This window comes from Pseudophryne corroboree, unplaced genomic scaffold (genome assembly GCF_028390025.1).
Source record: "Pseudophryne corroboree isolate aPseCor3 unplaced genomic scaffold, aPseCor3.hap2 scaffold_714, whole genome shotgun sequence".
Lineage (NCBI taxonomy): Eukaryota > Metazoa > Chordata > Amphibia > Anura > Myobatrachidae > Pseudophryne > Pseudophryne corroboree.
Window position 1 is genome coordinate 221,084 of NW_026970297.1, and position 72,089 is coordinate 293,172.

General features: G+C 37.2%; 4 non-coding genes across 4 annotated transcripts; 2 read left to right on the forward strand and 2 right to left on the reverse strand.

Moving 5' to 3' along the window:
• Window positions 1-20,748: 20,748 nt before the first annotated feature.
• TRNAN-AUU (transfer RNA asparagine (anticodon AUU)) lies at window positions 20,749-20,822 on the reverse strand. The gene has a single exon. It is a non-coding gene; the product is annotated as a tRNA-Asn (tRNA).
• A 1,094-nt stretch (window positions 20,823-21,916) lies between these two features.
• TRNAN-AUU (transfer RNA asparagine (anticodon AUU)) lies at window positions 21,917-21,990 on the reverse strand. Its single transcript has one exon. It is a non-coding gene; the product is annotated as a tRNA-Asn (tRNA).
• A 17,490-nt stretch (window positions 21,991-39,480) lies between these two features.
• Window positions 39,481-39,554, forward strand: TRNAN-AUU (transfer RNA asparagine (anticodon AUU)). Its single transcript has one exon. It is a non-coding gene; the product is annotated as a tRNA-Asn (tRNA).
• A 1,094-nt stretch (window positions 39,555-40,648) lies between these two features.
• TRNAN-AUU (transfer RNA asparagine (anticodon AUU)) lies at window positions 40,649-40,722 on the forward strand. The gene has a single exon. It is a non-coding gene; the product is annotated as a tRNA-Asn (tRNA).
• The last annotated feature ends 31,367 nt before the right edge of the window (window positions 40,723-72,089 follow it).

A 72,089-nucleotide genomic window follows, 5' to 3' on the forward strand; every position in this document is an offset into this window, starting at 1 on the left:
TGGTGATCTTTAAGTAGACAAGTCAAAATTTCAAACCCCCTGTTATGGTGTAGGGTACCTGGCCTTCTCTGATGTAATCAGAGTTAGATTTGATTCAGTGATTTTATAAAAACAGCTAGGAAGCACAATTTAGCAGTGGGTTGCAGAGAAAAAAAATATGCTGGCAGAAAAATCCAATTGAGTGATTAAACAGCTCTTTATTTTCTGGCTTTATTTTTATGCTAACAAATTTGTTCTCTGAAAAGTGTCCACAAAGCCAAGTCTCTGATTAACACCTTTGTAAGGATGGTTTTTCACCTATTACTAAATTAAACTTGCTTCATTGGAAAGGCAGCAAGATGCATCCTCATTTCAATGTCTACTGAAATAATACAGGTTGACACCAGGAAACATTAACGCCACTGCATCCTTGCTGCTTTCTCATGTGGAAGTCTGTTTAATGTGAAAACAAGGTGATATCTAATTAGCACACAGGTAAGGAATTAAGAAAATCTTTATTTAAGGGTGAAGATGTTTCTCACAAAATCGTTGCCCCAATGCATCATTGAAATTCAAGCTGGAAAGATGATTTTAATATATCACTTGTACATTTTGTATTGCTCTTCTGGTGACAATGTAGTTTGTTTTTGTCAATTACCATTTTAATAATAGGGTAAAGAAAATTAAGTGGATTTTTGAAAGAAAACAATACTGTCAATATACTATTAAAACAAATTAAAATGGTAAAAGTTATTGTACTTTAAGTAAAAATAAAAGAGCCAAAATATCAATCCCAGTTTTGGATTACTTTAATTAACAAACAAAAAAATGCATATAGCAGAGGATAGTTTCAATCTGCCTACCTCTGGGTTATGGGCCCAGCATGCTTCCATTGCTGTACTCTGCTGCACATATAAGTGCAAGAGATCCTGAAGCACTCACTCATCATTGGAAAGTACCAATGTGTTTCTTCGTTGGTTGATAGAAGAAACATCTTACAAAAACTCTCCAGATTATTGACTTTTTTAAGTTTTTCTAGGAAACGTTTTAGATGAATGCTTATTAGTATTTGTCAGTATGTACTTTTGGAAAGTGTCTCTGTGGCGCAATCAGTTAGTGTGTACGGCTATTAACCAAAAGGTTGGTGGTTCAATCCCACCCAGGGACGTAATTGACCTTGTATTCAGATTTTGGTGATCTTTAAGTAGACAAGTCAAATTTCATACCCCTGTTATGGTGTAGGGTACCTGGCCTTCTCTGATGTAATCAGAGTTAGATTTGATTCAGTGATTTTATAAAAACAGCTAGGAAGCACAATTTAGCAGTGGGTTGCAGAGAAAAAGAAATATGCTGGCAAAAAAATCAAATTGCGTGATTAAACAGCTCTTCATTTTCTGGCTTTATTTTTATGCTAACAAATTTGTTCTCTGAAAAGTGTCCACAAAGCCAAGTCTCTGATTAACACCTTTGTAGGGATGGTTTTTCACCTATTACTAAATTAAACTTGCTTCATTGGAAAGGCAGCAAGATGCATCCTCATTTCAATGTCTACTGAAATAATACAGGTTGACACCAGGAAACATTAACGCCACTGCATCCTTGCTGCTTTCTCATGTGGAAGTCTGTTTAATGTGAAAACAAGGTGATATCTAATTAGCACACAGGTAAGGAATTAAGAAAATCTTTATTTAAGGGTGAAGATGTTTCTCACAAAATCGTTGCCCCAATGCATCATTGAAATTCAAGCTGGAAATATGATTTTAATATATCACTTGTACATTTTGTATTGCTCTTCTGGTGACAATGTAGTTTGTTTTTGTCAATTACCATTTTAATAATAGGGTAAAGAAAATTAAGTGGATTTTTGAAAGAAAACAATACTGTCAATATACTATTAAAACAAATTAAAATGGTAAAAGTTATTGTACTTTAAGTAAAAATAAAAGAGCCAAAATATCAATCCCAGTTTTGGATTACTTTAATTAACAAACAAAAAAATGCATATAGCAGAGGATAGTTTCAATCTGCCTACCTCTGGGTTATGGGCCCAGCATGCTTCCATTGCTGTACTCTGCTGCACATATAAGTGCAAGAGATCCTGAAGCACTCACTCATCATGGGAAAGTACCAATGTGTTTCTTCGTTGGTTGATAGAAGAAACATCTTACAAAAACTCTCTAGATTATTGACTTTTTTAAGTTTTTCTAGGAAACGTTTTAGATGAATGCTTATTAGCATTTGTCAGTATGTACTTTCAGAAAGTGTCTCTGTGGCGCAATCAGTTAGTATGTATGGCTACTAACCAAAAGGTTGGTGGTTCAATCCCACCCAGAGACCTAATTGACCTTGTTATCAGATTTTGGTGATCTTTAAGTAGACAAGTCAAAATTTCAAACCCCCTGTTATGGTGTAGGGTACCTGGCCTTCTCTGATGTAATCAGAGTTAGATTTGATTCAGTGATTTTATAAAAACAGCTAGGAAGCACAATTTAGCAGTGGGTTGCAGAGAAAAGAAATATGCTGGCAGAAAAATCCAATTGAGTGATTAAACAGCTCTTTATTTTCTGGCTTTATTTTTATGCTAACAAATTTGTTCTCTGAAAAGTGTCCACAAAGCCAAGTCTCTGATTAACACCTTTGTAAGGATGGTTTTTCACCTATTACTAAATTAAACTTGCTTCATTGGAAAGGCAGCAAGATGCATCCTCATTTCAATGTCTACTGAAATAATACAGGTTGACACCAGGAAACATTAACGCCACTGCATCCTTGCTGCTTTCTCATGTGGAAGTCTGTTTAATGTGAAAACAAGGTGATATCTAATTAGCACACAGGTAAGGAATTAAGAAAATCTTTATTTAAGGGTGAAGATGTTTCTCACAAAATCGTTGCCCCAATGCATCATTGAAATTCAAGCTGGAAAGATGATTTTAATATATCACTTGTACATTTTGTATTGCTCTTCTGGTGACAATGTAGTTTGTTTTTGTCAATTACCATTTTAATAATAGGGTAAAGAAAATTAAGTGGATTTTTGAAAGAAAACAATACTGTCAATATACTATTAAAACAAATTAAAATGGTAAAAGTTATTGTACTTTAAGTAAAAATAAAAGAGCCAAAATATCAATCCCAGTTTTGGATTACTTTAATTAACAAACAAAAAAATGCATATAGCAGAGGATAGTTTCAATCTGCCTACCTCTGGGTTATGGGCCCAGCATGCTTCCATTGCTGTACTCTGCTGCACATATAAGTGCAAGAGATCCTGAAGCACTCACTCATCATTGGAAAGTACCAATGTGTTTCTTCGTTGGTTGATAGAAGAAACATCTTACAAAAACTCTCCAGATTATTGACTTTTTTAAGTTTTTCTAGGAAACGTTTTAGATGAATGCTTATTAGTATTTGTCAGTATGTACTTTTGGAAAGTGTCTCTGTGGCGCAATCAGTTAGTGTGTACGGCTATTAACCAAAAGGTTGGTGGTTCAATCCCACCCAGGGACGTAATTGACCTTGTATTCAGATTTTGGTGATCTTTAAGTAGACAAGTCAAATTTCATACCCCCTGTTATGGTGTAGGGTACCTGGCCTTCTCTGATGTAATCAGAGTTAGATTTGATTCAGTGATTTTATAAAAACAGCTAGGAAGCACAATTTAGCAGTGGGTTGCAGAGAAAAAGAAATATGCTGGCAAAAAAATCAAATTGCGTGATTAAACAGCTCTTCATTTTCTGGCTTTATTTTTATGCTAACAAATTTGTTCTCTGAAAAGTGTCCACAAAGCCAAGTCTCTGATTAACACCTTTGTAGGGATGGTTTTTCACCTATTACTAAATTAAACTTGCTTCATTGGAAAGGCAGCAAGATGCATCCTCATTTCAATGTCTACTGAAATAATACAGGTTGACACCAGGAAACATTAACGCCACTGCATCCTTGCTGCTTTCTCATGTGGAAGTCTGTTTAATGTGAAAACAAGGTGATATCTAATTAGCACACAGGTAAGGAATTAAGAAAATCTTTATTTAAGGGTGAAGATGTTTCTCACAAAATCGTTGCCCCAATGCATCATTGAAATTCAAGCTGGAAATATGATTTTAATATATCACTTGTACATTTTGTATTGCTCTTCTGGTGACAATGTAGTTTGTTTTTGTCAATTACCATTTTAATAATAGGGTAAAGAAAATTAAGTGGATTTTTGAAAGAAAACAATACTGTCAATATACTATTAAAACAAATTAAAATGGTAAAAGTTATTGTACTTTAAGTAAAAATAAAAGAGCCAAAATATCAATCCCAGTTTTGGATTACTTTAATTAACAAACAAAAAAATGCATATAGCAGAGGATAGTTTCAATCTGCCTACCTCTGGGTTATGGGCCCAGCATGCTTCCATTGCTGTACTCTGCTGCACATATAAGTGCAAGAGATCCTGAAGCACTCACTCATCATGGGAAAGTACCAATGTGTTTCTTCGTTGGTTGATAGAAGAAACATCTTACAAAAACTCTCCAGATTATTGACTTTTTTAAGTTTTTCTAGGAAACGTTTTAGATGAATGCTTATTAGCATTTGTCAGTATGTGCTTTTGGAAAGTGTCTCTGTGGCGCAATCAGTTAGTGTGTACGGCTATTAACCAAAAGGTTGGTGGTTCAATCCCACCCAGGGACGTAATTGACCTTGTATTCAGATTTTGGTGATCTTTAAGTAGACAAGTCAAATTTCATACCCCCTGTTATGGTGTAGGGTACCTGGCCTTCTCTGATGTAATCAGAGTTAGATTTGATTCAGTGATTTTATAAAAACAGCTAGGAAGCACAATTTAGCAGTGGGTTGCAGAGAAAAAGAAATATGCTGGCAAAAAAATCAAATTGCGTGATTAAACAGCTCTTCATTTTCTGGCTTTATTTTTATGCTAACAAATTTGTTCTCTGAAAAGTGTCCACAAAGCCAAGTCTCTGATTAACACCTTTGTAGGGATGGTTTTTCACCTATTACTAAAGTAAACTTGCTTCATTGGAAAGGCAGCAAGATGCATCCTCATTTCAATGTCTACTGAAATAATACAGGTTGACACCAGGAAACATTAACGCCACTGCATCCTTGCTGCTTTCTCATGTGGAAGTCTGTTTAATGTGAAAACAAGGTGATATCTAATTAGCACACAGGTAAGGAATTACGAAAATCTTTATTTAAGGGTGAAGATGTTTCTCACAAAATTGTTGCCCCAATGCATCATTGAAATTCAAGCTGGAAAGATGATTTTAATATATCACTTGTACATTTTGTATTGCTCTTCTGGTGACAATGTAGTTTGTTTTTGTCAATTACCATTTTAATAATAGGGTAAAGAAAATGAAGTGGATTTTTGAAAGAAAACAATACTGTCAATATACTATTAAAACAAATTAAAATGGTAAAAGTTATTGTACTTTAAGTAAAAATAAAAGAGCCAAAATATCAATCCCAGTTTTGGATTACTTTAATTAACAAACAAAAAAATGCATATAGCAGAGGATAGTTTCAATCTGCCTACCTCTGGGTTATGGGCCCAGCATGCTTCCATTGCTGTACTCTGCTGCACATATAAGTGCAAGAGATCCTGAAGCACTCACTCATCATGGGAAAGTACCAATGTGTTTCTTCGTTGGTTGATAGAAGAAACATCTTACAAAAACTCTCCAGATTATTGACTTTTTTAAGTTTTTCTAGGAAACGTTTTAGATGAATGCTTATTAGTATTTGTCAGTATGTACTTTTGGAAAGTGTCTCTGTGGCGCAATCAGTTAGTGTGTACGGCTATTAACCAAAAGGTTGGTGGTTCAATCCCACCCAGGGACGTAATTGACCTTGTATTCAGATTTTGGTGATCTTTAAGTAGACAAGTCAAATTTCATACCCCCTGTTATGGTGTAGGGTACCTGGCCTTCTCTGATGTAATCAGAGTTAGATTTGATTCAGTGATTTTATAAAAACAGCTAGGAAGCACAATTTAGCAGTGGGTTGCAGAGAAAAAGAAATATGCTGGCAAAAAAATCAAATTGCGTGATTAAACAGCTCTTCATTTTCTGGCTTTATTTTTATGCTAACAAATTTGTTCTCTGAAAAGTGTCCACAAAGCCAAGTCTCTGATTAACACCTTTGTAGGGATGGTTTTTCACCTATTACTAAATTAAACTTGCTTCATTGGAAAGGCAGCAAGATGCATCCTCATTTCAATGTCTACTGAAATAATACAGGTTGACACCAGGAAACATTAACGCCACTGCATCCTTGCTGCTTTCTCATGTGGAAGTCTGTTTAATGTGAAAACAAGGTGATATCTAATTAGCACACAGGTAAGGAATTAAGAAAATCTTTATTTAAGGGTGAAGATGTTTCTCACAAAATCGTTGCCCCAATGCATCATTGAAATTCAAGCTGGAAATATGATTTTAATATATCACTTGTACATTTTGTATTGCTCTTCTGGTGACAATGTAGTTTGTTTTTGTCAATTACCATTTTAATAATAGGGTAAAGAAAATTAAGTGGATTTTTGAAAGAAAACAATACTGTCAATATACTATTAAAACAAATTAAAATGGTAAAAGTTATTGTACTTTAAGTAAAAATAAAAGAGCCAAAATATCAATCCCAGTTTTGGATTACTTTAATTAACAAACAAAAAAATGCATATAGCAGAGGATAGTTTCAATCTGCCTACCTCTGGGTTATGGGCCCAGCATGCTTCCATTGCTGTACTCTGCTGCACATATAAGTGCAAGAGATCCTGAAGCACTCACTCATCATGGGAAAGTACCAATGTGTTTCTTCGTTGGTTGATAGAAGAAACATCTTACAAAAACTCTCCAGATTATTGACTTTTTTAAGTTTTTCTAGGAAACGTTTTAGATGAATGCTTATTAGCATTTGTCAGTATGTGCTTTTGGAAAGTGTCTCTGTGGCGCAATCAGTTAGTGTGTACGGCTATTAACCAAAAGGTTGGTGGTTCAATCCCACCCAGGGACGTAATTGACCTTGTATTCAGATTTTGGTGATCTTTAAGTAGACAAGTCAAATTTCATACCCCCTGTTATGGTGTAGGGTACCTGGCCTTCTCTGATGTAATCAGAGTTAGATTTGATTCAGTGATTTTATAAAAACAGCTAGGAAGCACAATTTAGCAGTGGGTTGCAGAGAAAAAGAAATATGCTGGCAAAAAAATCAAATTGCGTGATTAAACAGCTCTTCATTTTCTGGCTTTATTTTTATGCTAACAAATTTGTTCTCTGAAAAGTGTCCACAAAGCCAAGTCTCTGATTAACACCTTTGTAGGGATGGTTTTTCACCTATTACTAAAGTAAACTTGCTTCATTGGAAAGGCAGCAAGATGCATCCTCATTTCAATGTCTACTGAAATAATACAGGTTGACACCAGGAAACATTAACGCCACTGCATCCTTGCTGCTTTCTCATGTGGAAGTCTGTTTAATGTGAAAACAAGGTGATATCTAATTAGCACACAGGTAAGGAATTACGAAAATCTTTATTTAAGGGTGAAGATGTTTCTCACAAAATTGTTGCCCCAATGCATCATTGAAATTCAAGCTGGAAAGATGATTTTAATATATCACTTGTACATTTTGTATTGCTCTTCTGGTGACAATGTAGTTTGTTTTTGTCAATTACCATTTTAATAATAGGGTAAAGAAAATGAAGTGGATTTTTGAAAGAAAACAATACTGTCAATATACTATTCAAACAAATTAAAATGGTAAAAGTTATTGTACTTTAAGTAAAAATAAAAGAGACAAAATATCAATCCCAGTTTTGGATTACTTTAATTAACAAAAAAAAATGCATATAGCAGAGGATAGTTTCAATCTGCCTACCTCTGGGTTATGGGCCCAGCATGCTTCCATTGCAGTGCTCTGCTGCACATGTAAGTGCAAGAGATCCTGAAGCACTCACTCATCATGGGAATGTACCAATGTGTTTCTTCGTTGGTTGATGGAAGAAACATCTTACAAAAACTCTCCAGATTATTGACTTTTTTAAGTTTTTCTAGGAAACGTTTTAGATGAATGCTTATTAGCATTTGTCAGTATGTACTTTTGCAAAGTGTCTCTGTGGCGCAATCAGTTAGTATGTACGGCTATTAACCAAAAGGTTGGTGGTTCAATCCCACCCAGGGACGTAATTGACCTTGTTATCAGATTTTGGTGATCTTTAAGTAGACAAGTCAAAATTTCAAACCCCCTGTTATGGTGTAGGGTACCTGGCCTTCTCTGATGTAATCAGAGTTAGATTTGATTCAGTGATTTTATAAAAACAGCTAGGAAGCACAATTTAGCAGTGGGTTGCAGAGAAAAAAAATATGCTGGCAGAAAAATCCAATTGAGTGATTAAACAGCTCTTCATTTTCTGGCTTTATTTTTATGCTAACAAATTTGTTCTCTGAAAAGTGTCCACAAAGCCAAGTCTCTGATTAACACCTTTTTAAGGATGGTTTTTCACCTATTACTAAATTGCACCTCAATTATTTTCTTTACCCTATTATTAAAATGGTAATTGACAAAAACAAACTACATTGTCACCAGAAGAGCAATACAAAATGTACAAGTGATATATTAAAATCATATTTCCAGCTTGAATTTCAATGATGCATTGGGGCAACGATTTTGTGAGAAACATCTTCACCCTTAAATAAAGATTTTCTTAATTCCTTACCTGTGTGCTAATTAGATATCACCTTGTTTTCACATTAAACAGACTTCCACATGAGAAAGCAGCAAGGATGCAGTGGCATTAATGTTTCCTGGTGTCAACTTGCATTATTTCAGTAGACATTGAAATGAGGATGCATCTTGCTGCCTTTCCAATGAAGCAAGTTTAATTTAGTAATAGGTGAAAAACCATCCCTACAAAGGTGTTAATCAGAGACTTGGCTTTGTGGACACTTTTCAGAGAACAAATTTGTTAGCATAAAAATAAAGCCAGAAATGAAGAGCTGTTTAATCACTCAATTGGATTTTTAGAGCTACGCATTGGAAAATTCAGGGCTATACCGTGTAGATGAAGCACTAACAGGAGGTTTTAAAATTTTCATTCTAGTGTCCTTCGTTTGGGAGAAAAATGCAAAGGTACAAGACAGCTTTTCCTTGCCAATATCTCTCTTTTGCAAAGAGCTACGCATTGGAAAATTCAGGGCTATACCGTGTAGATGAAGAACTAACAGGAGGCTTTAAAATTTTCATTCTAGTGTCCTTCGTTTGGGAGAAAAATGCAAAGGTACAAGACAGCTTTTCCTTGCCAATATCTCTCTTTTGCAAAGAGCTACGCATTGGAAAATTCAGGTCTATGTCGTGTAGATGATGGCCTAACAGGTGGCTTTAAAATTTTCTTTCTAGTGTCCTTCGTTTGGGAGAAAAATGCAAAGGTACAAGACAGCTTTTCCTTGCCAATATCTCTCTTTTGCAAAGAGCTACGCATTGGAACATTCAGGGCTATGTCGTGTAGATGATGGCCTAACAGGAGGCTTTAAAATTTTCTTTCTAGTGACCTTCGTTTGGGAGAAAAATGCAAAGGTACAAGACAGCTTTTCCTTGCCAATATCTCTCTTTTGCAAAGAGCTGCGCATTGGAAAATTCAGGACTATGTCGTGTAGATGATGACCTAACAGGATGCTTTAAAATTTTCTTTCTAGTGTCCTTCGTTTGGGAGAAAAATGCAAAGGTACAAGACAGCTTTTCCTTGCCAATATCTCTCTTTTGCAAAGAGCTGCGCATTGGAAAATTCAGGGCTATGTCGTGTAGATGATGGCCTAACAGGAGGCTTTACAATTTTCTTTCTAGTGTCTTTCGTTTGGGAGAAAAATGCAAAGGTACAAGACAGTTTTTCCTTGCCAATATCTCTCTTTTGCAAAGAGCTACACATTGGAAAATTAAGGGCTATGTCGTGTAGATGATGGCCTAACAGGAGGCTTTAAAATTATCTTTCTAGTGTCCTTCGTTTGGAAGAAAAATGCAAAGGTACAAGACAGCTTTTCCTTGCCAATATCTCTCTTTTGCAAAGAGCTACGCATTGGAAAATTCAGGGCTATGTCGTGTAGATGATGGCCTAACAGGAGGCTTTAAAATTATCTTTCTAGTGTCCTTCGTTTGGAAGAAAAATGCAAAGGTACAAGACAGCTTTTCCTTGCCAATATCTCTCTTTTGCAAAGAGCTACGCTTTGGAAAATTCAGGGCTATGTCGTGTAGATGATGGCCTAACAGGAGGCTTTAAAATTTTCTTTTTAGTGACCTTCGTTTGGGAGAAACATGCAAAGGTACAAGACAGCTTTTCCTTGCCAATATCTCTCTTTTGCAAAGAGCTGCGCATTGGAAAATTCAGGGCTATGTCGTGTAGATGATGGCCTAACAGGAGGCTTTAAAATTTTCTTTCTAGTGTCCTTAGTTTGGGAGAAAAATGCAAAGGTACAAGACAGCTTTTCCTTGCCAGTATCTCTCTTTTGCAAAGAGCTGCGCATTGGAAAATTCAGGGCTATGTCGTGTAGATGATGGCCTAACAGGAGGCTTTAAAATTATCTTTCTAGTGTCCTTCGTTTGGGAGAAAAATGCAAAGGTACAAGACAGCTTTTCCTTGCCAATATCTCTCTTTTGCAAAGAGCTACGCATTGGAAAATTCAGGGCTATGTCGTGTAGATGATGGCCTAACAGGAGGCTTTAAAATTTTCTTTCTAGTGTCCTTCGTTTGGGAGAAAAATGCAAAGGTACAAGACAGCTTTTCCTTGCCAATATCTCTCTTTTGCAAAGAGCTGCGCATTGGAAAATTCAGGGCTATGTCGTGTAGATGATGGCCTAACAGGAGGCTTTAAAATTTTCTTTCTAGTGACCTTCGTTTGGGAGAAAAATGCAAAGGTACAATACAGCTTTTCCTTGCCAATATCTCTCTTTTTTGCAAAGAGCTGCGCATTGGAAAATTCAGGACTATGTCGTGTAGATGATGGCCTAACAGGAGGCTTTAAAATTTTCTTTCTAGTGTCCTTCGTTTGGGAGAAAAATGCAAAGGTACAAGACAGCTTTTCCTTGCCAATATCTCTCTTTTGCAAAGAGCTGCGCATTGGAAAATTCAGGACTATGTCGTGTAGATGATGGCCTAACAGGAGGCTCTAAAATTTTCTTTCTAGTGTCCTTCGTTTGGGAGAAAAATGCAAAGGTACAAGACAGCTTTTCCTTGCCAATATCTCTCTTTTGCAAAGAGCTACGCATTGGAAAATTCAGCTAGCTGTTTTTATAAAATCACTGAATCAAATCTAACTCTGATTACATCAGAGAAGGCCAGGTACCCTACACCATAACAGGGGGTTTGAAATTTTGACTTGTCTACTTAAAGATCACCAAAATCTGATAACAAGGTCAATTAGGTCCCTGGGTGGGATTGAACCACCAACCTTTTGGTTAATAGCCGCACATACTAACTGATTGCGCCACAGAGACACTTTGCAAAAGTCCATACTGACAAAGGCTAATAAGCATTCATCTAAAACGTTTCCTAGAAAAACTTTAAAAAGTCAATAATCTGGAGAGTTTTTGTAAGATGTTTCTTCCATCAACCAACGAAGAAACACATTGGTACTTTCCCATGATGAGTGAGTGCTTCAGGATCTCTTGAACTTACATGTGCAGCAGAGTACTGCAATGGAAGCATGCTGGGCCCATAACCCAGAGGTAGGCAGATTGAAACTATCCTCTGCTATATGCATTTTTTTTTGTTAATTAAAGTAATCCAAAACTGGGATTGATATTTTGGCTCTTTTATTTTTACTTAAAGTACAATAACTTTTACCATTTTAATTTGTTTTAATAGTATATTGACAGTATTGTTTTCTTTCAAAAATCCACTTCATTTTCTTTACCCTATTATTAAAATGGTAATTGACAAAAACAAACTACATTGTCACCAGAAGAGCAATACAAAATGTACAAGTGATATATTAAAATCATCTTTCCAGCTTGAATTTCAATGATGCATTGGGTCAACAATTTTGTGAGAAACATCTTCACCCTTAAATAAAGATTTTCTTAATTCCTTACCTGTGTGCTAATTAGATATCACCTTGTTTTCACATTAAACAGACTTCCACATGAGAAAGCAGCAAGGATGCAGTGGCGTTAATGTTTCCTGGTGTCAACCTGTATTATTTCAGTAGACATTGAAATGAGGATACATCTTGCTGCCTTTCCAATGAAGCAAGTTTAATTTAGTAATAGGTGAAAAACCATCCCTACAAAGGTGTTAATCAGAGACTTGGCTTTGTGGACACTTTTCAGAGAACAAATTTGTTAGCATAAAAATAAAGCCAGAAAATGAAGAGCTGTTTAATCACGCAATTTGATTTTTTTGCCAGCATATTTCTTTTTCTCTGCAACCCACTGCTAAATTGTGCTTCCTAGATGTTTTTATAAAATCACTGAATCAAATCTAACTCTGATTACATCAGAGAAGGCCAGGTACCCTACACCATAACAGGGGGTATGAAATTTGACTTGTCTACTTAAAGATCACCAAAATCTGATAACAAGGTCAATTACGTCCCTGGGTGGGATTGAACCACCAACCTTTTGGTTAATAGCCGTACACACTAACTGATTGCGCCACAGAGACACTTTGCAAAACTACATACTGACAAATGCTAATAAGCATTCATCTAAAACGTTTCCTAGAAAAACTTTAAAAAGTCAATAATCTGGAGAGTTTTTGTAAGATGTTTCTTCTATCAACCAACGAAGAAACACATTGGTACTTTCCCATGATGAGTGAGTGCTTCAGGATCTCTTGCACTTACATGTGCAGCAGAGTACAGCAATGGAAGCATGCTGGGCCCATAACCCAGAGGTAGGCAGATTGAAACTATCCTCTGCTATATGCATTTTTTTGTTTGTTAATTAAAGTAATCCAAAACTGGGATTGATATTTTGGCTCTTTTATTTTTACTTAAAGTACAATAACTTTTACCATTTTAATTTGTTTTAATAGTATATTGACAGTATTGTTTTCTTTCAAAAATCCACTTAATTTTCTTTACCCTATTATTAAAATGGTAATTGACAAAAACAAACTACATTGTCACCAGAAGAGCAATACAAAATGTACAAGTGATATATTAAAATCATCTTTCCAGCTTGAATTTCAATGATGCATTGGGGCAACGATTTTGTGAGAAACATCTTCACCCTTAAATAAAGATTTTCTTAATTCCTTACCTGTGTGCTAATTAGATATCACCTTGTTTTCACATTAAACAGACTTCCACATGAGAAAGCAGCAAGGATGCAGTGGCGCTAATGTTACCTGGTGTCAACCTGTATTATTTCAGTAGACATTGAAATGAGGATGCATCTTGCTGCCTTTCCAATGAAGCAAGTTTAATTTAGTAATAGGTGAAAAACCATCCTTACAAAGGTGTTAATCAGAGACTTGGCTTTGTGGACACTTTTCAGAGAACAAATTTGTTAGCATAAAGATAAAGCCAGAAAATAAAGAGCTGTTTAATCACTCAATTGGATTTTTCTGCCAGCATATTTTTTTTCTCTGCAACCCACTGCTAAATTGTGCTTCCTAGCTGTTTTTATAAAATCACTGAATCAAATCTAACTCTGATTACATCAGAGAAGGCCAGGTACCCTACACCATAACAGGGGGTTTGAAATTTTGACTTGTCTACTTAAAGATCACCAAAATCTGATAACAAGGTCAATTAGGTCCCTGGGTGGGATTGAACCACCAACCTTTTGGTTAATAGCCGTACACACTAACTGATTGCGCCACAGAGACACTTTGCAAAAAGTCCATACTGACAAAGGCTAATAAGCATTCATCTAAAACGTTTCCTAGAAAAACTTTAAAAAGTCAATAATCTGGAGAGTTTTTGTAAGATGTTTCTTCCATCAACCAACGAAGAAACACATTGGTACTTTCCCATGATGAGTGAGTGCTTCAGGATCTCTTGAACTTACATGTGCAGCAGAGTACTGCAATGGAAGCATGCTGGGCTCATAACCGAGAGGTAGGCAGATTGAAACTATCCTCTGCTATATGCATTTTTTTTTTGTTAATTAAAGTAATCCAAAACTGGGATTGATATTTTGTCTCTTTTATTTTTACTTAAAGTACAATAACTTTTACCATTTTAATTTGTTTTAATAGTATATTGACAGTATTGTTTTCTTTCAAAAATCCACTTCATTTTCTTTACCCTATTATTAAAATGGTAATTGACAAAAACAAACTACATTGTCACCAGAAGAGCAATACAAAATGTACAAGTGATATATTAAAATCATCTTTCCAGCTTGAATTTCAATGTTGCATTGGGTCAACAATTTTGTGAGAAACATCTTCACCCTTAAATAAAGATTTTCTTAATTCCTTACCTGTGTGCTAATTAGATATCACCTTGTTTTCACATTAAACAGACTTCCACATGAGAAAGCAGCAAGGATGCAGTGGCGTTAATGTTTCCTGGTGTCAACCTGTATTATTTCAGTAGACATTGAAATGAGGATACATCTTGCTGCCTTTCCAATGAAGCAAGTTTAATTTAGTAATAGGTGAAAAACCATCCCTACAAAGGTGTTAATCAGAGACTTGGCTTTGTGGACACTTTTCAGAGAACAAATTTGTTAGCATAAAAATAAAGCCAGAAAATGAAGAGCTGTTTAATCACGCAATTTGATTTTTTTGCCAGCATATTTCTTTTTCTCTGCAACCCACTGCTAAATTGTGCTTCCTAGATGTTTTTATAAAATCACTGAATCAAATCTAACTCTGATTACATCAGAGAAGGCCAGGTACCCTACACCATAACAGGGGGTATGAAATTTGACTTGTCTACTTAAAGATCACCAAAATCTGATAACAAGGTCAATTACGTCCCTGGGTGGGATTGAACCACCAACCTTTTGGTTAATAGCCGTACATACTAACTGATTGCGCCACAGAGACACTTTGCAAAAGTACATACTGACAAATGCTAATAAGCATTCATCTAAAACGTTTCCTAGAAAAACTTAAAAAAGTCAATAATCTGGAGAGTTTTTGTAAGATGTTTCTTCCATCAACCAACGAAGAAACACATTGGTACTTTCCCATGATGAGTGAGTGCTTCAGGATCTCTTGCACTTACATGTGCAGCAGAGTACAGCAATGGAAGCATGCTGGGCCCATAACCCAGAGGTAGGCAGGTTGAAACTATCCTCTGCTATATGCATTTTTTTGTTTGTTAATTAAAGTAATCCAAAACTGGGATTGATATTTTGGCTCTTTTATTTTTACTTAAAGTACAATAACTTTTACCATTTTAATTTGTTTTAATAGTATATTGACAGTATTGTTTTCTTTCAAAAATCCACTTAATTTTCTTTACCCTATTATTAAAATGGTAATTGACAAAAACAAACTACATTGTCACCAGAAGAGCAATACAAAATGTACAAGTGATATATTAAAATCATATTTCCAGCTTGAATTTCAATGATGCATTGTGGCAACGATTTTGTGAGAAACATCTTCACCCTTAAATAAAGATTTTCTTAATTCCTTACCTGTGTGCTAATTAGATATCACCTTGTTTTCATATAAAACAGACTTCCACATGAGAAAGCAGCAAGGATGCAGTTTCGTTAATGTTTCCTGGTGTCAACTTGTATTATTTTAGTAGACATTGAAATGAGGATGCATCTTGCTGCCTTTCCAATGAAGCAAGTTTAATTTAGTAATAGGTGAAAAACCATCCTTACAAAGGTGTTAATCAGAGACTTGGCTTTGTGGACACTTTTCAGAGAACAAATTTGTTAGCATAAAAATAAAGCCAGAAAATGAAGAGCTGTTTAATCACTCAATTGGATTTTTCTGCCAGCATATTTTTTTTCTCTGCAACCCACTGCTAAATTGTGCTTCCTAGCTGTTTTTATAAAATCACTGAATCAAATCTAACTCTGATTACATCAGAGAAGGCCAGGTACCCTACACCATAACAGGGGGTTTGAAATTTTGACTTGTCTACTTAAAGATCACCAAAATCTGATAACAAGGTCAATTAGGTCCCTGGATGGGATTGAACCACCAACCTTATGGTTAATAGCCGTACATACTAACTGATTGCGCCACAGAGACACTTTGCGAAAGTCCATACTGACAAAGGCTAATAAGCATTCATCTAAAACGTTTCCTAGAAAAACTTTAAAAAGTCAATAATCTGGAGAGTTTTTGTAAGATGTTTCTTCCATCAACCAACGAAGAAACACATTGGTACTTTCCCATGATGAGTGAGTGCTTCAGGATCTCTTGAACTTACATGTGCAGCAGAGTACTGCAATGGAAGCATGCTGGGCCCATAACCCAGAGGTAGGCAGATTGAAACTATCCTCTGCTATATGCATTTTTTTTTTGTTAATTAAAGTAATCCAAAACTGGGATTGATATTTTGTCTCTTTTATTTTTACTTAAAGTACAATAACTTTTACCATTTTAATTTGTTTTAATAGTATATTGACAGTATTGTTTTCTTTCAAAAATCCACTTAATTTTCTTTACCCTATTATTAAAATGGTAATTGACAAAAACAAACTACATTGTCACCAGAAGAGCAATACAAAATGTACAAGTGATATATTAAAATCATATTTCCAGCTTGAATTTCAATGATGCATTGTGGCAACGATTTTGTGAGAAACATCTTCACCCTTAAATAAAGATTTTCTTAATTCCTTACCTGTGTGCTAATTAGATATCACCTTGTTTTCATATAAAACAGACTTCCACATGAGAAAGCAGCAAGGATGCAGTTTCGTTAATGTTTCCTGGTGTCAACTTGTATTATTTTAGTAGACATTGAAATGAGGATGCATCTTGCTGCCTTTCCAATGAAGCAAGTTTAATTTAGTAATAGGTGAAAAACCATCCTTACAAAGGTGTTAATCAGAGACTTGGCTTTGTGGACACTTTTCAGAGAACAAATTTGTTAGCATAAAAATAAAGCCAGAAAATGAAGAGCTGTTTAATCACTCAATTGGATTTTTCTGCCAGCATATTTTTTTTCTCTGCAACCCACTGCTAAATTGTGCTTCCTAGCTGTTTTTATAAAATCACTGAATCAAATCTAACTCTGATTACATCAGAGAAGGCCAGGTACCCTACACCATAACAGGGGGTTTGAAATTTTGACTTGTCTACTTAAAGATCACCAAAATCTGATAACAAGGTCAATTAGGTCCCTGGATGGGATTGAACCACCAACCTTATGGTTAATAGCCGTACATACTAACTGATTGCGCCACAGAGACACTTTGCGAAAGTCCATACTGACAAAGGCTAATAAGCATTCATCTAAAACGTTTCCTAGAAAAACTTTAAAAAGTCAATAATCTGGAGAGTTTTTGTAAGATGTTTCTTCCATCAACCAACGAAGAAACACATTGGTACTTTCCCATGATGAGTGAGTGCTTCAGGATCTCTTGAACTTACATGTGCAGCAGAGTACTGCAATGGAAGCATGCTGGGCCCATAACCCAGAGGTAGGCAGATTGAAACTATCCTCTGCTATATGCATTTTTTTTTTGTTAATTAAAGTAATCCAAAACTGGGATTGATATTTTGTCTCTTTTATTTTTACTTAAAGTACAATAACTTTTACCATTTTAATTTGTTTTAATAGTATATTGACAGTATTGTTTTCTTTCAAAAATCCACTTCATTTTCTTTACCCTATTATTAAAATGGTAATTGACAAAAACAAACTACATTGTCACCAGAAGAGCAATACAAAATGTACAAGTGATATATTAAAATCATCTTTCCAGCTTGAATTTCAACGATGCATTGGGTCAACAATTTTGTGAGAAACATCTTCACCCTTAAATAAAGATTTTCTTAATTCCTTACCTGTGTGCTAATTAGATATCACCTTGTTTTCACATTAAACAGACTTCCACATGAGAAAGCAGCAAGGATGCAGTGGCGTTAATGTTTCCTGGTGTCAACCTGTATTATTTCAGTAGACATTGAAATGAGGATACATCTTGCTGCCTTTCCAATGAAGCAAGTTTAATTTAGTAATAGGTGAAAAACCATCCCTACAAAGGTGTTAATCAGAGACTTGGCTTTGTGGACACTTTTCAGAGAACAAATTTGTTAGCATAAAAATAAAGCCAGAAAATGAAGAGCTGTTTAATCACGCAATTTGATTTTTTTGCCAGCATATTTCTTTTTCTCTGCAACCCACTGCTAAATTGTGCTTCCTAGATGTTTTTATAAAATCACTGAATCAAATCTAACTCTGATTACATCAGAGAAGGCCAGGTACCCTACACCATAACAGGGGGTATGAAATTTGACTTGTCTACTTAAAGATCACCAAAATCTGATAACAAGGTCAATTACGTCCCTGGGTGGGATTGAACCACCAACCTTTTGGTTAATAGCCGTACACACTAACTGATTGCGCCACAGAGACACTTTGCAAAACTACATACTGACAAATGCTAATAAGCATTCATCTAAAACGTTTCCTAGAAAAACTTTAAAAAGTCAATAATCTGGAGAGTTTTTGTAAGATGTTTCTTCTATCAACCAACGAAGAAACACATTGGTACTTTCCCATGATGAGTGAGTGCTTCAGGATCTCTTGCACTTACATGTGCAGCAGAGTACAGCAATGGAAGCATGCTGGGCCCATTACCCAGAGGTAGGCAGATTGAAACTATCCTCTGCTATATGCATTTTTTTGTTTGTTAATTAAAGTAATCCAAAACTGGGATTGATATTTTGGCTCTTTTATTTTTACTTAAAGTACAATAACTTTTACCATTTTAATTTGTTTTAATAGTATATTGACAGTATTGTTTTCTTTCAAAAATCCACTTAATTTTCTTTACCCTATTATTAAAATGGTAATTGACAAAAACAAACTACATTGTCACCAGAAGAGCAATACAAAATGTACAAGTGATATATTAAAATCATCTTTCCAGCTTGAATTTCAATGATGCATTGGGGCAACGATTTTGTGAGAAACATCTTCACCCTTAAATAAAGATTTTCTTAATTCCTTACCTGTGTGCTAATTAGATATCACCTTGTTTTCACATTAAACAGACTTCCACATGAGAAAGCAGCAAGGATGCAGTGGCGTTAATGTTTCCTGGTGTCAACCTGTATTATTTCAGTAGACATTGAAATGAGGATGCATCTTGCTGCCTTTCCAATGAAGCAAGTTTAATTTAGTAATAGGTGAAAAACCATCCTTACAAAGGTGTTAATCAGAGACTTGGCTTTGTGGACACTTTTCAGAGAACAAATTTGTTAGCATAAAAATAAAGCCAGAAAATAAAGAGCTGTTTAATCACTCAATTGGATTTTTCTGCCAGCATATTTTTTTTCTCTGCAACCCACTGCTAAATTGTGCTTCCTAGCTGTTTTTATAAAATCACTGAATCAAATCTAACTCTGATTACATCAGAGAAGGCCAGGTACCCTACACCATAACAGGGGGTTTGAAATTTTGACTTGTCTACTTAAAGATCACCAAAATCTGATAACAAGGTCAATTAGGTCCCTGGGTGGGATTGAACCACCAACCTTTTGGTTAATAGCCGTACACACTAACTGATTGCGCCACAGAGACACTTTGCAAAAAGTCCATACTGACAAAGGCTAATAAGCATTCATCTAAAACGTTTCCTAGAAAAACTTTAAAAAGTCAATAATCTGGAGAGTTTTTGTAAGATGTTTCTTCCATCAACCAACGAAGAAACACATTGGTACTTTCCCATGATGAGTGAGTGCTTCAGGATCTCTTGAACTTACATGTGCAGCAGAGTACTGCAATGGAAGCATGCTGGGCTCATAACCGAGAGGTAGGCAGATTGAAACTATCCTCTGCTATATGCATTTTTTTTTTGTTAATTAAAGTAATCCAAAACTGGGATTGATATTTTGTCTCTTTTATTTTTACTTAAAGTACAATAACTTTTACCATTTTAATTTGTTTTAATAGTATATTGACAGTATTGTTTTCTTTCAAAAATCCACTTCATTTTCTTTACCCTATTATTAAAATGGTAATTGACAAAAACAAACTACATTGTCACCAGAAGAGCAATACAAAATGTACAAGTGATATATTAAAATCATCTTTCCAGCTTGAATTTCAATGTTGCATTGGGTCAACATTTTTGTGAGAAACATCTTCACCCTTAAATAAAGATTTTCTTAATTCCTTACCTGTGTGCTAATTAGATATCACCTTGTTTTCACATTAAACAGACTTCCACATGAGAAAGCAGCAAGGATGCAGTGGCGTTAATGTTTCCTGGTGTCAACTTGTATTATTTCAGTAGACATTGAAATGAGGATGCATCTTGCTGCCTTTCCAATGAAGCAAGTTTAATTTAGTAATAGGTGAAAAACCATCCTTACAAAGGTGTTAATCAGAGACTTGGCTTTGTGGACACTTTTCAGAGAACAAATTTGTTAGCATAAAAATAAAGCCAGAAAATGAAGAGCTGTTTAATCACTCGATTGGATTTTTCTGCCAGCATATTTTTTTTCTCTGCAACCCACTGCTAAATTGTGCTTCCTAGCTGTTTTTTATAAAATCACTGAATCAAATCTAACTCTGATTACATCAGAGAAGGCCATGTACCCTACACCATAAGAGGAGGTTTGAAATTTTGACTTGTCTCCTTAAATATCACCAAAATCTGATCACAAGGTTAATTACGTCCCTGGGTGGGATTGAACCACCAACATTTTGGTTAATAGCCAAACACACTAACCGATTGCGCCACAGAGACACTTTGCAAAAGTCCATACTGACAAAGGCTAATAAGCATTCATCTAAAACGTTTCCTAGAAAAACTTTAAAAAGTCAATAATCTGGAGAGTTTTTGTAAGATGTTTCTTCCATCAACCAACGAAGAAACACATTGGTACTTTCCCATGATGAGTGAGTGCTTCAGGATCTCTTGCACTTACATGTGCAGCAGAGTACTGCAATGGAAGCATGCTGGGCCCATAACCCAGAGGTAGGCAGATTGAAACTATCCTCTGCTATATGCATTTTTTTTGTTAATTAAAGTAATCCAAAACTGGGATTGATATTTTGTCTCTTTTATTTTTACTTAAAGTACAATAACTTTTACCATTTTAATTTGTTTTAATAGTATATTGACAGTATTGTTTTCTTTCAAAAATCCACTTCATTTTCTTTACCCTATTATTAAAATGGTAATTGACAAAAACAAACTACATTGTCACCAGAAGAGCAATACAAAATGTACAAGTGATATATTAAAATCATCTTTCCAGCTTGAATTTCAATGTTGCATTGGGTCAACATTTTTGTGAGAAACATCTTCACCCTTAAATAAAGATTTTCTTAATTCCTTACCTGTGTGCTAATTAGATATCACCTTGTTTTCACATTAAACAGACTTCCACATGAGAAAGCAGCAAGGATGCAGTGGCGTTAATGTTTCCTGGTGTCAACTTGTATTATTTCAGTAGACATTGAAATGAGGATGCATCTTGCTGCCTTTCCAATGAAGCAAGTTTAATTTAGTAATAGGTGAAAAACCATCCTTACAAAGGTGTTAATCAGAGACTTGGCTTTGTGGACACTTTTCAGAGAACAAATTTGTTAGCATAAAAATAAAGCCAGAAAATGAAGAGCTGTTTAATCACTCGATTGGATTTTTCTGCCAGCATATTTTTTTTCTCTGCAACCCACTGCTAAATTGTGCTTCCTAGCTGTTTTTTATAAAATCACTGAATCAAATCTAACTCTGATTACATCAGAGAAGGCCATGTACCCTACACCATAAGAGGAGGTTTGAAATTTTGACTTGTCTCCTTAAATATCACCAAAATCTGATCACAAGGTTAATTACGTCCCTGGGTGGGATTGAACCACCAACATTTTGGTTAATAGCCAAACACACTAACCGATTGCGCCACAGAGACACTTTGCAAAAGTCCATACTGACAAAGGCTAATAAGCATTCATCTAAAACGTTTCCTAGAAAAACTTTAAAAAGTCAATAATCTGGAGAGTTTTTGTAAGATGTTTCTTCCATCAACCAACGAAGAAACACATTGGTACTTTCCCATGATGAGTGAGTGCTTCAGGATCTCTTGCACTTACATGTGCAGCCAGTGGGGACGAATTGATAATCTGTGAGGAGGGGGATGTACACGGTGATATATCGGAGGGTGAAGATGAGGTGGACATCTTGCCTCTGTAGAGCCAGTTTGTGCAAGGAGAGATTAATTGCTTCTTTTTTGGGGGGGGTCCAAACCAACCCGTCATATCAGTCACAGTCGTGTGGCAGACCCTGTCACTGAAATGATGGGTTGGTTAAAGTGTGCATGTCCTGTTTTGTTTATACAACATAAGGGTGGGTGGGAGGGCCCAAGGACAATTCCATCTTGCACCTCTTTTTTCTTTTCTTTTTCTTTGCATCATGTGCTGATTGGGGAGGGTTTTTTGGAAGGGACATCCTGCGTGACACTGCAGTGCCACTCCTAGATGGGCCCGGTGTTTGTGTCGGCCACTAGGGTCGCTAATCTTACTCACACAGTCAGCTACCTCATTGCGCCTCTTTTTTTCTTTGCGTCATGTGCTGTTTGGGGAGGGTTTTTTGGAAGGGACATCCTGCGTGACACTGCAGTGCCACTCCTAGATGGGCCCGGTGTTTGTGTCGGCCACTAGGGTCGCTAATCTTACTCACACAGCTACCTCATTGCGCCTCTTTTTTTCTTTGCGTCATGTGCTGTTTGGGGAGGGTTTTTTGGAAGGGCCATCCTGCGTGACACTGCAGTGCCACTCCTAGATGGGCCCGGTGTTTGTGTCGGCCACTAGGGTCGCTAATCTTACTCACACAGCTACCTCATTGCGCCTCTTTTTTTCTTTGCGTCATGTGCTGTTTGGGGAGGGTTTTTTGGAAGGGACATCCTGCGTGACACTGCAGTGCCACTCCTAGATGGGCCCGGTGTTTGTGTCGGCCACTAGGGTCGCTTATCTTACTCACACAGCGACCTCGGTGCAAATTTTAGGACTAAAAATAATATTGTGAGGTATTCAGAATAGACTGAAAATGAGTGTAAATTATGGTTTTTGAGGTTAATAATACTTTGGGATCAAAATGACCCCCAAATTCTATGATTTAAGCTGTTTTTTAGTGTTTTTTGAAAAAAACACCCGAATCCAAAACACACCCGAATCCGACAAAAAAAATTCGGTGAGGTTTTGCCAAAACGCGTTCGAACCCAAAACACGGCCGCGGAACCGAACCCAAAACCAAAACACAAAACCCGAAAAATTTCAGGCGCTCATCTCTACTATTTACCCTTGCATAGAAAGGTATAATCTAAGCTAGAGAATTCTATTTGGAGCTCACCTTGTACTTTGTGAAGAAATAATCAGCTTTGTGGCTGAGCAGATATATGGAGTGTGTGGCTGCACACTGCATAGATCTGCTGAGTTGCAATGCTAATAATTTTTTTTTTGCAAAGTACCAATAGCTTCATTGTGAAGGTGGAAAGAAGGGTGTTACGGCATGGAATGTACAAACTGCGAGACCCTGCTGGTAGCGCCTTTGTCTATTTAGTAGGAAGGGCACGTAACAGCCGGGGGGCAATGGAGGAAGCCCCTTTAGGGCTGGAGCCCGGCGGCAACTGACTCCGTTGACTGCCAGAGCAGTTCCGCCCCTGGACTAGAGGAATGGTCAAGAACATGGCAACATTTAATGCCAAAAAATGCAAAATCATACACGTCTCAAAAATGCAAAGGCTAACTATAATATTAAGGGCATTATAATGGCAAGAGGAAAGCTATCTAAGTATTACTATTTCAGGTGAGCAATGTAACAAAGCAATAGGAAAGGCAAGTCAGATGCTTGTTTGCATAGGTTAAAGAACCAGTAGCAGAAAAAAGTAATACAGGTTGAGTATCCCATATCCAAATATTCCGAAATATGGAATATTCCGAAATACGGACTTTTTTGAGTGAGACTGAGATAGTGAAACCTTTGTGTTTTGATGGCTCAGTGTACACAAACTTTGTTTAATACTCAAAGTTATTAAAAATATTGTATTAAATGAACTTCAGACTGTGTGTATAAGGTGTATATGAAACATAAATGAATTCTGTGAATGTACACACACTTTGTTTAATGCACAAAGTTATAAAAAATATTGGCTAAAATGACCTTCAGGCTGTGTGTATAAGGTGTATATGAAACATAAATGCCTTCTGTGCTTAGATTTAGGTCCCATCACCATAATATCTCGTTATGGTATGCAATTATTCCAAAATACAGAAAAATCCGATATCCAAAATTCCTCTGGTCCCAAGCATTTTGGATAAGGGATACTCAACCTGTAATGCCACTGTATAGGTCCTTGGTACAGCCACATTTAGAATCCTGTGTTCAGTTCCAGAAGCCATATCTCCAGAAGGCTGTAAATACATTAGGGCAACTAAAATTGTGCATGGCCTACATCACAAAACTTACCTGGAAATACTAAAAAATGTTGATGTGTATAGTTTGGAGAAGGGAAGAGGGAACATACAGTAATAGAAACATTTAAATATATAGGGAGGAATGTAATAGGGTGTGAGAATCAGAAAGTGAGAGATTTTGTGTTTTTTCCTGTTGTTTTTTTTTTTGTTTGTTTGATTGTTTGTTTTTAAAGTGGCAATCCTTTACATGGCAAAACCAGGTTGATATTTGCCATGTAAAGGATTGCCACCGTGGGCATGTGTAGAAGGGGCACTGCTACTGTTGGCATTATGTGTGTAAACTGCACTGATATGGTGGTTATGTGTATAAAGGGCACTGCGACTGTGGGTATTATTATTATTATTATTATTACATGCGGTGTAATGACAATAAGATAGTGCTACTGTGTGGCGTATTTTGATTTGGGGTGCTATTGTGTGGCCATGCCCCTTCCTTGTGATACCACACCTTCTTTTTTTAAGGAGCGCACTGTCCCTTTATTAAGTATTGGAGAGAGGGCCCAAATTAATAGTTTGCAGGGAGGCGCCAAATACCCTAGCACTGGCCCTTTGGTAGGGGACAGGATTTGCTTCTGCTTGTGCACATATGTTATGATTGCCAGCCAACAGCACTGGTTTTGCCTATAACACTAACTATAAATATTTTGAATTGGTCCTGGACCACCAATCCAAGGCACCCCTGCAAGTGTCCTGAGGCACCCCAGGGTGCAGTTTGAGAACCACTGGTCTAGTGAGTACCCAGGATAATTATTGTAGCTGGTCTGCGGGTAACAGCTCTCAGATCCACTTCTAGAAAAAATGCAGCAATGTAATTTGAGTGATAAACTGCAGAGATGAACCCTTTCTGTGACTGCTGCACAGGGATCACACAAACTCTATTCATAGGGCTGACTTCACTTAGGGGAGATGTTCTCACCCCGCAAAGAAGTGCGAGTATATACCGCACTTACGGTACCATTGGATTTACAGATATTTTCTTGCAATACACTATGGGGGTCATTCTGAGTTGATTGCTCACTAGCAGTTTTTAGCAGCCATGCAAACGCATTGTCGCTGCCCACTGGAGAGTGTATATTCACTTTGGAGAAGTGCGAATACTTGAGTAGCAGAGCGCCTGCAAAATCGTTTCAAAATAAGACCAGCACTGTAGTTACACTTCGTGTGCGTTGATTCTAACAACCGAGGGACGGCTTTTGATGTCACACACCCATCCAGCGAATGCCCAGCCACGTCTGCATTTCTTCTGCCACGCCTGCATTTTTCCAAGCACTCCCTGAAAACGGTCAGTTGACACCCAGAAACGCCCTCTTTCTGTCAATCTCCTTGTGGCCTGTTCTGTGATTGGAATAATCGCTAGAACTAGTGCAAAACCACAATGGACTTTGTACCCGTACGATGCGCATGCACATTACGGAGCATGCGCATGCACAGATTAGCCATTTTTTTTCAACTGATTGCTACGCAGCGAACAACGGCAGCAAGCGATCAACTCGGAATGACCCCCTATATACATAGAAACATGGATTTTTACTGCAGGAATTATGGTTAGTTTAGGGGTATCGGTTAGGGTCAACAGAGGTGTAGCTAGGGGTCCAAGCGCCCCTGGCAAAGTAAGGGACTGGCGCCCCCCCTTTCGATAAAGCATTGCAGTCCATTGGCGGTTACCATGTTGGAGCCACAGCAACTGACCCCCTCCCCCACACGCTGCCCTACATCATCGGCTGGGATTCACTGTTGGTGTGAAGCCACTGGGAACATTCTGGTAGCATTAGCAGCAGTCTGTGTCATAGATAGGGAAGGCAGAAGGTTAACTAGCTAATAGCAGTCTGTTGGCAGCAGAGGCTGGGCGGGGGGCTGAGAATGAGCCAACGCTGATCAGTGTCCAGTCTGCTCAGACAAAAATATTTTGTGATCAGGGCTGGTTCTAGACCAAAGGAGCCAATGGCAAAAATTTCCTTTGGCACCCCCCCCCCCCCCCCACACACACACACACACATACACACACACACACACACACACACACACACACACACACACACACACACCAAAAAAGAACATATCCCAGTTTAACATAACGCTATGTGGTGCAAGGTGTGGAGCTGGTCACTTGTATCAGACCTTTGACATTTGCCTTTTCACCCATATTGCATACTTTTTCTTGCAGGTTGTGTCTTAATTCAAGAAGTGTTCTAAGTAGAGATGAGCGGGTTCGGTTTCTTTGAATCCGAACCCGCACGAACTTCACTTTTTTTTCACGGGTCCGAGCGACTCGGATCTTCCCGCCTTGCTCGGTTAACCCGAGCGCGCCCGAACGTCATCATGACGCTGTCGGATTCTCGCGAGACTCGGATTCTATATAAGGAGCCGCGCGTCGCCGCCATTTTCACACGTGCATTGAGATTGATAGGGAGAGGACGTGGCTGGCGTCCTCTCCATTAGAATAGATTAGAAGAGAGAGAGAGAGAGAGAGATTGTGCAGACAGAGTTTACCACAGTGACCAGTGCAGTTGTTGTTAAGTTAACTTTTATTTAATATATCCGTTCTCTGCTATATCCGTTCTCTGCCTGAAAAAAACGATACACAGCAGTCACACAGTGTGACTCAGTCTGTGTGCACTCAGCTCAGCCCAGTGTGCTGCACATCAATGTATAAAAGCTTATAATAATTGTGGGGGAGACTGGGGAGCACTGCAGGTTGTTATAGCAGGAGCCAGGAGTACATAATATTATATTAATTTAAAATTAAACAGTGCACACTTTTGCTGCAGGAGTGCCACTGCCAGTGTGACTAGTGGTGACCAGTGCCTGACCACCAGTATAGTAGTATATTGTTGTATACTATCTCTTTATCAACCAGTCTATATTAGCAGCAGACACAGTACAGTGCGGTAGTTCACGGCTGTGGCTACCTCTGTGTCGGCAGTCGGCACTCGGCAGGCAGTCCGTCCATCCATAATTGTATAATTATATACCACCTAACCGTGGTATTTTTTTTTCTTTCTTTATACCGTCGTCATAGTCATACTAGTTGTTACGAGTATACTACTATCTCTTTATCAACCAGTGTACAGTGCGGTAGTTCACGGCTGTGGCTACCTCTGTGTCGGCAGTCGGCAGGCAGTCCGTCCATCCATAATTGTATTATTATAATATATACCACCTAACCGTGGTTTTTTTTTCATTCTTTATACCGTCATAGTGTCATACTAGTTGTTACGAGTATACTACTATCTCTTTATCAACCAGTGTACAGTGCGGTAGTTCACGGCTGTGGCTACCTCTGTGTCGGCAGTCGGCAGGCAGTCCGTCCATCCATAATTGTATTATAATATATACCACCTAACCGTGGTTTTTTTTTCATTCTTTATACCGTCATAGTGTCATACTAGTTGTTACGAGTATACTACTATCTCTTTATCAACCAGTGTACAGTGCGGTAGTTCACGGCTGTGGCTACCTCTGTGTCGGCAGTCGGCAGGCAGTCCGTCCATCCATAATTGTATTATAATATATACCACCTAACCGTGGTTTTTTTTTCATTCTTTATACCGTCATAGTCAGTCATACTAGTTGTTACGAGTATACTACTATCTCTTTATCAACCAGTGTACAGTGCGGTAGTTCACGGCTGTGGCTACCTCTGTGTCGGCACTCGGCAGGCAGTCCGTCCATCCATAATTGTATTATAATATATACCACCTAACCGTGGTTTTTTTTTCATTCTTTATACCGTCATAGTGTCATACTAGTTGTTACGAGTATACTACTATCTCTTTATCAACCAGTGTACAGTGCGGTAGTTCACGGCTGTGGCTACCTCTGTGTCGGCAGTCGGCAGGCAGTCCGTCCATCCATAATTGTATTATAATATATACCACCTAACCGTGGTTTTTTTTTCATTCTTTATACCGTCATAGTGTCATACTAGTTGTTACGAGTATACTACTATCTCTTTATCAACCAGTGTACAGTGCGGTAGTTCACGGCTGTGGCTACCTCTGTGTCGGCAGTCGGCAGGCAGTCCGTCCATCCATAATTGTATTATAATATATACCACCTAACCGTGGTTTTTTTTTCATTCTTTATACCGTCATAGTCAGTCATACTAGTTGTTACGAGTATACTACTATCTCTTTATCAACCAGTGTACAGTGCGGTAGTTCACGGCTGTGGCTACCTCTGTGTCGGAACTCGGCAGGCAGTCCGTCCATCCATAATTGTATTACAATATAAACCACCTAACCGTGGTTTTTTTTTCATTCTTTATACCGTCATAGTCAGTCATACTAGTTGTTACGAGTATACTACTATCTCTTTATCAACCAGTGTACAGTGCGGTAGTTCACGGCTGTGGCTACCTCTGTGTCGGAACTCGGCAGGCAGTCAATCCATCCATAATTGTATTACAATATATACCACCTAACCGTGGTTTTTTTTTCATTCTTTATACCGTCATAGTCAGTCATACTAGTTGTTACGAGTATACTACTATCTCTTTATCAACCAGTGTACAGTGCGGTAGTTCACGGCTGTGGCTACCTCTGTGTCGGAACTCGGCAGGCAGTCCGTCCATCCATAATTGTATTATTATAATATATACCACCTAACCGTGGTTTTTTTTTCATTCTTTATACCGTCATAGTGTCATACTAGTTGTTACGAGTATACTACTATCTCTTTATCAACCAGTGTACAGTGCGGTAGTTCACGGCTGTGGCTACCTCTGTGTCGGCAGTCGGCAGGCAGTCCGTCCATCCATAATTGTATTATAATATATACCACCTAACCGTGGTTTTTTTTTCATTCTTTATACCGTCATAGTCAGTCATACTAGTTGTTACGAGTATACTACTATCTCTTTATCAACCAGTGTACAGTGCGGTAGTTCACGGCTGTGGCTACCTCTGTGTCGGCACACGGCAGGCAGTCCGTCCATCCATAATTGTATTACAATATATACCACCTAACCGTGGTTTTTTTATACCACCTAACCGTGGCAGTCCGTCCATAATTGTATACTAGTATCCAATCCATCCATCTCCATTGTTTACCTGAGGTGCCTTTTAGTTCTGCCTATAAAATATGGAGAACAAAAAAGTTGAGGTTCCAAAATTAGGGAAAGATCAAGATCCACTTCCACCTCGTGCTGAAGCTGCTGCCACTAGTCATGGCCGAGACGATGAAATGCCAGCAACGTCGTCTGCCAAGGCCGATGCCCAATGTCATAGTACAGAGCATGTCAAATCCAAAACACCAAATATCAGAAAAAAAAGGACTCCAAAACCTAAAATAAAATTGTCGGAGGAGAAGCGTAAACTTGCCAATATGCCATTTACCACACGGAGTGGCAAGGAACGGCTGAGGCCCTGGCCTATGTTCATGGCTAGTGGTTCAGCTTCACATGAGGATGGAAGCACTCAGCCTCTCGCTAGAAAACTGAAAAGACTCAAGCTGGCAAAAGCACCGCAAAGAACTGTGCGTTCTTTGAAATCCCAAATCCACAAGGAGAGTCCAATTGTGTCGTTTGCGATGCCTGACCTTCCCAACACTGGACGTGAAGAGCATGCGCCTTCCACTATTTGCATGCCCCCTGCAAGTGCTGGAAGGAGCACCCGCAGTCCAGTTCCTGATAGTCAGATTGAAGATGTCAGTGTTGAAGTACACCAGGATGAGGAGGATATGGGTGTTGCTGGCGCTGGGGAGGAAATTGACCAGAAGGATTCTGATGGTGAGGTGGTTTGTTTAAGTCAGGCACCCGGGGAGACACCTGTTGTCCGTGGGAGGAAAGCCAGAAAATGAAGAGCTGTTTAATCACGCAATTTGATTTTTTTGCCAGCATATTTCTTTTTCTCTGCAACCCACTGCTAAATTGTGCTTCCTAGCTGTTTTTATAAAATCACTGAATCAAATCTAACTCTGATTAAGTAGACAAGTCAAAATTTCAAACCCCCTGTTATGGTGTAGGGTACCTGGCCTTCTCTGATGTAATCAGAGTTAGATTTGATTCAGTGATTTTATAAAAAACATCTAGGAAGCACAATTTAGCAGTGGGTTGCAGAGAAAAAGAAATATGCTGGCAAAAAAATCAAATTGCGTGATTAAACAGCTCTTCATTTTCTGGCTTTATTTTTATGCTAACAAATTTGTTCTCTGAAAAGTGTCCACAAAGCCAAGTCTCTGATTAACACCTTTGTAGGGATGGTTTTTCACCTATTACTAAATTAAACTTGCTTCATTGGAAAGGCAGCAAGATGTATCCTCATTTCAATGTCTACTGAAATAATACAGGTTGACACCAGGAAACATTAACGCCACTGCATCCTTGCTGCTTTCTCATGTGGAAGTCTGTTTAATGTGAAAACAAGGTGATATCTAATTAGCACACAGGTAAGGAATTAAGAAAATCTTTATTTAAGGGTGAAGATGTTTCTCACAAAATTGTTGACCCAATGCATCATTGAAATTCAAGCTGGAAAGATGATTTTAATATATCACTTGTACATTTTGTATTGCTCTTCTGGTGACAATGTAGTTTGTTTTTGTCAATTACCATTTTAATAATAGGGTAAAGAAAATGAAGTTGATTTTTGAAAGAAAACAATACTGTCAATATACTATTAAAACAAATTAAAATGGTAAAAGTTATTGTACTTTAAGTAAAAATAAAAGAGACAAAATATCAATCCCAGTTTTGGATTACTTTAATTAACAAAAAAAATGCATATAGCAGAGGATAGTTTCAATCTGCCTACCTCTGGGTTATGGGCCCAGCATGCTTCCATTGCAGTACTCTGGGGGCATGCAAATAGTGGAAGGCGCATGCTCTTCACGTCCAGTGTTGGGAAGGTCAGGCATCGCAAACGACACAATTGGACTCTCCTTGTGGATTTGGGATTTCAAAGAACGCACAGTTCTTTGCGGTGCTTTTGCCAGCTTGAGTCTTTTCAGTTTTCTAGCGAGAGGCTGAGTGCTTCCATCCTCATGTGAAGCTGAACCACTAGCCATGAACATAGGCCAGGGCCTCAGCCGTTCCTTGCCACTCCGTGTGGTAAATGGCATATTGGCAAGTTTACGCTTCTCCTCCGACAATTTTATTTTAGGTTTTGGAGTCCTTTTTTTTCTGATATTTGGTGTTTTGGATTTGACATGCTCTGTACTATGACATTGGGCATCGGCCTTGGCAGACGACGTTGCTGGCATTTCATCGTCTCGGCCATGACTAGTGGCAGCAGCTTCAGCACGAGGTGGAAGTGGATCTTGATCTTTCCCTAATTTTGGAACCTCAACTTTTTTGTTCTCCATATTTTATAGGCAGAACTAAAAGGCACCTCAGGTAAACAATGGAGATGGATGGATTGGATACTAGTATACAATTATGGACGGACTGCCACGGTTAGGTGGTATAAAAAAACCACGGTTAGGTGGTATATATTGTAATACAATTATGGATGGACGGACTGCCTGCCGTGTGCCGACACAGAGGTAGCCACAGCCGTGAACTACCGCACTGTACACTGGTTGATAAAGAGATAGTAGTATACTCGTAACAACTAGTATGACTGACTATGACGGTATAAAGAATGAAAAAAAAACCACGGTTAGGTGGTATATATTATAATACAATTATGGATGGACGGACTGCCTGCAGACTGCCGACACAGAGGTAGCCACAGCCGTGAACTACCGCACTGTACACTGGTTGATAAAGAGATAGTAGTATACTCGTAACAACTAGTATGACACTATGACGGTATAAAGAATGAAAAAAAAAACCACGGTTAGGTGGTATATATTATAATAATACAATTATGGATGGACGGACTGCCTGCCGAGTTCCGACACAGAGGTAGCCACAGCCGTGAACTACCGCACTGTACACTGGTTGATAAAGAGATAGTAGTATACTCGTAACAACTAGTATGACTGACTATGACGGTATAAAGAATGAAAAAAAAACCACGGTTAGGTGGTATATATTGTAATACAATTATGGATGGATTGACTGCCTGCCGAGTTCCGACACAGAGGTAGCCACAGCCGTGAACTACCGCACTGTACACTGGTTGATAAAGAGATAGTAGTATACTCGTAACAACTAGTATGACTGACTATGACGGTATAAAGAATGAAAAAAAAACCACGGTTAGGTGGTTTATATTGTAATACAATTATGGATGGACGGACTGCCTGCCGAGTTCCGACACAGAGGTAGCCACAGCCGTGAACTACCGCACTGTACACTGGTTGATAAAGAGATAGTAGTATACTCGTAACAACTAGTATGACTGACTATGACGGTATAAAGAATGAAAAAAAAACCACGGTTAGGTGGTATATATTATAATACAATTATGGATGGACGGACTGCCTGCCGACTGCCGACACAGAGGTAGCCACAGCCGTGAACTACCGCACTGTACACTGGTTGATAAAGAGATAGTAGTATACTCGTAACAACTAGTATGACACTATGACGGTATAAAGAATGAAAAAAAAACCACGGTTAGGTGGTATATATTATAATACAATTATGGATGGACGGACTGCCTGCCGACTGCCGACACAGAGGTAGCCACAGCCGTGAACTACCGCACTGTACACTGGTTGATAAAGAGATAGTAGTATACTCGTAACAACTAGTATGACACTATGACGGTATAAAGAATGAAAAAAAAACCACGGTTAGGTGGTATATATTATAATACAATTATGGATGGACGGACTGCCTGCCGAGTGCCGACACAGAGGTAGCCACAGCCGTGAACTACCGCACTGTACACTGGTTGATAAAGAGATAGTAGTATACTCGTAACAACTAGTATGACTGACTATGACGGTATAAAGAATGAAAAAAAAACCACGGTTAGGTGGTATATATTATAATACAATTATGGATGGACGGACTGCCTGCCGACTGCCGACACAGAGGTAGCCACAGCCGTGAACTACCGCACTGTACACTGGTTGATAAAGAGATAGTAGTATACTCGTAACAACTAGTATGACACTATGACGGTATAAAGAATGAAAAAAAAACCACGGTTAGGTGGTATATATTATAATACAATTATGGATGGACGGACTGCCTGCCGACTGCCGACACAGAGGTAGCCACAGCCGTGAACTACCGCACTGTACACTGGTTGATAAAGAGATAGTAGTATACTCGTAACAACTAGTATGACACTATGACGGTATAAAGAATGAAAAAAAAACCACGGTTAGGTGGTATATATTATAATAATACAATTATGGATGGACGGACTGCCTGCCGACTGCCGACACAGAGGTAGCCACAGCCGTGAACTACCGCACTGTACACTGGTTGATAAAGAGATAGTAGTATACTCGTAACAACTAGTATGACTATGACGACGGTATAAAGAAAGAAAAAAAAATACCACGGTTAGGTGGTATATAATTATACAATTATGGATGGACGGACTGCCTGCCGAGTGCCGACTGCCGACACAGAGGTAGCCACAGCCGTGAACTACCGCACTGTACTGTGTCTGCTGCTAATATAGACTGGTTGATAAAGAGATAGTATACAACAATATACTACTATACTGGTGGTCAGGCACTGGTCACCACTAGTCACACTGGCAGTGGCACTCCTGCAGCAAAAGTGTGCACTGTTTAATTTTAAATTAATATAATATTATGTACTCCTGGCTCCTGCTATAACAACCTGCAGTGCTCCCCAGTCTCCCCCACAATTATTATAAGCTTTTATACATTGATGTGCAGCACACTGGGCTGAGCTGAGTGCACACAGACTGAGTCACACTGTGTGACTGCTGTGTATCGTTTTTTTCAGGCAGAGAACGGATATAGCAGAGAACGGATATATTAAATAAAAGTTAACTTAACAACAACTGCACTGGTCACTGTGGTAAACTCTGTCTGCACAATCTCTCTCTCTCTCTCTCTCTTCTAATCTATTCTAATGGAGAGGACGCCAGCCACGTCCTCTCCCTATCAATCTCAATGCACGTGTGAAAATGGCGGCGACGCGCGGCTCCTTATATAGAATCCGAGTCTCGCGAGAATCCGACAGCGTCATGATGACGTTCGGGCGCGCTCGGGTTAACCGAGCAAGGCGGGAAGATCCGAGTCGCTCGGACCCGTGAAAAAAAAGTGAAGTTCGTACGGGTTCGGATTCAAAGAAACCGAACCCGCTCATCTCTACTTAGAACACTTCTTGAATTAAGACACAACCTGCAAGAAAAAGTATGCAATATGGGTGAAAAGGCAAATGTCAAAGGTCTGATACAAGTGACCAGCTCCACACCTTGCACCACATAGCGTTATGTTAAACTGGGATATGTTCTTTTTTGGTGTGTGTGTGTGTGTGTGTGTGTGTGTGTATGTGTGTGTGTGTGTGGGGGGGGGGGGGGTGCCAAAGGAAATTTTTGCCATTGGCTCCTTTGGTCTAGAACCAGCCCTGATCACAAAATATTTTTGTCTGAGCAGACTGGACACTGATCAGCGTTGGCTCATTCTCAGCCCCCCGCCCAGCCTCTGCTGCCAACAGACTGCTATTAGCTAGTTAACCTTCTGCCTTCCCTATCTATGACACAGACTGCTGCTAATGCTACCAGAATGTTCCCAGTGGCTTCACACCAACAGTGAATCCCAGCCGATGATGTAGGGCAGCGTGTGGGGGAGGGGGTCAGTTGCTGTGGCTCCAACATGGTAACCGCCAATGGACTGCAATGCTTTATCGAAAGGGGGGGCGCCAGTCCCTTACTTTGCCAGGGGCGCTTGGACCCCTAGCTACACCTCTGTTGACCCTAACCGATACCCCTAAACTAACCATAATTCCTGCAGTAAAAATCCATGTTTCTATGTATATAGGGGGTCATTCCGAGTTGATCGCTTGCTGCCGTTGTTCGCTGCGTAGCAATCAGTTGAAAAAAAATGGCTAATCTGTGCATGCGCATGCTCCGTAATGTGCATGCGCATCGTACGGGTACAAAGTCCATTGTGGTTTTGCACTAGTTCTAGCGATTATTCCAATCACAGAACAGGCCACAAGGAGATTGACAGAAAGAGGGCGTTTCTGGGTGTCAACTGACCGTTTTCAGGGAGTGCTTGGAAAAATGCAGGCGTGGCAGAAGAAATGCAGACGTGGCTGGGCATTCGCTGGATGGGTGTGTGACATCAAAAGCCGTCCCTCGGTTGTTAGAATCAACGCACACGAAGTGTAACTACAGTGCTGGTCTTATTTTGAAACGATTTTGCAGGCGCTCTGCTACTCAAGTATTCGCACTTCTCCAAAGTGAATATACACTCTCCAGTGGGCAGCGACAATGCGTTTGCATGGCTGCTAAAAACTGCTAGCGAGCAATCAACTCAGAATGACCCCCATAGTGTATTGCAAGAAAATATCTGTAAATCCAATGGTACCGTAAGTGCGGTATATACTCGCACTTCTTTGCGGGGTGAGAACATCTCCCCTAAGTGAAGTCAGCCCTATGAATAGAGTTTGTGTGATCCCTGTGCAGCAGTCACAGAAAGGGTTCATCTCTGCAGTTTATCACTCAAATTACATTGCTGCATTTTTTCTAGAAGTGGATCTGAGAGCTGTTACCCGCAGACCAGCTACAATAATTATCCTGGGTACTCACTAGACCAGTGGTTCTCAAACTGCACCCTGGGGTGCCTCAGGACACTTGCAGGGGTGCCTTGGATTGGTGGTCCAGGACCAATTCAAAATATTTATAGTTAGTGTTATAGGCAAAACCAGTGCTGTTGGCTGGCAATCATAACATATGTGCACAAGCAGAAGCAAATCCTGTCCCCTACCAAAGGGCCAGTGCTAGGGTATTTGGCGCCTCCCTGCAAACTATTAATTTGGGCCCTCTCTCCAATACTTAATAAAGGGACAGTGCGCTCCTTAAAAAAAGAAGGTGTGGTATCACAAGGAAGGGGCATGGCCACACAATAGCACCCCAAATCAAAATACGCCACACAGTAGCACTATCTTATTGTCATTACACCGCATGTAATAATAATAATAATAATAATACCCACAGTCGCAGTGCCCTTTATACACATAACCACCATATCAGTGCAGTTTACACACATAATGCCAACAGTAGCAGTGCCCCTTCTACACATGCCCACGGTGGCAATCCTTTACATGGCAAATATCAACCTGGTTTTGCCATGTAAAGGATTGCCACTTTAAAAACAAACAATCAAACAAACAAAAAAAAAAACAACAGGAAAAAACACAAAATCTCTCACTTTCTGATTCTCACACCCTATTACATTCCTCCCTATATATTTAAATGTTTCTATTACTGTATGTTCCCTCTTCCCTTCTCCAAACTATACACATCAACATTTTTTAGTATTTCCAGGTAAGTTTTGTGATGTAGGCCATGCACAATTTTAGTTGCCCTAATGTATTTACAGCCTTCTGGAGATATGGCTTCTGGAACTGAACACAGGATTCTAAATGTGGCTGTACCAAGGACCTATACAGTGGCATTACAGGTTGAGTATCCCTTATCCAAAATGCTTGGGACCAGAGGAATTTTGGATATCGGATTTTTCTGTATTTTGGAATAATTGCATACCATAACGAGATATTATGGTGATGGGACCTAAATCTAAGCACAGAAGGCATTTATGTTTCATATACACCTTATACACACAGCCTGAAGGTCATTTTAGCCAATATTTTTTATAACTTTGTGCATTAAACAAAGTGTGTGTACATTCACAGAATTCATTTATGTTTCATATACACCTTATACACACAGTCTGAAGTTCATTTAATACAATATTTTTAATAACTTTGAGTATTAAACAAAGTTTGTGTACACTGAGCCATCAAAACACAAAGGTTTCACTATCTCAGTCTCACTCAAAAAAGTCCGTATTTCGGAATATTCCATATTTCGGAATATTTGGATATGGGATACTCAACCTGTATTACTTTTTTCTGCTACTGGTTCTTTAACCTATGCAAACAAGCATCTGACTTGCCTTTCCTATTGCTTTGTTACATTGCTCACCTGAAATAGTAATACTTAGATAGCTTTCCTCTTGCCATTATAATGCCCTTAATATTATAGTTAGCCTTTGCATTTTTGAGACGTGTATGATTTTGCATTTTTTGGCATTAAATGTTGCCATGTTCTTGACCATTCCTCTAGTCCAGGGGCGGAACTGCTCTGGCAGTCAACGGAGTCAGTTGCCGCCGGGCTCCAGCCCTAAAGGGGCTTCCTCCATTGCCCCCCGGCTGTTACGTGCCCTTCCTACTAAATAGACAAAGGCGCTACCAGCAGGGTCTCGCAGTTTGTACATTCCATGCCGTAACACCCTTCTTTCCACCTTCACAATGAAGCTATTGGTACTTTGCAAAAAAAAAATTATTAGCATTGCAACTCAGCAGATCTATGCAGTGTGCAGCCACACACTCCATATATCTGCTCAGCCACAAAGCTGATTATTTCTTCACAAAGTACAAGGTGAGCTCCAAATAGAATTCTCTAGCTTAGATTATACCTTTCTATGCAAGGGTAAATAGTAGAGATGAGCGCCTGAAATTTTTCGGGTTTTGTGTTTTGGTTTTGGGTTCGGTTCCGCGGCCGTGTTTTGGGTTCGAACGCGTTTTGGCAAAACCTCACCGAATTTTTTTTGTCGGATTCGGGTGTGTTTTGGATTCGGGTGTTTTTTTCAAAAAACACTAAAAAACAGCTTAAATCATAGAATTTGGGGGTCATTTTGATCCCAAAGTATTATTAACCTCAAAAACCATAATTTACACTCATTTTCAGTCTATTCTGAATACCTCACACCTCACAATATTATTTTTAGTCCTAAAATTTGCACCGAGGTCGCTGTGTGAGTAAGATAAGCGACCCTAGTGGCCGACACAAACACCGGGCCCATCTAGGAGTGGCACTGCAGTGTCACGCAGGATGTCCCTTCCAAAAAACCCTCCCCAAACAGCACATGACGCAAAGAAAAAAAGAGGCGCAATGAGGTAGCTGTGTGAGTAAGATTAGCGACCCTAGTGGCCGACACAAACACCGGGCCCATCTAGGAGTGGCACTGCAGTGTCACGCAGGATGGCCCTTCCAAAAAACCCTCCCCAAACAGCACATGACGCAAAGAAAAAAAGAGGCGCAATGAGGTAGCTGTGTGAGTAAGATTAGCGACCCTAGTGGCCGACACAAACACCGGGCCCATCTAGGAGTGGCACTGCAGTGTCACGCAGGATGTCCCTTCCAAAAAACCCTCCCCAAACAGCACATGACGCAAAGAAAAAAAGAGGCGCAATGAGGTAGCTGACTGTGTGAGTAAGATTAGCGACCCTAGTGGCCGACACAAACACCGGGCCCATCTAGGAGTGGCACTGCAGTGTCACGCAGGATGTCCCTTCCAAAAAACCCTCCCCAATCAGCACATGATGCAAAGAAAAAGAAAAGAAAAAAGAGGTGCAAGATGGAATTGTCCTTGGGCCCTCCCACCCACCCTTATGTTGTATAAACAAAACAGGACATGCACACTTTAACCAACCCATCATTTCAGTGACAGGGTCTGCCACACGACTGTGACTGATATGACGGGTTGGTTTGGACCCCCCCCAAAAAAGAAGCAATTAATCTCTCCTTGCACAAACTGGCTCTACAGAGGCAAGATGTCCACCTCATCTTCACCCTCCGATATATCACCGTGTACATCCCCCTCCTCACAGATTATCAATTCGTCCCCACTGGCTGCACATGTAAGTGCAAGAGATCCTGAAGCACTCACTCATCATGGGAAAGTACCAATGTGTTTCTTCGTTGGTTGATGGAAGAAACATCTTACAAAAACTCTCCAGATTATTGACTTTTTAAAGTTTTTCTAGGAAACGTTTTAGATGAATGCTTATTAGCCTTTGTCAGTATGGACTTTTGCAAAGTGTCTCTGTGGCGCAATCGGTTAGTGTGTTTGGCTATTAACCAAAATGTTGGTGGTTCAATCCCACCCAGGGACGTAATTAACCTTGTGATCAGATTTTGGTGATATTTAAGGAGACAAGTCAAAATTTCAAACCTCCTCTTATGGTGTAGGGTACATGGCCTTCTCTGATGTAATCAGAGTTAGATTTGATTCAGTGATTTTATAAAAAACAGCTAGGAAGCACAATTTAGCAGTGGGTTGCAGAGAAAAAAAATATGCTGGCAGAAAAATCCAATCGAGTGATTAAACAGCTCTTCATTTTCTGGCTTTATTTTTATGCTAACAAATTTGTTCTCTGAAAAGTGTCCACAAAGCCAAGTCTCTGATTAACACCTTTGTAAGGATGGTTTTTCACCTATTACTAAATTAAACTTGCTTCATTGGAAAGGCAGCAAGATGCATCCTCATTTCAATGTCTACTGAAATAATACAAGTTGACACCAGGAAACATTAACGCCACTGCATCCTTGCTGCTTTCTCATGTGGAAGTCTGTTTAATGTGAAAACAAGGTGATATCTAATTAGCACACAGGTAAGGAATTAAGAAAATCTTTATTTAAGGGTGAAGATGTTTCTCACAAAAATGTTGACCCAATGCAACATTGAAATTCAAGCTGGAAAGATGATTTTAATATATCACTTGTACATTTTGTATTGCTCTTCTGGTGACAATGTAGTTTGTTTTTGTCAATTACCATTTTAATAATAGGGTAAAGAAAATGAAGTGGATTTTTGAAAGAAAACAATACTGTCAATATACTATTAAAACAAATTAAAATGGTAAAAGTTATTGTACTTTAAGTAAAAATAAAAGAGACAAAATATCAATCCCAGTTTTGGATTACTTTAATTAACAAAAAAAATGCATATAGCAGAGGATAGTTTCAATCTGCCTACCTCTGGGTTATGGGCCCAGCATGCTTCCATTGCAGTACTCTGCTGCACATGTAAGTGCAAGAGATCCTGAAGCACTCACTCATCATGGGAAAGTACCAATGTGTTTCTTCGTTGGTTGATGGAAGAAACATCTTACAAAAACTCTCCAGATTATTGACTTTTTAAAGTTTTTCTAGGAAACGTTTTAGATGAATGCTTATTAGCCTTTGTCAGTATGGACTTTTGCAAAGTGTCTCTGTGGCGCAATCGGTTAGTGTGTTTGGCTATTAACCAAAATGTTGGTGGTTCAATCCCACCCAGGGACGTAATTAACCTTGTGATCAGATTTTGGTGATATTTAAGGAGACAAGTCAAAATTTCAAACCTCCTCTTATGGTGTAGGGTACATGGCCTTCTCTGATGTAATCAGAGTTAGATTTGATTCAGTGATTTTATAAAAAACAGCTAGGAAGCACAATTTAGCAGTGGGTTGCAGAGAAAAAAAATATGCTGGCAGAAAAATCCAATCGAGTGATTAAACAGCTCTTCATTTTCTGGCTTTATTTTTATGCTAACAAATTTGTTCTCTGAAAAGTGTCCACAAAGCCAAGTCTCTGATTAACACCTTTGTAAGGATGGTTTTTCACCTATTACTAAATTAAACTTGCTTCATTGGAAAGGCAGCAAGATGCATCCTCATTTCAATGTCTACTGAAATAATACAAGTTGACACCAGGAAACATTAACGCCACTGCATCCTTGCTGCTTTCTCATGTGGAAGTCTGTTTAATGTGAAAACAAGGTGATATCTAATTAGCACACAGGTAAGGAATTAAGAAAATCTTTATTTAAGGGTGAAGATGTTTCTCACAAAAATGTTGACCCAATGCAACATTGAAATTCAAGCTGGAAAGATGATTTTAATATATCACTTGTACATTTTGTATTGCTCTTCTGGTGACAATGTAGTTTGTTTTTGTCAATTACCATTTTAATAATAGGGTAAAGAAAATGAAGTGGATTTTTGAAAGAAAACAATACTGTCAATATACTATTAAAACAAATTAAAATGGTAAAAGTTATTGTACTTTAAGTAAAAATAAAAGAGACAAAATATCAATCCCAGTTTTGGATTACTTTAATTAACAAAAAAAAAATGCATATAGCAGAGGATAGTTTCAATCTGCCTACCTCTCGGTTATGAGCCCAGCATGCTTCCATTGCAGTACTCTGCTGCACATGTAAGTTCAAGAGATCCTGAAGCACTCACTCATCATGGGAAAGTACCAATGTGTTTCTTCGTTGGTTGATGGAAGAAACATCTTACAAAAACTCTCCAGATTATTGACTTTTTAAAGTTTTTCTAGGAAACGTTTTAGATGAATGCTTATTAGCCTTTGTCAGTATGGACTTTTTGCAAAGTGTCTCTGTGGCGCAATCAGTTAGTGTGTACGGCTATTAACCAAAAGGTTGGTGGTTCAATCCCACCCAGGGACCTAATTGACCTTGTTATCAGATTTTGGTGATCTTTAAGTAGACAAGTCAAAATTTCAAACCCCCTGTTATGGTGTAGGGTACCTGGCCTTCTCTGATGTAATCAGAGTTAGATTTGATTCAGTGATTTTATAAAAACAGCTAGGAAGCACAATTTAGCAGTGGGTTGCAGAGAAAAAAAATATGCTGGCAGAAAAATCCAATTGAGTGATTAAACAGCTCTTTATTTTCTGGCTTTATTTTTATGCTAACAAATTTGTTCTCTGAAAAGTGTCCACAAAGCCAAGTCTCTGATTAACACCTTTGTAAGGATGGTTTTTCACCTATTACTAAATTAAACTTGCTTCATTGGAAAGGCAGCAAGATGCATCCTCATTTCAATGTCTACTGAAATAATACAGGTTGACACCAGGAAACATTAACGCCACTGCATCCTTGCTGCTTTCTCATGTGGAAGTCTGTTTAATGTGAAAACAAGGTGATATCTAATTAGCACACAGGTAAGGAATTAAGAAAATCTTTATTTAAGGGTGAAGATGTTTCTCACAAAATCGTTGCCCCAATGCATCATTGAAATTCAAGCTGGAAAGATGATTTTAATATATCACTTGTACATTTTGTATTGCTCTTCTGGTGACAATGTAGTTTGTTTTTGTCAATTACCATTTTAATAATAGGGTAAAGAAAATTAAGTGGATTTTTGAAAGAAAACAATACTGTCAATATACTATTAAAACAAATTAAAATGGTAAAAGTTATTGTACTTTAAGTAAAAATAAAAGAGCCAAAATATCAATCCCAGTTTTGGATTACTTTAATTAACAAACAAAAAAATGCATATAGCAGAGGATAGTTTCAATCTGCCTACCTCTGGGTAATGGGCCCAGCATGCTTCCATTGCTGTACTCTGCTGCACATGTAAGTGCAAGAGATCCTGAAGCACTCACTCATCATGGGAAAGTACCAATGTGTTTCTTCGTTGGTTGATAGAAGAAACATCTTACAAAAACTCTCCAGATTATTGACTTTTTTAAGTTTTTCTAGGAAACGTTTTAGATGAATGCTTATTAGCATTTGTCAGTATGTAGTTTTGCAAAGTGTCTCTGTGGCGCAATCAGTTAGTGTGTACGGCTATTAACCAAAAGGTTGGTGGTTCAATCCCACCCAGGGACGTAATTGACCTTGTTATCAGATTTTTGTGATCTTTAAGTAGACAAGTCAAATTTCATACCCCCTGTTATGGTGTAGGGTACCTGGCCTTCTCTGATGTAATCAGAGTTAGATTTGATTCAGTGATTTTATAAAAACAGCTAGGAAGCACAATTTAGCAGTGGGTTGCAGAGAAAAAAAATATGCTGGCAGAAAAATCCAATTGAGTGATTAAACAGCTCTTCATTTTCTGGCTTTATTTTTATGCTAACAAATTTGTTCTCTGAAAAGTGTCCACAAAGCCAAGTCTCTGATTAACACCTTTGTAAGGATGGTTTTTCACCTATTACTAAATTAAACTTGCTTCATTGGAAAGGCAGCAAGATGCATCCTCATTTCAATGTCTACTAAAATAATACAAGTTGACACCAGGAAACATTAACGAAACTGCATCCTTGCTGCTTTCTCATGTGGAAGTCTGTTTTATATGAAAACAAGGTGATATCTAATTAGCACACAGGTAAGGAATTAAGAAAATCTTTATTTAAGGGTGAAGATGTTTCTCACAAAATCGTTGCCACAATGCATCATTGAAATTCAAGCTGGAAATATGATTTTAATATATCACTTGTACATTTTGTATTGCTCTTCTGGTGACAATGTAGTTTGTTTTTGTCAATTACCATTTTAATAATAGGGTAAAGAAAATTAAGTGGATTTTTGAAAGAAAACAATACTGTCAATATACTATTAAAACAAATTAAAATGGTAAAAGTTATTGTACTTTAAGTAAAAATAAAAGAGCCAAAATATCAATCCCAGTTTTGGATTACTTTAATTAACAAACAAAAAAATGCATATAGCAGAGGATAGTTTCAACCTGCCTACCTCTGGGTTATGGGCCCAGCATGCTTCCATTGCTGTACTCTGCTGCACATGTAAGTGCAAGAGATCCTGAAGCACTCACTCATCATGGGAAAGTACCAATGTGTTTCTTCGTTGGTTGATAGAAGAAACATCTTACAAAAACTCTCCAGATTATTGACTTTTTTAAGTTTTTCTAGGAAACGTTTTAGATGAATGCTTATTAGCATTTGTCAGTATGTACTTTTGCAAAGTGTCTCTGTGGCGCAATCAGTTAGTATGTACGGCTATTAACCAAAAGGTTGGTGGTTCAATCCCACCCAGGGACGTGATTGACCTTGTTATCAGATTTTGGTGATCTTTAAGTAGACAAGTCAAATTTCATACCCCCTGTTATGGTGTAGGGTACCTGGCCTTCTCTGATGTAATCAGAGTTAGATTTGATTCAGTGATTTTATAAAAACATCTAGGAAGCACAATTTAGCAGTGGGTTGCAGAGAAAAAGAAATATGCTGGCAAAAAAATCAAATTGCGTGATTAAACAGCTCTTCATTTTCTGGCTTTATTTTTATGCTAACAAATTTGTTCTCTGAAAAGTGTCCACAAAGCCAAGTCTCTGATTAACACCTTTGTAGGGATGGTTTTTCACCTATTACTAAATTAAACTTGCTTCATTGGAAAGGCAGCAAGATGTATCCTCATTTCAATGTCTACTGAAATAATACAGGTTGACACCAGGAAACATTAACGCCACTGCATCCTTGCTGCTTTCTCATGTGGAAGTCTGTTTAATGTGAAAACAAGGTGATATCTAATTAGCACACAGGTAAGGAATTAAGAAAATCTTTATTTAAGGGTGAAGATGTTTCTCACAAAATTGTTGACCCAATGCAACATTGAAATTCAAGCTGGAAAGATGATTTTAATATATCACTTGTACATTTTGTATTGCTCTTCTGGTGACAATGTAGTTTGTTTTTGTCAATTACCATTTTAATAATAGGGTAAAGAAAATGAAGTGGATTTTTGAAAGAAAACAATACTGTCAATATACTATTAAAACAAATTAAAATGGTAAAAGTTATTGTACTTTAAGTAAAAATAAAAGAGACAAAATATCAATCCCAGTTTTGGATTACTTTAATTAACAAAAAAAAAATGCATATAGCAGAGGATAGTTTCAATCTGCCTACCTCTCGGTTATGAGCCCAGCATGCTTCCATTGCAGTACTCTGCTGCACATGTAAGTTCAAGAGATCCTGAAGCACTCACTCATCATGGGAAAGTACCAATGTGTTTCTTCGTTGGTTGATGGAAGAAACATCTTACAAAAACTCTCCAGATTATTGACTTTTTAAAGTTTTTCTAGGAAACGTTTTAGATGAATGCTTATTAGCCTTTGTCAGTATGGACTTTTTGCAAAGTGTCTCTGTGGCGCAATCAGTTAGTGTGTACGGCTATTAACCAAAAGGTTGGTGGTTCAATCCCACCCAGGGACCTAATTGACCTTGTTATCAGATTTTGGTGATCTTTAAGTAGACAAGTCAAAATTTCAAACCCCCTGTTATGGTGTAGGGTACCTGGCCTTCTCTGATGTAATCAGAGTTAGATTTGATTCAGTGATTTTATAAAAACAGCTAGGAAGCACAATTTAGCAGTGGGTTGCAGAGAAAAAAAATATGCTGGCAGAAAAATCCAATTGAGTGATTAAACAGCTCTTTATTTTCTGGCTTTATCTTTATGCTAACAAATTTGTTCTCTGAAAAGTGTCCACAAAGCCAAGTCTCTGATTAACACCTTTGTAAGGATGGTTTTTCACCTATTACTAAATTAAACTTGCTTCATTGGAAAGGCAGCAAGATGCATCCTCATTTCAATGTCTACTGAAATAATACAGGTTGACACCAGGTAACATTAGCGCCACTGCATCCTTGCTGCTTTCTCATGTGGAAGTCTGTTTAATGTGAAAACAAGGTGATATCTAATTAGCACACAGGTAAGGAATTAAGAAAATCTTTATTTAAGGGTGAAGATGTTTCTCACAAAATCGTTGCCCCAATGCATCATTGAAATTCAAGCTGGAAAGATGATTTTAATATATCACTTGTACATTTTGTATTGCTCTTCTGGTGACAATGTAGTTTGTTTTTGTCAATTACCATTTTAATAATAGGGTAAAGAAAATTAAGTGGATTTTTGAAAGAAAACAATACTGTCAATATACTATTAAAACAAATTAAAATGGTAAAAGTTATTGTACTTTAAGTAAAAATAAAAGAGCCAAAATATCAATCCCAGTTTTGGATTACTTTAATTAACAAACAAAAAAATGCATATAGCAGAGGATAGTTTCAATCTGCCTACCTCTGGGTTATGGGCCCAGCATGCTTCCATTGCTGTACTCTGCTGCACATGTAAGTGCAAGAGATCCTGAAGCACTCACTCATCATGGGAAAGTACCAATGTGTTTCTTCGTTGGTTGATAGAAGAAACATCTTACAAAAACTCTCCAGATTATTGACTTTTTAAAGTTTTTCTAGGAAACGTTTTAGATGAATGCTTATTAGCATTTGTCAGTATGTAGTTTTGCAAAGTGTCTCTGTGGCGCAATCAGTTAGTGTGTACGGCTATTAACCAAAAGGTTGGTGGTTCAATCCCACCCAGGGACGTAATTGACCTTGTTATCAGATTTTGGTGATCTTTAAGTAGACAAGTCAAATTTCATACCCCCTGTTATGGTGTAGGGTACCTGGCCTTCTCTGATGTAATCAGAGTTAGATTTGATTCAGTGATTTTATAAAAACATCTAGGAAGCACAATTTAGCAGTGGGTTGCAGAGAAAAAGAAATATGCTGGCAAAAAAATCAAATTGCGTGATTAAACAGCTCTTCATTTTCTGGCTTTATTTTTATGCTAACAAATTTGTTCTCTGAAAAGTGTCCACAAAGCCAAGTCTCTGATTAACACCTTTGTAGGGATGGTTTTTCACCTATTACTAAATTAAACTTGCTTCATTGGAAAGGCAGCAAGATGTATCCTCATTTCAATGTCTACTGAAATAATACAGGTTGACACCAGGAAACATTAACGCCACTGCATCCTTGCTGCTTTCTCATGTGGAAGTCTGTTTAATGTGAAAACAAGGTGATATCTAATTAGCACACAGGTAAGGAATTAAGAAAATCTTTATTTAAGGGTGAAGATGTTTCTCACAAAATTGTTGACCCAATGCATCATTGAAATTCAAGCTGGAAAGATGATTTTAATATATCACTTGTACATTTTGTATTGCTCTTCTGGTGACAATGTAGTTTGTTTTTGTCAATTACCATTTTAATAATAGGGTAAAGAAAATGAAGTGGATTTTTGAAAGAAAACAATACTGTCAATATACTATTAAAACAAATTAAAATGGTAAAAGTTATTGTACTTTAAGTAAAAATAAAAGAGCCAAAATATCAATCCCAGTTTTGGATTACTTTAATTAACAAAAAAAAATGCATATAGCAGAGGATAGTTTCAATCTGCCTACCTCTGGGTTATGGGCCCAGCATGCTTCCATTGCAGTACTCTGCTGCACATGTAAGTTCAAGAGATCCTGAAGCACTCACTCATCATGGGAAAGTACCAATGTGTTTCTTCGTTGGTTGATGGAAGAAACATCTTACAAAAACTCTCCAGATTATTGACTTTTTAAAGTTTTTCTAGGAAACGTTTTAGATGAATGCTTATTAGCCTTTGTCAGTATGGACTTTTGCAAAGTGTCTCTGTGGCGCAATCAGTTAGTATGTGCGGCTATTAACCAAAAGGTTGGTGGTTCAATCCCACCCAGGGACCTAATTGACCTTGTTATCAGATTTTGGTGATCTTTAAGTAGACAAGTCAAAATTTCAAACCCCCTGTTATGGTGTAGGGTACCTGGCCTTCTCTGATGTAATCAGAGTTAGATTTGATTCAGTGATTTTATAAAAACAGCTAGCTGAATTTTCCAATGCGTAGCTCTTTGCAAAAGAGAGATATTGGCAAGGAAAAGCTGTCTTGTACCTTTGCATTTTTCTCCCAAACGAAGGACACTAGAAAGAAAATTTTAGAGCCTCCTGTTAGGCCATCATCTACACGACATAGTCCTGAATTTTCCAATGCGCAGCTCTTTGCAAAAGAGAGATATTGGCAAGGAAAAGCTGTCTTGTACCTTTGCATTTTTCTCCCAAACGAAGGACACTAGAAAGAAAATTTTAAAGCCTCCTGTTAGGCCATCATCTACACGACATAGTCCTGAATTTTCCAATGCGCAGCTCTTTGCAAAAAAGAGAGATATTGGCAAGGAAAAGCTGTATTGTACCTTTGCATTTTTCTCCCAAACGAAGGTCACTAGAAAGAAAATTTTAAAGCCTCCTGTTAGGCCATCATCTACACGACATAGCCCTGAATTTTCCAATGCGCAGCTCTTTGCAAAAGAGAGATATTGGCAAGGAAAAGCTGTCTTGTACCTTTGCATTTTTCTCCCAAACGAAGGACACTAGAAAGAAAATTTTAAAGCCTCCTGTTAGGCCATCATCTACACGACATAGCCCTGAATTTTCCAATGCGTAGCTCTTTGCAAAAGAGAGATATTGGCAAGGAAAAGCTGTCTTGTACCTTTGCATTTTTCTCCCAAACGAAGGACACTAGAAAGATAATTTTAAAGCCTCCTGTTAGGCCATCATCTACACGACATAGCCCTGAATTTTCCAATGCGCAGCTCTTTGCAAAAGAGAGATACTGGCAAGGAAAAGCTGTCTTGTACCTTTGCATTTTTCTCCCAAACTAAGGACACTAGAAAGAAAATTTTAAAGCCTCCTGTTAGGCCATCATCTACACGACATAGCCCTGAATTTTCCAATGCGCAGCTCTTTGCAAAAGAGAGATATTGGCAAGGAAAAGCTGTCTTGTACCTTTGCATGTTTCTCCCAAACGAAGGTCACTAAAAAGAAAATTTTAAAGCCTCCTGTTAGGCCATCATCTACACGACATAGCCCTGAATTTTCCAAAGCGTAGCTCTTTGCAAAAGAGAGATATTGGCAAGGAAAAGCTGTCTTGTACCTTTGCATTTTTCTTCCAAACGAAGGACACTAGAAAGATAATTTTAAAGCCTCCTGTTAGGCCATCATCTACACGACATAGCCCTGAATTTTCCAATGCGTAGCTCTTTGCAAAAGAGAGATATTGGCAAGGAAAAGCTGTCTTGTACCTTTGCATTTTTCTTCCAAACGAAGGACACTAGAAAGATAATTTTAAAGCCTCCTGTTAGGCCATCATCTACACGACATAGCCCTTAATTTTCCAATGTGTAGCTCTTTGCAAAAGAGAGATATTGGCAAGGAAAAACTGTCTTGTACCTTTGCATTTTTCTCCCAAACGAAAGACACTAGAAAGAAAATTGTAAAGCCTCCTGTTAGGCCATCATCTACACGACATAGCCCTGAATTTTCCAATGCGCAGCTCTTTGCAAAAGAGAGATATTGGCAAGGAAAAGCTGTCTTGTACCTTTGCATTTTTCTCCCAAACGAAGGACACTAGAAAGAAAATTTTAAAGCATCCTGTTAGGTCATCATCTACACGACATAGTCCTGAATTTTCCAATGCGCAGCTCTTTGCAAAAGAGAGATATTGGCAAGGAAAAGCTGTCTTGTACCTTTGCATTTTTCTCCCAAACGAAGGTCACTAGAAAGAAAATTTTAAAGCCTCCTGTTAGGCCATCATCTACACGACATAGCCCTGAATGTTCCAATGCGTAGCTCTTTGCAAAAGAGAGATATTGGCAAGGAAAAGCTGTCTTGTACCTTTGCATTTTTCTCCCAAACGAAGGACACTAGAAAGAAAATTTTAAAGCCACCTGTTAGGCCATCATCTACACGACATAGACCTGAATTTTCCAATGCGTAGCTCTTTGCAAAAGAGAGATATTGGCAAGGAAAAGCTGTCTTGTACCTTTGCATTTTTCTCCCAAACGAAGGACACTAGAATGAAAATTTTAAAGCCTCCTGTTAGTTCTTCATCTACACGGTATAGCCCTGAATTTTCCAATGCGTAGCTCTTTGCAAAAGAGAGATATTGGCAAGGAAAAGCTGTCTTGTACCTTTGCATTTTTCTCCCAAACGAAGGACACTAGAATGAAAATTTTAAAACCTCCTGTTAGTGCTTCATCTACACGGTATAGCCCTGAATTTTCCAATGCGTAGCTCTAAAAATCCAATTGAGTGATTAAACAGCTCTTCATTTCTGGCTTTATTTTTATGCTAACAAATTTGTTCTCTGAAAAGTGTCCACAAAGCCAAGTCTCTGATTAACACCTTTGTAGGGATGGTTTTTCACCTATTACTAAATTAAACTTGCTTCATTGGAAAGGCAGCAAGATGCATCCTCATTTCAATGTCTACTGAAATAATGCAAGTTGACACCAGGAAACATTAATGCCACTGCATCCTTGCTGCTTTCTCATGTGGAAGTCTGTTTAATGTGAAAACAAGGTGATATCTAATTAGCACACAGGTAAGGAATTAAGAAAATCTTTATTTAAGGGTGAAGATGTTTCTCACAAAATCGTTGCCCCAATGCATCATTGAAATTCAAGCTGGAAATATGATTTTAATATATCACTTGTACATTTTGTATTGCTCTTCTGGTGACAATGTAGTTTGTTTTTGTCAATTACCATTTTAATAATAGGGTAAAGAAAATAATTGAGGTGCAATTTAGTAATAGGTGAAAAACCATCCTTAAAAAGGTGTTAATCAGAGACTTGGCTTTGTGGACACTTTTCAGAGAACAAATTTGTTAGCATAAAAATAAAGCCAGAAAATGAAGAGCTGTTTAATCACTCAATTGGATTTTTCTGCCAGCATATTTTTTTTCTCTGCAACCCACTGCTAAATTGTGCTTCCTAGCTGTTTTTATAAAATCACTGAATCAAATCTAACTCTGATTACATCAGAGAAGGCCAGGTACCCTACACCATAACAGGGGGTTTGAAATTTTGACTTGTCTACTTAAAGATCACCAAAATCTGATAACAAGGTCAATTACGTCCCTGGGTGGGATTGAACCACCAACCTTTTGGTTAATAGCCGTACATACTAACTGATTGCGCCACAGAGACACTTTGCAAAAGTACATACTGACAAATGCTAATAAGCATTCATCTAAAACGTTTCCTAGAAAAACTTAAAAAAGTCAATAATCTGGAGAGTTTTTGTAAGATGTTTCTTCCATCAACCAACGAAGAAACACATTGGTACATTCCCATGATGAGTGAGTGCTTCAGGATCTCTTGCACTTACATGTGCAGCAGAGCACTGCAATGGAAGCATGCTGGGCCCATAACCCAGAGGTAGGCAGATTGAAACTATCCTCTGCTATATGCATTTTTTTTTGTTAATTAAAGTAATCCAAAACTGGGATTGATATTTTGTCTCTTTTATTTTTACTTAAAGTACAATAACTTTTACCATTTTAATTTGTTTGAATAGTATATTGACAGTATTGTTTTCTTTCAAAAATCCACTTCATTTTCTTTACCCTATTATTAAAATGGTAATTGACAAAAACAAACTACATTGTCACCAGAAGAGCAATACAAAATGTACAAGTGATATATTAAAATCATCTTTCCAGCTTGAATTTCAATGATGCATTGGGGCAACAATTTTGTGAGAAACATCTTCACCCTTAAATAAAGATTTTCGTAATTCCTTACCTGTGTGCTAATTAGATATCACCTTGTTTTCACATTAAACAGACTTCCACATGAGAAAGCAGCAAGGATGCAGTGGCGTTAATGTTTCCTGGTGTCAACCTGTATTATTTCAGTAGACATTGAAATGAGGATGCATCTTGCTGCCTTTCCAATGAAGCAAGTTTACTTTAGTAATAGGTGAAAAACCATCCCTACAAAGGTGTTAATCAGAGACTTGGCTTTGTGGACACTTTTCAGAGAACAAATTTGTTAGCATAAAAATAAAGCCAGAAAATGAAGAGCTGTTTAATCACGCAATTTGATTTTTTTGCCAGCATATTTCTTTTTCTCTGCAACCCACTGCTAAATTGTGCTTCCTAGCTGTTTTTATAAAATCACTGAATCAAATCTAACTCTGATTACATCAGAGAAGGCCAGGTACCCTACACCATAACAGGGGGTATGAAATTTGACTTGTCTACTTAAAGATCACCAAAATCTGAATACAAGGTCAATTACGTCCCTGGGTGGGATTGAACCACCAACCTTTTGGTTAATAGCCGTACACACTAACTGATTGCGCCACAGAGACACTTTCCAAAAGCACATACTGACAAATGCTAATAAGCATTCATCTAAAACGTTTCCTAGAAAAACTTAAAAAAGTCAATAATCTGGAGAGTTTTTGTAAGATGTTTCTTCTATCAACCAACGAAGAAACACATTGGTACTTTCCCATGATGAGTGAGTGCTTCAGGATCTCTTGCACTTATATGTGCAGCAGAGTACAGCAATGGAAGCATGCTGGGCCCATAACCCAGAGGTAGGCAGATTGAAACTATCCTCTGCTATATGCATTTTTTTGTTTGTTAATTAAAGTAATCCAAAACTGGGATTGATATTTTGGCTCTTTTATTTTTACTTAAAGTACAATAACTTTTACCATTTTAATTTGTTTTAATAGTATATTGACAGTATTGTTTTCTTTCAAAAATCCACTTAATTTTCTTTACCCTATTATTAAAATGGTAATTGACAAAAACAAACTACATTGTCACCAGAAGAGCAATACAAAATGTACAAGTGATATATTAAAATCATATTTCCAGCTTGAATTTCAATGATGCATTGGGGCAACGATTTTGTGAGAAACATCTTCACCCTTAAATAAAGATTTTCTTAATTCCTTACCTGTGTGCTAATTAGATATCACCTTGTTTTCACATTAAACAGACTTCCACATGAGAAAGCAGCAAGGATGCAGTGGCGTTAATGTTTCCTGGTGTCAACCTGTATTATTTCAGTAGACATTGAAATGAGGATGCATCTTGCTGCCTTTCCAATGAAGCAAGTTTAATTTAGTAATAGGTGAAAAACCATCCCTACAAAGGTGTTAATCAGAGACTTGGCTTTGTGGACACTTTTCAGAGAACAAATTTGTTAGCATAAAAATAAAGCCAGAAAATGAAGAGCTGTTTAATCACGCAATTTGATTTTTTTGCCAGCATATTTCTTTTTCTCTGCAACCCACTGCTAAATTGTGCTTCCTAGCTGTTTTTATAAAATCACTGAATCAAATCTAACTCTGATTACATCAGAGAAGGCCAGGTACCCTACACCATAACAGGGGGTATGAAATTTGACTTGTCTACTTAAAGATCACCAAAATCTGAATACAAGGTCAATTACGTCCCTGGGTGGGATTGAACCACCAACCTTTTGGTTAATAGCCGTACACACTAACTGATTGCGCCACAGAGACACTTTCCAAAAGTACATACTGACAAATACTAATAAGCATTCATCTAAAACGTTTCCTAGAAAAACTTAAAAAAGTCAATAATCTGGAGAGTTTTTGTAAGATGTTTCTTCTATCAACCAACGAAGAAACACATTGGTACTTTCCAATGATGAGTGAGTGCTTCAGGATCTCTTGCACTTATATGTGCAGCAGAGTACAGCAATGGAAGCATGCTGGGCCCATAACCCAGAGGTAGGCAGATTGAAACTATCCTCTGCTATATGCATTTTTTTGTTTGTTAATTAAAGTAATCCAAAACTGGGATTGATATTTTGGCTCTTTTATTTTTACTTAAAGTACAATAACTTTTACCATTTTAATTTGTTTTAATAGTATATTGACAGTATTGTTTTCTTTCAAAAATCCACTTAATTTTCTTTACCCTATTATTAAAATGGTAATTGACAAAAACAAACTACATTGTCACCAGAAGAGCAATACAAAATGTACAAGTGATATATTAAAATCATCTTTCCAGCTTGAATTTCAATGATGCATTGGGGCAACGATTTTGTGAGAAACATCTTCACCCTTAAATAAAGATTTTCTTAATTCCTTACCTGTGTGCTAATTAGATATCACCTTGTTTTCACATTAAACAGACTTCCACATGAGAAAGCAGCAAGGATGCAGTGGCGTTAATGTTTCCTGGTGTCAACCTGTATTATTTCAGTAGACATTGAAATGAGGATGCATCTTGCTGCCTTTCCAATGAAGCAAGTTTAATTTAGTAATAGGTGAAAAACCATCCTTACAAAGGTGTTAATCAGAGACTTGGCTTTGTGGACACTTTTCAGAGAACAAATTTGTTAGCATAAAAATAAAGCCAGAAAATAAAGAGCTGTTTAATCACTCAATTGGATTTTTCTGCCAGCATATTTCTTTTCTCTGCAACCCACTGCTAAATTGTGCTTCCTAGCTGTTTTTATAAAATCACTGAATCAAATCTAACTCTGATTACATCAGAGAAGGCCAGGTACCCTACACCATAACAGGGGGTTTGAAATTTTGACTTGTCTACTTAAAGATCACCAAAATCTGATAACAAGGTCAATTAGGTCTCTGGGTGGGATTGAACCACCAACCTTTTGGTTAGTAGCCATACATACTAACTGATTGCGCCACAGAGACACTTTCTGAAAGTACATACTGACAAATGCTAATAAGCATTCATCTAAAACGTTTCCTAGAAAAACTTAAAAAAGTCAATAATCTAGAGAGTTTTTGTAAGATGTTTCTTCTATCAACCAACGAAGAAACACATTGGTACTTTCCCATGATGAGTGAGTGCTTCAGGATCTCTTGCACTTATATGTGCAGCAGAGTACAGCAATGGAAGCATGCTGGGCCCATAACCCAGAGGTAGGCAGATTGAAACTATCCTCTGCTATATGCATTTTTTTGTTTGTTAATTAAAGTAATCCAAAACTGGGATTGATATTTTGGCTCTTTTATTTTTACTTAAAGTACAATAACTTTTACCATTTTAATTTGTTTTAATAGTATATTGACAGTATTGTTTTCTTTCAAAAATCCACTTAATTTTCTTTACCCTATTATTAAAATGGTAATTGACAAAAACAAACTACATTGTCACCAGAAGAGCAATACAAAATGTACAAGTGATATATTAAAATCATATTTCCAGCTTGAATTTCAATGATGCATTGGGGCAACGATTTTGTGAGAAACATCTTCACCCTTAAATAAAGATTTTCTTAATTCCTTACCTGTGTGCTAATTAGATATCACCTTGTTTTCACATTAAACAGACTTCCACATGAGAAAGCAGCAAGGATGCAGTGGCGTTAATGTTTCCTGGTGTCAACCTGTATTATTTCAGTAGACATTGAAATGAGGATGCATCTTGCTGCCTTTCCAATGAAGCAAGTTTAATTTAGTAATAGGTGAAAAACCATCCCTACAAAGGTGTTAATCAGAGACTTGGCTTTGTGGACACTTTTCAGAGAACAAATTTGTTAGCATAAAAATAAAGCCAGAAAATGAAGAGCTGTTTAATCACGCAATTTGATTTTTTTGCCAGCATATTTCTTTTTCTCTGCAACCCACTGCTAAATTGTGCTTCCTAGCTGTTTTTATAAAATCACTGAATCAAATCTAACTCTGATTACATCAGAGAAGGCCAGGTACCCTACACCATAACAGGGGTATGAAATTTGACTTGTCGACTTAAAGATCACCAAAATCTGAATACAAGGTCAATTACGTCCCTGGGTGGGATTGAACCACCAACCTTTTGGTTAATAGCCGTACACACTAACTGATTGCGCCACAGAGACACTTTCCAAAAGTACATACTGACAAATACTAATAAGCATTCATCTAAAACGTTTCCTAGAAAAACTTAAAAAAGTCAATAATCTGGAGAGTTTTTGTAAGATGTTTCTTCTATCAACCAACGAAGAAACACATTGGTACTTTCCAATGATGAGTGAGTGCTTCAGGATCTCTTGCACTTATATGTGCAGCAGAGTACAGCAATGGAAGCATGCTGGGCCCATAACCCAGAGGTAGGCAGATTGAAACTATCCTCTGCTATATGCATTTTTTTGTTTGTTAATTAAAGTAATCCAAAACTGGGATTGATATTTTGGCTCTTTTATTTTTACTTAAAGTACAATAACTTTTACCATTTTAATTTGTTTTAATAGTATATTGACAGTATTGTTTTCTTTCAAAAATCCACTTAATTTTCTTTACCCTATTATTAAAATGGTAATTGACAAAAACAAACTACATTGTCACCAGAAGAGCAATACAAAATGTACAAGTGATATATTAAAATCATCTTTCCAGCTTGAATTTCAATGATGCATTGGGGCAACGATTTTGTGAGAAACATCTTCACCCTTAAATAAAGATTTTCTTAATTCCTTACCTGTGTGCTAATTAGATATCACCTTGTTTTCACATTAAACAGACTTCCACATGAGAAAGCAGCAAGGATGCAGTGGCGTTAATGTTTCCTGGTGTCAACCTGTATTATTTCAGTAGACATTGAAATGAGGATGCATCTTGCTGCCTTTCCAATGAAGCAAGTTTAATTTAGTAATAGGTGAAAAACCATCCTTACAAAGGTGTTAATCAGAGACTTGGCTTTGTGGACACTTTTCAGAGAACAAATTTGTTAGCATAAAAATAAAGCCAGAAAATAAAGAGCTGTTTAATCACTCAATTGGATTTTTCTGCCAGCATATTTTTTTTCTCTGCAACCCACTGCTAAATTGTGCTTCCTAGCTGTTTTTATAAAATCACTGAATCAAATCTAACTCTGATTACATCAGAGAAGGCCAGGTACCCTACACCATAACAGGGGGTTTGAAATTTTGACTTGTCTACTTAAAGATCACCAAAATCTGATAACAAGGTCAATTAGGTCTCTGGGTGGGATTGAACCACCAACCTTTTGGTTAGTAGCCGTACATACTAACTGATTGCGCCACAGAGACACTTTCTGAAAGTACATACTGACAAATGCTAATAAGCATTCATCTAAAACGTTTCCTAGAAAAACTTAAAAAAGTCAATAATCTAGAGAGTTTTTGTAAGATGTTTCTTCTATCAACCAACGAAGAAACACATTGGTACTTTCCCATGATGAGTGAGTGCTTCAGGATCTCTTGCACTTATATGTGCAGCAGAGTACAGCAAAGGAAGCATGCTGGGCCCATAACCCAGAGGTAGGCAGATTGAAACTATCCTCTGCTATATGCATTTTTTTGTTTGTTAATTAAAGTAATCCAAAACTGGGATTGATATTTTGGCTCTTTTATTTTTACTTAAAGTACAATAACTTTTACCATTTTAATTTGTTTTAATAGTATATTGACAGTATTGTTTTCTTTCAAAAATCCACTTAATTTTCTTTACCCTATTATTAAAATGGTAATTGACAAAAACAAACTACATTGTCACCAGAAGAGCAATACAAAATGTACAAGTGATATATTAAAATCATCTTTCCAGCTTGAATTTCAATGATGCATTGGGGCAACGATTTTGTGAGAAACATCTTCACCCTTAAATAAAGATTTTCTTAATTCCTTACCTGTGTGCTAATTAGATATCACCTTGTTTTCACATTAAACAGACTTCCACATGAGAAAGCAGCAAGGATGCAGTGGCGTTAATGTTTCCTGGTGTCAACCTGTATTATTTCAGTAGACATTGAAATGAGGATGCATCTTGCTGCCTTTCCAATGAAGCAAGTTTAATTTAGTAATAGGTGAAAAACCATCCTTACAAAGGTGTTAATCAGAGACTTGGCTTTGTGGACACTTTTCAGAGAACAAATTTGTTAGCATAAAAATAAAGCCAGAAAATAAAGAGCTGTTTAATCACTCAATTGGATTTTTCTGCCAGCATATTTTTATTTCTCTGCAACCCACTGCTAAATTGTGCTTCCTAGCTGTTTTTATAAAATCACTGAATCAAATCTAACTCTGATTACATCAGAGAAGGCCAGGTACCCTACACCATAACAGGGGGTTTGAAATTTTGACTTGTCTACTTAAAGATCACCAAAATCTGATAACAAGGTCAATTAGGTCTCTGGGTGGGATTGAACCACCAACCTTTTGGTTAGTAGCCGTACATACTAACTGATTGCGCCACAGAGACACTTTCTGAAAGTACATACTGACAAATGCTAATAAGCATTCATCTAAAACGTTTCCTAGAAAAACTTAAAAAAGTCAATAATCTAGAGAGTTTTTGTAAGATGTTTCTTCTATCAACCAACGAAGAAACACATTGGTACTTTCCCATGATGAGTGAGTGCTTCAGGATCTCTTGCACTTATATGTGCAGCAGAGTACAGCAAAGGAAGCATGCTGGGCCCATAACCCAGAGGTAGGCAGATTGAAACTATCCTCTGCTATATGCATTTTTTTTGTTTGTTAATTAAAGTAATCCAAAACTGGGATTGATATTTTGGCTCTTTTATTTTTACTTAAAGTACAATAACTTTTACCATTTTAATTTGTTTTAATAGTATATTGACAGTATTGTTTTCTTTCAAAAATCCACTTAATTTTCTTTACCCTATTATTAAAATGGTAATTGACAAAAACAAACTACATTGTCACCAGAAGAGCAATACAAAATGTACAAGTGATATATTAAAATCATCTTTCCAGCTTGAATTTCAATGATGCATTGGGGCAACGATTTTGTGAGAAACATCTTCACCCTTAAATAAAGATTTTCTTAATTCCTTACCTGTGTGCTAATTAGATATCACCTTGTTTTCACATTAAACAGACTTCCACATGAGAAAGCAGCAAGGATGCAGTGGCGTTAATGTTTCCTGGTGTCAACCTGTATTATTTCAGTAGACATTGAAATGAGGATGCATCTTGCTGCCTTTCCAATGAAGCAAGTTTAATTTAGTAATAGGTGAAAAACCATCCTTACAAAGGTGTTAATCAGAGACTTGGCTTTGTGGACACTTTTCAGAGAACAAATTTGTTAGCATAAAAATAAAGCCAGAAAATAAAGAGCTGTTTAATCACTCAATTGGATTTTTCTGCCAGCATATTTCTTTTCTCTGCAACCCACTGCTAAATTGTGCTTCCTAGCTGTTTTTATAAAATCACTGAATCAAATCTAACTCTGATTACATCAGAGAAGGCCAGGTACCCTACACCATAACAGGGGGTTTGAAATTTTGACTTGTCTACTTAAAGATCACCAAAATCTGATAACAAGGTCAATTAGGTCTCTGGGTGGGATTGAACCACCAACCTTTTGGTTAGTAGCCATACATACTAACTGATTGCGCCACAGAGACACTTTCTGAAAGTACATACTGACAAATGCTAATAAGCATTCATCTAAAACGTTTCCTAGAAAAACTTAAAAAAGTCAATAATCTAGAGAGTTTTTGTAAGATGTTTCTTCTATCAACCAACGAAGAAACACATTGGTACTTTCCCATGATGAGTGAGTGCTTCAGGATCTCTTGCACTTATATGTGCAGCAGAGTACAGCAATGGAAGCATGCTGGGCCCATAACCCAGAGGTAGGCAGATTGAAACTATCCTCTGCTATATGCATTTTTTTGTTTGTTAATTAAAGTAATCCAAAACTGGGATTGATATTTTGGCTCTTTTATTTTTACTTAAAGTACAATAACTTTTACCATTTTAATTTGTTTTAATAGTATATTGACAGTATTGTTTTCTTTCAAAAATCCACTTAATTTTCTTTACCCTATTATTAAAATGGTAATTGACAAAAACAAACTACATTGTCACCAGAAGAGCAATACAAAATGTACAAGTGATATATTAAAATCATATTTCCAGCTTGAATTTCAATGATGCATTGGGGCAACGATTTTGTGAGAAACATCTTCACCCTTAAATAAAGATTTTCTTAATTCCTTACCTGTGTGCTAATTAGATATCACCTTGTTTTCACATTAAACAGACTTCCACATGAGAAAGCAGCAAGGATGCAGTGGCGTTAATGTTTCCTGGTGTCAACCTGTATTATTTCAGTAGACATTGAAATGAGGATGCATCTTGCTGCCTTTCCAATGAAGCAAGTTTAATTTAGTAATAGGTGAAAAACCATCCCTACAAAGGTGTTAATCAGAGACTTGGCTTTGTGGACACTTTTCAGAGAACAAATTTGTTAGCATAAAAATAAAGCCAGAAAATGAAGAGCTGTTTAATCACGCAATTTGATTTTTTTGCCAGCATATTTCTTTTTCTCTGCAACCCACTGCTAAATTGTGCTTCCTAGCTGTTTTTATAAAATCACTGAATCAAATCTAACTCTGATTACATCAGAGAAGGCCAGGTACCCTACACCATAACAGGGGTATGAAATTTGACTTGTCGACTTAAAGATCACCAAAATCTGAATACAAGGTCAATTACGTCCCTGGGTGGGATTGAACCACCAACCTTTTGGTTAATAGCCGTACACACTAACTGATTGCGCCACAGAGACACTTTCCAAAAGTACATACTGACAAATACTAATAAGCATTCATCTAAAACGTTTCCTAGAAAAACTTAAAAAAGTCAATAATCTGGAGAGTTTTTGTAAGATGTTTCTTCTATCAACCAACGAAGAAACACATTGGTACTTTCCAATGATGAGTGAGTGCTTCAGGATCTCTTGCACTTATATGTGCAGCAGAGTACACATGCTGGGGCCCATAACCCAGAGGTAGGCAGATTGAAACTAATCCTCTGCTATATGCAATTTTTTTGTTTGTTAATTAAAGTAATCCAAAACTGGGATTGATATTTTGGCTCTTTTATTTTTACTTAAAGTACAATAACTTTTACCATTTTAATTTGTTTTAATAGTATATTGACAGTATTGTTTTCTTTCAAAAATCCACTTAATTTTCTTTACCCTATTATTAAAATGGTAATTGACAAAAAACAAACTACATTGTCACCAGAAGAGCAATACAAAATGTACAAAGTGATATATTAAAATCATCTTTCCAGCTTGAATTTCAATGATGCATTGGGGCAACGATTTTGTGAGAAACATCTTCATCACCCTTAAATAAAGATTTTCTTAATTCCTTACCTGTGTGCTAATTAGATATCACCTTGTTTTCACATTAAACAGACTTCCACATGAGAAAGCAGCAAGGATGCAGTGGCGTTAATGTTTCCTGGTGTCAACCTGTATTATTTCAGTAGACATTGAAATGAGGATGCATCTTGCTGCCTTTCCAATGAAGCAAGTTTAATTTAGTAATAGGTGAAAAACCATCCTTACAAAGGTGTTAATCAGAGACTTGGCTTTGTGGACACTTTTCAGAGAACAAAATTTGTTAGCATAAAAATAAAGCCAGAAAATAAAGAGCTGTTTAATCACTCAATTGGATTTTTCTGCCAGCATATTTTTTTTCTCTGCAACCCACTGCTAAAATTGTGCTTCCTAGCTGTTTTTATAAAATCACTGAATCAAATCTAACTCTGATTACATCAGAGAAGGCCAGGTACCCTACACCATAACAGGGGGTTTGAAATTTTGACTTGTCTACTTAAAGATCACCAAAATCTGATAACAAGGTCAATAGGTCTCTGGGTGGGATTTGAACCACCAACCTTTTGGTTAGTAGCCGTACATACTAACTGATTGCGCCACAGAGACACTTTCTGAAAGTACATACTGACAAATGCTAATAAGCATTCATCTAAAACGTTTCCTAGAAAAAACTTAAAAAAGTCAATATCTAGAGAGTTTTTGTAAGATGTTTCTTCTATCAACCAACGAAGAAACACATTGGTACTTTCCCATGATGAGTGAGTGCTTCAGGATCTCTTGCACTTATATGTGCAGCAGAGTACAGCAAAGGAAGCATGCTGGGCCCATAACCCAGAGGTAGGCAGATTGAAACTATCCTCTGCTATATGCATTTTTTTGTTTGTTAATTAAAGTAATCCAAAACTGGGATTGATATTTTGGCTCTTTTATTTTTACTTAAAGTACAATAACTTTTACCATTTTAATTTGTTTTAATAGTATATTGACAGTATTGTTTTCTTTCAAAAATCCACTTAATTTTCTTTACCCTATTATTAAAATGGTAATTGACAAAAACAAACTACATTGTCACCAGAAGAGCAATACAAAATGTACAAGTGATATATTAAAATCATATTTACAGCTTGAATTTCAATGATGCATTGGGGCAACGATTTTGTGAGAAACATCTTCACCCTTAAATAAAGATTTTCTTAATTCCTTACCTGTGTGCTAATTAGATATCACCTTGTTTTCATATTAAACAGACTTCCACATGAGAAAGCAGCAAGGATGCAGTGGCGTTAATGTTTCCTGGTGTCAACTTGTATTATTTCAGTAGACATTGAAATGAGGATGCATCTTGCTGCCTTTCCAATGAAGCAAGTTTAATTTAGTAATAGGTGAAAAACCATCCTTACAAAGGTGTTAATCAGAGACTTGGCTTTGTGGACACTTTTCAGAGAACAAATTTGTTAGCATAAAAATAAAGCCAGAAAATGAAGAGCTGTTTAATCACTCAATTGGATTTTTCTGCCAGCATATTTTTTTTCTCTGCAACCCACTGCTAAATTGTGCTTCCTAGCTGTTTTTTATAAAATCACTGAATCAAATCTAACTCTGATTACATCAGAGAAGGCCAGGTACCCTACACCATAAGAGGGGGCTTGAAATTTTGACTTGTCTACTTAAATATCACCAAAATCTGATCACAAGGTCAATTACGTCCCTGGGTAGGATTTAACCACCAACCTTTTGGTTAATAGCCGTACACACTAACCAATTGCGCCACAGAGACACTTTGCAAAAAGTACATACTGACAAAGGCTAATAAGCATTCATCTAGAACGTTTCCTAGAAAAACTTTAAAAAGTCAATAATCTGGAGAGTTTTTGTAAGATGTTTCTTCCATCAACCAACGAAGAAACACATTGGTACTTTCCCATGATGAGTGAGTGCTTCAGGATCTCTTGCACTTACATGTGCAGCAGAGTACAGCAACGGAAGCATGCTGGGCCCATAACCCAGAGGTAGGCAGATTGAAACTATCCTCTGCTATATGCAATTTTTTTTGTTAATTAAAGTAATTCAAAACTGGGATTGATATTTTGGCTCTTTTATTTTTACTTAAAGTACAATAACTTTTACCATTTTAATTTGTTTTAATAGTATATTGACAGTATTGTTTTCTTTCAAAAATCCACTTAATTTTCTTTACCCTATTATTAAAATGGTAATTGACAAAAACAAACTACATTGTCACCAGAAGAGCAATACAAAATGTACAAGTGATATATTAAAATCATATTTCCAGCTTGAATTTCAATGATGCATTGGGGCAACGATTTTGTGAGAAACATCTTCACCCTTAAATAAAGATTTTCTTAATTCCTTACCTGTGTGCTAATTAGATATCACCTTGTTTTCACATTAAACAGACTTCCACATGAGAAAGCAGCAAGGATGCAGTGGCGTTAATGTTTCCTGGTGTCAACCTGTATTATTTCAGTAGACATTGAAATGAGGATGCATCTTGCTGCCTTTCCAATGAAGCAAGTTTAATTTAGTAATAGGTGAAAAACCATCCCTACAAAGGTGTTAATCAGAGACTTGGCTTTGTGGACACTTTTCAGAGAACAAATTTGTTAGCATAAAAATAAAGCCAGAAAATGAAGAGCTGTTTAATCACGCAATTTGATTTTTTTGCCAGCATATTTCTTTTTCTCTGCAACCCACTGCTAAATTGTGCTTCCTAGCTGTTTTTATAAAATCACTGAATCAAATCTAACTCTGATTACATCAGAGAAGGCCAGGTACCCTACACCATAACAGGGGGTATGAAATTTGACTTGTCTACTTAAAGATCACCAAAATCTGAATACAAGGTCAATTACGTCCCTGGGTGGGATTGAACCACCAACCTTTTGGTTAATAGCCGTACACACTAACTGATTGCGCCACAGAGACACTTTCCAAAAGTACATACTGACAAATACTAATAAGCATTCATCTAAAACGTTTCCTAGAAAAACTTAAAAAAGTCAATAATCTGGAGAGTTTTTGTAAGATGTTTCTTCTATCAACCAACGAAGAAACACATTGGTACTTTCCAATGATGAGTGAGTGCTTCAGGATCTCTTGCACTTATATGTGCAGCAGAGTACAGCAATGGAAGCATGCTGGGCCCATAACCCAGAGGTAGGCAGATTGAAACTATCCTCTGCTATATGCATTTTTTTGTTTGTTAATTAAAGTAATCCAAAACTGGGATTGATATTTTGGCTCTTTTATTTTTACTTAAAGTACAATAACTTTTACCATTTTAATTTGTTTTAATAGTATATTGACAGTATTGTTTTCTTTCAAAAATCCACTTAATTTTCTTTACCCTATTATTAAAATGGTAATTGACAAAAACAAACTACATTGTCACCAGAAGAGCAATACAAAATGTACAAGTGATATATTAAAATCATCTTTCCAGCTTGAATTTCAATGATGCATTGGGGCAACGATTTTGTGAGAAACATCTTCACCCTTAAATAAAGATTTTCTTAATTCCTTACCTGTGTGCTAATTAGATATCACCTTGTTTTCACATTAAACAGACTTCCACATGAGAAAGCAGCAAGGATGCAGTGGCGTTAATGTTTCCTGGTGTCAACCTGTATTATTTCAGTAGACATTGAAATGAGGATGCATCTTGCTGCCTTTCCAATGAAGCAAGTTTAATTTAGTAATAGGTGAAAAACCATCCTTACAAAGGTGTTAATCAGAGACTTGGCTTTGTGGACACTTTTCAGAGAACAAATTTGTTAGCATAAAAATAAAGCCAGAAAATAAAGAGCTGTTTAATCACTCAATTGGATTTTTCTGCCAGCATATTTCTTTTCTCTGCAACCCACTGCTAAATTGTGCTTCCTAGCTGTTTTTATAAAATCACTGAATCAAATCTAACTCTGATTACATCAGAGAAGGCCAGGTACCCTACACCATAACAGGGGGTTTGAAATTTTGACTTGTCTACTTAAAGATCACCAAAATCTGATAACAAGGTCAATTAGGTCTCTGGGTGGGATTGAACCACCAACCTTTTGGTTAGTAGCCATACATACTAACTGATTGCGCCACAGAGACACTTTCTGAAAGTACATACTGACAAATGCTAATAAGCATTCATCTAAAACGTTTCCTAGAAAAACTTAAAAAAGTCAATAATCTAGAGAGTTTTTGTAAGATGTTTCTTCTATCAACCAACGAAGAAACACATTGGTACTTTCCCATGATGAGTGAGTGCTTCAGGATCTCTTGCACTTATATGTGCAGCAGAGTACAGCAATGGAAGCATGCTGGGCCCATAACCCAGAGGTAGGCAGATTGAAACTATCCTCTGCTATATGCATTTTTTTGTTTGTTAATTAAAGTAATCCAAAACTGGGATTGATATTTTGGCTCTTTTATTTTTACTTAAAGTACAATAACTTTTACCATTTTAATTTGTTTTAATAGTATATTGACAGTATTGTTTTCTTTCAAAAATCCACTTAATTTTCTTTACCCTATTATTAAAATGGTAATTGACAAAAACAAACTACATTGTCACCAGAAGAGCAATACAAAATGTACAAGTGATATATTAAAATCATCTTTCCAGCTTGAATTTCAATGATGCATTGGGGCAACGATTTTGTGAGAAACATCTTCACCCTTAAATAAAGATTTTCTTAATTCCTTACCTGTGTGCTAATTAGATATCACCTTGTTTTCACATTAAACAGACTTCCACATGAGAAAGCAGCAAGGATGCAGTGGCGTTAATGTTTCCTGGTGTCAACCTGTATTATTTCAGTAGACATTGAAATGAGGATGCATCTTGCTGCCTTTCCAATGAAGCAAGTTTAATTTAGTAATAGGTGAAAAACCATCCTTACAAAGGTGTTAATCAGAGACTTGGCTTTGTGGACACTTTTCAGAGAACAAATTTGTTAGCATAAAAATAAAGCCAGAAAATAAAGAGCTGTTTAATCACTCAATTGGATTTTTCTGCCAGCATATTTCTTTTCTCTGCAACCCACTGCTAAATTGTGCTTCCTAGCTGTTTTTATAAAATCACTGAATCAAATCTAACTCTGATTACATCAGAGAAGGCCAGGTACCCTACACCATAACAGGGGGTTTGAAATTTTGACTTGTCTACTTAAAGATCACCAAAATCTGATAACAAGGTCAATTAGGTCTCTGGGTGGGATTGAACCACCAACCTTTTGGTTAGTAGCCATACATACTAACTGATTGCGCCACAGAGACACTTTCTGAAAGTACATACTGACAAATGCTAATAAGCATTCATCTAAAACGTTTCCTAGAAAAACTTAAAAAAGTCAATAATCTAGAGAGTTTTTGTAAGATGTTTCTTCTATCAACCAACGAAGAAACACATTGGTACTTTCCCATGATGAGTGAGTGCTTCAGGATCTCTTGCACTTATATGTGCAGCAGAGTACAGCAATGGAAGCATGCTGGGCCCATAACCCAGAGGTAGGCAGATTGAAACTATCCTCTGCTATATGCATTTTTTTGTTTGTTAATTAAAGTAATCCAAAACTGGGATTGATATTTTGGCTCTTTTATTTTTACTTAAAGTACAATAACTTTTACCATTTTAATTTGTTTTAATAGTATATTGACAGTATTGTTTTCTTTCAAAAATCCACTTAATTTTCTTTACCCTATTATTAAAATGGTAATTGACAAAAACAAACTACATTGTCACCAGAAGAGCAATACAAAATGTACAAGTGATATATTAAAATCATATTTCCAGCTTGAATTTCAATGATGCATTGGGGCAACGATTTTGTGAGAAACATCTTCACCCTTAAATAAAGATTTTCTTAATTCCTTACCTGTGTGCTAATTAGATATCACCTTGTTTTCACATTAAACAGACTTCCACATGAGAAAGCAGCAAGGATGCAGTGGCGTTAATGTTTCCTGGTGTCAACCTGTATTATTTCAGTAGACATTGAAATGAGGATGCATCTTGCTGCCTTTCCAATGAAGCAAGTTTAATTTAGTAATAGGTGAAAAACCATCCCTACAAAGGTGTTAATCAGAGACTTGGCTTTGTGGACACTTTTCAGAGAACAAATTTGTTAGCATAAAAATAAAGCCAGAAAATGAAGAGCTGTTTAATCACGCAATTTGATTTTTTTGCCAGCATATTTCTTTTTCTCTGCAACCCACTGCTAAATTGTGCTTCCTAGCTGTTTTTATAAAATCACTGAATCAAATCTAACTCTGATTACATCAGAGAAGGCCAGGTACCCTACACCATAACAGGGGTATGAAATTTGACTTGTCGACTTAAAGATCACCAAAATCTGAATACAAGGTCAATTACGTCCCTGGGTGGGATTGAACCACCAACCTTTTGGTTAATAGCCGTACACACTAACTGATTGCGCCACAGAGACACTTTCCAAAAGTACATACTGACAAATACTAATAAGCATTCATCTAAAACGTTTCCTAGAAAAACTTAAAAAAGTCAATAATCTGGAGAGTTTTTGTAAGATGTTTCTTCTATCAACCAACGAAGAAACACATTGGTACTTTCCAATGATGAGTGAGTGCTTCAGGATCTCTTGCACTTATATGTGCAGCAGAGTACAGCAATGGAAGCATGCTGGGCCCATAACCCAGAGGTAGGCAGATTGAAACTATCCTCTGCTATATGCATTTTTTTGTTTGTTAATTAAAGTAATCCAAAACTGGGATTGATATTTTGGCTCTTTTATTTTTACTTAAAGTACAATAACTTTTACCATTTTAATTTGTTTTAATAGTATATTGACAGTATTGTTTTCTTTCAAAAATCCACTTAATTTTCTTTACCCTATTATTAAAATGGTAATTGACAAAAACAAACTACATTGTCACCAGAAGAGCAATACAAAATGTACAAGTGATATATTAAAATCATCTTTCCAGCTTGAATTTCAATGATGCATTGGGGCAACGATTTTGTGAGAAACATCTTCACCCTTAAATAAAGATTTTCTTAATTCCTTACCTGTGTGCTAATTAGATATCACCTTGTTTTCACATTAAACAGACTTCCACATGAGAAAGCAGCAAGGATGCAGTGGCGTTAATGTTTCCTGGTGTCAACCTGTATTATTTCAGTAGACATTGAAATGAGGATGCATCTTGCTGCCTTTCCAATGAAGCAAGTTTAATTTAGTAATAGGTGAAAAACCATCCTTACAAAGGTGTTAATCAGAGACTTGGCTTTGTGGACACTTTTCAGAGAACAAATTTGTTAGCATAAAAATAAAGCCAGAAAATAAAGAGCTGTTTAATCACTCAATTGGATTTTTCTGCCAGCATATTTTTTTTCTCTGCAACCCACTGCTAAATTGTGCTTCCTAGCTGTTTTTATAAAATCACTGAATCAAATCTAACTCTGATTACATCAGAGAAGGCCAGGTACCCTACACCATAACAGGGGGTTTGAAATTTTGACTTGTCTACTTAAAGATCACCAAAATCTGATAACAAGGTCAATTAGGTCTCTGGGTGGGATTGAACCACCAACCTTTTGGTTAGTAGCCGTACATACTAACTGATTGCGCCACAGAGACACTTTCTGAAAGTACATACTGACAAATGCTAATAAGCATTCATCTAAAACGTTTCCTAGAAAAACTTAAAAAAGTCAATAATCTAGAGAGTTTTTGTAAGATGTTTCTTCTATCAACCAACGAAGAAACACATTGGTACTTTCCCATGATGAGTGAGTGCTTCAGGATCTCTTGCACTTATATGTGCAGCAGAGTACAGCAAAGGAAGCATGCTGGGCCCATAACCCAGAGGTAGGCAGATTGAAACTATCCTCTGCTATATGCATTTTTTTGTTTGTTAATTAAAGTAATCCAAAACTGGGATTGATATTTTGGCTCTTTTATTTTTACTTAAAGTACAATAACTTTTACCATTTTAATTTGTTTTAATAGTATATTGACAGTATTGTTTTCTTTCAAAAATCCACTTAATTTTCTTTACCCTATTATTAAAATGGTAATTGACAAAAACAAACTACATTGTCACCAGAAGAGCAATACAAAATGTACAAGTGATATATTAAAATCATATTTACAGCTTGAATTTCAATGATGCATTGGGGCAACGATTTTGTGAGAAACATCTTCACCCTTAAATAAAGATTTTCTTAATTCCTTACCTGTGTGCTAATTAGATATCACCTTGTTTTCATATTAAACAGACTTCCACATGAGAAAGCAGCAAGGATGCAGTGGCGTTAATGTTTCCTGGTGTCAACTTGTATTATTTCAGTAGACATTGAAATGAGGATGCATCTTGCTGCCTTTCCAATGAAGCAAGTTTAATTTAGTAATAGGTGAAAAACCATCCTTACAAAGGTGTTAATCAGAGACTTGGCTTTGTGGACACTTTTCAGAGAACAAATTTGTTAGCATAAAAATAAAGCCAGAAAATGAAGAGCTGTTTAATCACTCAATTGGATTTTTCTGCCAGCATATTTTTTTTCTCTGCAACCCACTGCTAAATTGTGCTTCCTAGCTGTTTTTTATAAAATCACTGAATCAAATCTAACTCTGATTACATCAGAGAAGGCCAGGTACCCTACACCATAAGAGGGGGCTTGAAATTTTGACTTGTCTACTTAAATATCACCAAAATCTGATCACAAGGTCAATTACGTCCCTGGGTAGGATTTAACCACCAACCTTTTGGTTAATAGCCGTACACACTAACCAATTGCGCCACAGAGACACTTTGCAAAAAGTACATACTGACAAAGGCTAATAAGCATTCATCTAGAACGTTTCCTAGAAAAACTTTAAAAAGTCAATAATCTGGAGAGTTTTTGTAAGATGTTTCTTCCATCAACCAACGAAGAAACACATTGGTACTTTCCCATGATGAGTGAGTGCTTCAGGATCTCTTGCACTTACATGTGCAGCAGAGTACAGCAACGGAAGCATGCTGGGCCCATAACCCAGAGGTAGGCAGATTGAAACTATCCTCTGCTATATGCAATTTTTTTTGTTAATTAAAGTAATTCAAAACTGGGATTGATATTTTGGCTCTTTTATTTTTACTTAAAGTACAATAACTTTTACCATTTTAATTTGTTTTAATAGTATATTGACAGTATTGTTTTCTTTCAAAAATCCACTTAATTTTCTTTACCCTATTATTAAAATGGTAATTGACAAAAACAAACTACATTGTCACCAGAAGAGCAATACAAAATGTACAAGTGATATATTAAAATCATATTTCCAGCTTGAATTTCAATGATGCATTGGGGCAACGATTTTGTGAGAAACATCTTCACCCTTAAATAAAGATTTTCTTAATTCCTTACCTGTGTGCTAATTAGATATCACCTTGTTTTCACATTAAACAGACTTCCACATGAGAAAGCAGCAAGGATGCAGTGGCGTTAATGTTTCCTGGTGTCAACCTGTATTATTTCAGTAGACATTGAAATGAGGATGCATCTTGCTGCCTTTCCAATGAAGCAAGTTTAATTTAGTAATAGGTGAAAAACCATCCCTACAAAGGTGTTAATCAGAGACTTGGCTTTGTGGACACTTTTCAGAGAACAAATTTGTTAGCATAAAAATAAAGCCAGAAAATGAAGAGCTGTTTAATCACGCAATTTGATTTTTTTGCCAGCATATTTCTTTTTCTCTGCAACCCACTGCTAAATTGTGCTTCCTAGCTGTTTTTATAAAATCACTGAATCAAATCTAACTCTGATTACATCAGAGAAGGCCAGGTACCCTACACCATAACAGGGGGTATGAAATTTGACTTGTCTACTTAAAGATCACCAAAATCTGAATACAAGGTCAATTACGTCCCTGGGTGGGATTGAACCACCAACCTTTTGGTTAATAGCCGTACACACTAACTGATTGCGCCACAGAGACACTTTCCAAAAGTACATACTGACAAATACTAATAAGCATTCATCTAAAACGTTTCCTAGAAAAACTTAAAAAAGTCAATAATCTGGAGAGTTTTTGTAAGATGTTTCTTCTATCAACCAACGAAGAAACACATTGGTACTTTCCAATGATGAGTGAGTGCTTCAGGATCTCTTGCACTTATATGTGCAGCAGAGTACAGCAATGGAAGCATGCTGGGCCCATAACCCAGAGGTAGGCAGATTGAAACTATCCTCTGCTATATGCATTTTTTTGTTTGTTAATTAAAGTAATCCAAAACTGGGATTGATATTTTGGCTCTTTTATTTTTACTTAAAGTACAATAACTTTTACCATTTTAATTTGTTTTAATAGTATATTGACAGTATTGTTTTCTTTCAAAAATCCACTTAATTTTCTTTACCCTATTATTAAAATGGTAATTGACAAAAACAAACTACATTGTCACCAGAAGAGCAATACAAAATGTACAAGTGATATATTAAAATCATCTTTCCAGCTTGAATTTCAATGATGCATTGGGGCAACGATTTTGTGAGAAACATCTTCACCCTTAAATAAAGATTTTCTTAATTCCTTACCTGTGTGCTAATTAGATATCACCTTGTTTTCACATTAAACAGACTTCCACATGAGAAAGCAGCAAGGATGCAGTGGCGTTAATGTTTCCTGGTGTCAACCTGTATTATTTCAGTAGACATTGAAATGAGGATGCATCTTGCTGCCTTTCCAATGAAGCAAGTTTAATTTAGTAATAGGTGAAAAACCATCCTTACAAAGGTGTTAATCAGAGACTTGGCTTTGTGGACACTTTTCAGAGAACAAATTTGTTAGCATAAAAATAAAGCCAGAAAATAAAGAGCTGTTTAATCACTCAATTGGATTTTTCTGCCAGCATATTTCTTTTCTCTGCAACCCACTGCTAAATTGTGCTTCCTAGCTGTTTTTATAAAATCACTGAATCAAATCTAACTCTGATTACATCAGAGAAGGCCAGGTACCCTACACCATAACAGGGGGTTTGAAATTTTGACTTGTCTACTTAAAGATCACCAAAATCTGATAACAAGGTCAATTAGGTCTCTGGGTGGGATTGAACCACCAACCTTTTGGTTAGTAGCCATACATACTAACTGATTGCGC